Source organism: Numenius arquata, chromosome 21 (assembly GCF_964106895.1).
Source record: "Numenius arquata chromosome 21, bNumArq3.hap1.1, whole genome shotgun sequence".
Lineage (NCBI taxonomy): Eukaryota > Metazoa > Chordata > Aves > Charadriiformes > Scolopacidae > Numenius > Numenius arquata.
In genome coordinates this window covers 1,097,509-1,167,576 of record NC_133596.1, presented here as the reverse complement: position 1 = coordinate 1,167,576, position 70,068 = coordinate 1,097,509, and the positions used below count along the sequence as shown (strand labels likewise).

The 70,068-nt window shown below is 59.9% G+C and overlaps 1 protein-coding gene across 1 annotated transcript; it reads right to left on the bottom strand.

Annotated features, from left to right (window-relative positions):
• Positions 1 to 16,170: 16,170 nt before the first annotated feature.
• Positions 16,171 to 51,315, bottom strand: FOXO6 (forkhead box O6). Its single transcript, XM_074162053.1, has 2 exons — positions 50,875 to 51,315; positions 16,171 to 17,583 (listed from the first exon to the last, which is right to left on the bottom strand). Exons 1-2 carry the CDS (start codon positions 51,313 to 51,315, stop codon positions 16,171 to 16,173), a joined length of 1,854 nt encoding a protein of 617 aa, XP_074018154.1.
• Between the last annotated feature and the right edge of the window lie 18,753 nt (positions 51,316 to 70,068).

Sequence of the window (70,068 nt, the reverse complement as noted above, 5' to 3'; positions counted from 1 at the left end):
CCCCACTATCTCCATCTTATTATTACCCAGCACAGGAGAAGGAGGATTTTTGCCATTGCCTCGGAGCAACTGTGCTCTTAAGTTTCTTCCAAGACTCACACCAGGGCCGCTTCTCTGCATGTGTGGTCTCTTGGACTGCGTAGCGCTTATAAATAAATAAGGGGAAAAGTTCTTAATCTTCATTCGAAAGCTCCTGGTATCACAATGCTGCTGCACAAAAGCCATCTTATTAGCCCCAAGTGCAAAATGCTGCCTTTTCTTGCAGAAGCTCATTAATTGCAGGTCACCATTCAACAAGAAAGATGAGGCACTTGAGTTCTTCAGGCTCTCATTAGCCACAGAGCTGAACAGTATGTGTGAAATTAACAGTCACCTGAGTACCTCTATAATTTCATAATTATTAGGCCTAATGGGTTAGTCTCTGCCAAATGGCTTTAACTCCTTCCTAGCCAAAGCAGGGAACTGCACAAGATGCCAAGGTTGGCGTATTTCACAAGTTCTATAACCATTTAACAGCTTTCTTGTGGAAATAATAATAAGGAGGGGAAGTTTCCAGGATCATGTACTGTTTGCATTTTTTAACATATGTTTAGCTTTTAATTATTCATATACAGCACGCCAAGGAAGCAGATAGCCTGTATCCCGGAGAGTGGGTGAAAGAGCTTTCTCTGCAAAGGGATTTTAATTGGTTTTAAAATGTGTTCTGTGTGTGTGTTTATATTTGCGTGTGTGTGAGAGAGTTGAGCCTTTGGTTTCTCTTCTCCTTGATGATTACATTACATTATTTCCCGTCTCTTACATTTTTATTTATCTTAGGCTTAAAAAGCAAAATCAGAGCTGAGAATTCTGTCTCTGCTTTTGAACTCAAGGATCTTGGAAATGGCACTGCCTTTTAATGGGGATTTTCTCCTACTTGAAGCCAGCTTAGACGAGAAGCCGGAGGGGAAGGCTGCCTCTCACCTCGCAGTAGTTAATTGTTTTTCTTGCCTCTTGTCTCGTAGTCCGGAGCATGGGTGCCTCGTGCCAGGTGGGAACATGCAGACCATGCTCCCCCCTGATTTGGGATGACCAGCAGGGGGGCTGTGTCCCCTTCGCTGTCACATTGCAACCCTCGGGGCAGCCCTCCCTCCCTCCACAGCCTGGGGAACCAGCCCCTTCCCTCCTCATCTCTGCCCACTCTGCTGGGACAGCCCTGTCCCCTCCTGTCCTTGCAACGGCTGGGTCCAGGCACAGGGTGGCTACTCAGGCCAGGTTCAAACACACACTAAATTCAATACCTGTGAATTAAAGTTGCTTCTTGAAACATCTCTGCACCCATCCCAGGATGGGTTCTGCTGGGAATGCCCTGGTGTCCTCCAAGCCCCAGGATGTATCCCCTTTCCCGCTGCTCTCAGCCTTGATGGGACCCTTAGCAGTGATGTGGAGACATGGGTGACATGAGACCTGGAGACCCAGGACACATGGAGAGGTTTAAAATCCCCCTTAGTGCCTTGTTTTGAATGAGATGGCTTGTGTGAGATGACTCAGCTCTGGAGGTCGTGCTGGGATGGGACAGCATTTCTCACTGCATGACTGGGGCTGATGGTAGAAATATAGCAGAAGGAGCACTTTGGCTCAAAGGGACTGTCCAACCCAGCTCAGGGTCCAACTCAGGGCCACAGGAGTAAAACCCCGAGAGCTCTCGTTGGTGAGAAGTTGTGGCCCCGGGAGCTGCTGTGGTGTTAGCAGAAGATAACTGAGGCTCAGCTACTGCTGCTGCACCAGCTCCAAGCTCTGCCCAGTCTCACCCCACAGCTTCCCCACTCTTGAACTCCACCACAATTTACAGGTTTTGCGGGTTTGTTTTTTTGCTGATGCTGTCCTGAAATTTGTTTTCATTGTGTGAGAGCTAAGTAAGGGGGACTTGTGGGCTGAACTTCCCACCAGGACTGCAGCAAGGGTGAGCAGTTGGTGGGACCTCACCATGTCTGTGACACAGCAAGTTCCCAGGGTGTCCCAGGCTGGGCCGACCTCCACCAGGAGCCCCAGTGGCCAGGATGGCACTGCTGGTGGCAGCATCAGGGACCTGGAGCATCCAAAGCTGCTGGGTCCCAATGGGATGGGTTTCTCAGGACTCTTTTCAAGAGGGAAACCAGCTGGGATACCTGCAGGCCATCAGAAAAGACATATGTTGGGAGCTGGAGGCTTGGATGGACACCGGCATCAGACCCTGGGAGCTAATGCCTTCGTGGCGTTCAGTTCCCAGCGCTGCCTGTGCTGGGAGATCAAGGCTGGGAGGGGGGAGGGTCTTTCTTCACTTAGGTGCTGGAGAAACGTCTCCTTCGATGATATTTCACCTTACCTCTCCTTGCCACATCTGTCAACTTCTGCTAATTACCGAGTTTGCTATCACCCTCCGCACTGATGTGAAGGGTAGGAAAAAGAGAAAAAGGAGGTTAAGGGATTCTACAATTATAAATGATGTCTGGCAGGCTAAGGTACCATATAATGCATTATAAGCACTTAAAAAGCTAACCCATTCTGTCTTCTTTCTTTGGCATAAATAATGGCTTTTTTATGAATAAATCATGCAGCCAAGGTCTCTGAAAATAGCAGGAACCTGGAGTAGAATGTCTCCATCCTCATTTTTGCTAGGACAGCAGAGAAGTCAGCAATCCACTCCATCACCGCTGATAAACCGGGGCTAGTGCAACTCCCAGTAATGAAATAGGGAGATAAAGTTTCGGGAGGGTGAACGGGGCAGGGGGATATTTCTGCCAAAGCACCGATTGCACCCGGGCTCCAAATGAAACATAATGGACTCTGAGGAGATAAGCATTTTTTTCTGCCCCATGAATAAAGCAAGACCTCATAACTCATAGACAGGCAAAGCTGCCAGCAACTTGAAAGTGCTTCCTTCTGCTTCTGGTTTGTGTTTCCTTTTAATGAAGCTCCTCCAAAGCCAAGAGGGGGGCTCAGAAGTGGGGCTGGAAGCAAGCCCTGCCTTTGCGTGTGTGGAGTCCAGCTCACCGCAGGCAGTGGGGAGGGCTAGCTGGGCGCTGGTAGCCACCCAGACCTCGGCACAAAGGGCTTTCAGCTGGGCTGCGTGCTGGGGAGAGCCTGCCCCAGCAGAGAGGGAGGTCCTGCTGCCCTTGGAGGCAGGCGTGAAGGCAGGGGGAGGTCTGGTGGGGGCACGGGGCCTCTGCTCAGCCCCAGCTTCTTCAGCCCCCGCAATAGCTCTTTCCTCTCTGGGGAGGTGGACAACCAGCCAGCCCCCTTGCAAAGGGACCTTCCTGGCTCCCTGCTCCAGCTGGAGATGTCCCTCTCTGGCCACCCAAAGGGACCGTGTCATGGCATGGCCGCAGATTTGGTGGCCACCTTGCAGGGTACAAGTTGTCAAAGCATCACAGAGTCACAGCACCCTGTGCCATGTCCCAATCCTGGGTGTTGGTCTCTGCCGGTTGATGGCCCCCTCCTCCAGGCACAGCCCACCCTCCAGCTGGTGAAAGCTGGTGAGGAAAAGCTCATGCCCTCAGGAACACTTCCCATGGGGGTGCAGGGGAGGAGCCCTCACCCTGCATCGTGCAAGGAGGTTGGGATTCACATCCACCCCAGACACCCCATGGATCTTAAACTGAAAGAGGGGAGATTTAGATGAGATCTCATGAAGAAATTCTTTGCTGTGAGGGTGGTGAGACACTGGCCCAGGTTGACCAGAGAACCCTGTGGCTTCCCCATCCCTGGAGGGGTTCAAGGCCGGGTTGGAGGGGGCTTTGAGCAATCTGCTCTGGTGGGAGGTGTCCCTGCCCAGGGCAGGGGGTGGGACTGGATGGGCTTTAAGGTCCCTTCCAACCCAAACCATTCTGTAATTCTATGATCTCTTGTAGGACAGTGGTTGCAGACAAGGTCCATGGTCTCAGCCCACAACCAGCCCGTGCTCCCTTGCAGAAACCAAGCCTGTCATGACCCATGAAGCAGTTTCGGGCTGGCCAGGCAGCCTCAGGCTCCTGCATCTCCCAATCGCCTCCTGAGCTGCAGCACCAGGGGCCAGAGACCATACAGCTCATGACATGCTGCTGGACAGAGGGACTCTCCGGCACTGGTCCTGCCCCAATGCCTGGAGGAAAGCAATACAGTGGGGACTGGGCACAGCCCCCAGGATGCTGGATGGGATGGGATGGGGGCACTGGGTGTCACCCCCTCAGCTAGCATACAGACAGGAGCAGCCCTTATTCCCTGTTGGGACACACTTTCACTGCGGTCTTCACTTTCCTGGGAGCAAGGGAAACTTTTGCAGTCGATTCCTTTCCATGCACAGGGCAGGCAGCACAAGATGAGCCAAGGAAACTCCATCAGGAGGGGCCAGTTCTCGCTGTGGAGCAGAGGTTTGCATTTACAGTCGGTCTTTAGCAGCTGCCAGGTGTGTTTGTCACAGGGAGCTGAGCCATGGGCTGCGCACCAGCGCTGCAGACAGACCTGGGACCCAACACCAGTGGTGACAGGAGCAAGGCTGTCTGCTAGCAGAGACCTCAGCCTTGCCCACCCGGTCATGGCCCCACATTTCCCCCCTGCTCCAGACAATTTTTGAGGCCCCAGCACAGGGTGCTGGTGGCTTTCGGAAGGGGATGCATTGAGAGCATCTCGCAGTCCCCGCCAGGCAGGGCTCTCTGCAGCTCTGCATTAAACCCTCTGCAGCAGCAGTCAGGAAGGCCAGGAGCCCACAGACTCACTGATGATTAATCAGCCAGCCACAAGCCCTGCAACCCTGCTCTGGGGGCTGTGGGTTGAGTTATGGCTTCCTGAGGAGCTGCAGGGCATTCCACGGCCAGCCGGGTGCTGCTGGGGCCGGGGTCGTGCTGGGGGTCCAGGGGTCAGCGCTGCGCAACGCCGGCTGCAGCAGCCTGGGAAGGCAAAATCCCCCATCCTCGGAAGAGGATTAAGGGCAGACAGAGGACAAAACTGAGCAGAAAAAAAAAACCAGTAAAGTGATTAGGGCTGTTCTGAGCGGGGCCAAATGCTGGGGCACCTTTGCACCGCAAACCTCTGTGCCAGTGCTTTCACAGAGTCACAGAATGGTTAGAGTTGGAAGGGACCTTAAAGATCATCTTGCTCCACCCCCTGCCCTGCACCCTGATACGCCCAGGGGGACACCTGAGTCTCTAGTCTCTGGGGACCTGGTCTCTGGGGACATTATGCCATTCCATGGGTTCTCTCCCACTGCGACAACATCCCCACGGGGTAAATGACACCTCCCCATGCAGGTAGGTGCCTGTGCACACACACACTGCTTGGAGATCCTCTGTCTGATTGTTTTGGGGAACAAGCTCCATGAAAGCTCAGCGCATGGAGCCCCTTTGTGTTTTCCCAAGGTCCCCGCCGCTTTCCCAGCAGATACTTTCCCTCTCTCCCCTTTTGCTGCAGGGAAAATAAGGTTTCCTGGGGACAGCACAAACGGGAGGCTCTTTGCTCCTCCTCCTCACCCCCCCCCCCCCCCCTCCTCCTCCTCCTCCCGGGTCTCCCCATGCACAGGCAGGTTATTGGCAGTGCAGCCCATGCCGAGGAGGTGCAGCGGAGGACGGGGAGCAGGGAAGGAGCTCACGCTGCCCTGGTGCTGTCTCATCCCTCCTGCCTGCGCAGGCAGCCCTCAGGCCAGGTGGTTGGGTTCCTTCCTTGGGCTCAATTCAGCAAAAGCAGCTTGTGATGTTCTTCCTTCTCCCTGGGGTGGGCTGCTCATTTTTGCCCCATAAGACAATGCCCTCTTTCAAAAACAAAGAAATTATAAAGTACATATGAACATATGGTAACATATATTCTAGGCTGCCTATGTGGCCAATTTTCTGTATGTTACCATATGGTGCCGCGTATTTAGCAAAAATATAACTTGACTGTTTCTCTTTCCATATGGGGATTCTTTTGCCTTAATTAATAACATTGAGCAAAAACTCTTTCTAACGTTTCCAAGATTTCTGCAAGGGAATATCTTATGACAGACACATGCTCCTGAAGGCTTTCCTCCTTATTTGTCTATAGCCTTCTGTCCTTATCCTCTTCCGCATGCTCCAAGGGCGTCTGTGGATGCATCTGCCCATGGGATCGTGGGGAGGGGGTTGCTGCACCCTGACCTGGCTCCTGTCCCACCGGCACCCGTGGGAGCCCCTGTCCCCTCCCCAGGATCTGACCTTCAGCTCTGGGGACAGAGCAGGGAAGTGTAGGTGGGCTGGATCCCTCTGGCTCATCCAGGAGCTTTGAGAAGCTGAGTTAATGAATGACAGGGGCAATGGGGAGGCTGCTGGTGCGGCGGAGAGAGTATTCATGGCCACGCAGGGACTGCTGTCTTCAAAGGAGTAGAAAGCAACTCACTTTTGCAGCTCTCCAATTAAGCCTCTCAAGTGCCAGTTATCTCATATAATAGGAAAATATGTCAAAGTATCCTCTCAGGACAAGCCTGCAGCCAACACCAGCGAGATGAAACCAGCCCCAGCTCCGTCGAGGCGGGATGGGGTGGGAAGGGTCAGAGGCATGGCCCCAGCTGCTGGAGACCCTCCCGCTTTCCCAGCCAAAGCCTGTAAATGAAGACAAATCTCTGCACAGCTCCAGATGTGCCCCTTCACCCCGCGGGGATGTCCCTGCCTCTCAGGCAGGCAAGGGCAGAGCAGAGCTGGCGCAGGGTGGGAGAGCAGGGACAGCGGGAGAGACACTGGATTTCCACCTCTCCCCGTTCCCTGGGTCTCGGTGGGGATGCCGATCTCCCTTTCCTCCCCCTCCCCGCACTCTCTGGCGGGTGGGAAGGGATACGGGCAGTGCCTGGGGTGGCCCGGTTTTGGTGCAGAGCCAGCGGGAAGAGCCCGTCCCTCCTCTCGCTTGGCGGCAGCACGTTTCAGCCAGGCGCTGCTCCCCATGGGGCTGCCCCTGCTCCCGCCTCCCACCAGCGCGCACATCCCTGACGATGTTTCGCTTGAATGGTCTCAGCCTTCCTTGGCTCCAAATCCCTCTTCCCTCCCTCGTGCCGCTGAGATGGGCCGGCACTGCCTGCGTGAATGGGACAGGGTGGCTTGCAGCTGGGCATGTGGGTGGTGGGCACGTGGCTTTCCCTGCCCTTCACCTACAGCCCCTAGGGCAGCCCCAGGGAAGGCCTTTTTGTGGGCAGAATCAAGGCTTTGGGATCAATGGGAACCAGGACTTCCTTCCCTGGGCTGCCCTGGGCCCCCTGGCACCCCACACCCCAGAGGTTCCCATAGAATCATAGAATCATCTGGGTTGGAAGGGACCTTTAAGATCATCGAGTCCAACCATATGTCAGAACATTTCTCTCCCAAGGATGCCAACAGGGACTCTAGCAAAGCCCCTCTGCCCCTACCCAGGCCATTCCCTGTCCTGCTCTCCCGCAACACCGCCCGCCTTCCCACATCCCTCCCCTCGGCTCTGCATGGATGCTCAGGGGCCCACACATATCTCCTGCTCTTTGGACAGACATCCTCCGTGGGATGTTTTGGGCGTCCTTTGGAGGAGAGGTTCTTGGGCAACACTCTCTAAAGAGCATCCCCTTCCCAGTGACATTAATTAATGTCTTCAAGGTCGCACACGCATGGGCCAAGCCCTTTGTGGCCAAGCCCTTCCTCAGCCCCACTGACTTATCCAGCTTGCTTTGAGGGGGTGGGATGGAAAGGAACAGCTCTCATGGACCATGGGCTTTGTGCAATTTCTTGAAGGGTTCCTTGGCCAGTCAGGGCAGTCCTGTGTGAACTGAACAATAAACACTTCATCTCTCAGCCATGTTCTGCATCCCCAGAGCTTTTATCTTTGAGACCTGAGCTGAATTTGATCCCAGCTCACTGCCATCTGGTATCCCCTTCACTTCCAGCTGATGTCCATCCTAGATGAGGACCTCCATCGTGGATCCTTGCAGACTGGGACACGAGGAGAGCTGACAGAGCAGTAGTCACCAGTTCTGCGAGTGCAGCATCTCCGTTGCAGTGGCTGAGGGAGCAGGATGCTGCCAGCACCTTGTGTGCAGCTGATCCTGACTCAGGACCGCACAGCCGCCACATGGTCCTGCTCCACCATTTCCTCCTGATCCCCAGAGCCCAGGATAGGGGGCGGGACATGTGCAGAGTTACAGTTAGATGTAAACCATCCATAGCCTGAGAGTCACACTGGGGCCTACGTCTGGTTGATGGCTTGTCTGTTTGCAGGGTGGCATTGAGCTCATGGCTGGGAAGGCAGACCACAGACCAGGACATCACCACCACTCTGGCTTCCTAAATCCACATGATGGGCTGGTTGCATCCAGGGCATCCATGTAGCATGACAGAGGTACCAGTGGGTTCCCATTCTTTACCCTGATGTTGTGATGTTCATCTTCCCACCCGAGGCTGAGGAAGCGGCAGAAGGGAGGCTGCAAGGCAGAGCAGAAGGACTTGAGAGCTGCCAGGGAGTAGACAGCTCGAGGCAGAGGCCAGCACTGGGCAGACCTGGGAGTGTGAGAGCTGCCAGGAAACAGATGGAGTTGAGGACAAGAATGGGGCTGAGCACGGGGACACGGGAAGCTGGTAGAGGTGACATTAGAGATGAAACAATAGCGGGAGAGCAGCCCACTCCTTGGGTGCTGCTGCAGAGGGTTGAGGGTGTCCCCAAAGCAGGAGTGGGGTTGGGTGGGAAGCAAGCCAGGCTGTGTTCCCACCATATTTCAGACCAGAACCTCCACTGACCCATCCTGTCCAACCTCTCGACACAACATCAAATCCCACTCTCGCAACTCGTGCTTATATTAGGGCTCTCAGGGCACCGAGAACTGTGCAGAGGCTGAGCCTTCTGGGCTCCTGGTGGGGACTGGGAGAAGGTCAGTGCGTGCAGAGCAGGCAGAAGCTGTCAGCACGCAGCTCTGTTGAGCGTCTGGAAGGAGGACAACCACAGGGAGCAAAGAAACAGGCTCTGCTCAGGAGCTGACAGTAGATGCCTGGTGCTGGGGGTTTCCAGTCTTCCAGGGAGGACAACCATCATCCAGGATGCTCGGCCAAAGCCCATCCTGGACCACTGCCATGGAGTCTCAGTATGGTGCAGAGCACACAGGAATTTCCGGGGCCCTGGGAGAAAAGTGGAGGTTGGCCTAATATTTTAAAAGGGGAAACAGGACGACGTGGGTAATTACAAGTCTGTCAGCCTGACATTGATCCCAGGCAAAATAATGGAACGGCTGATATGGAATGCAATGAATAAAGAATCAGAAAGGGTGATATAATTAATGCCAATCAACAGGGATTTATGGAAAATAGATCCTGTCAAACCAACTTGACGTCTTTCTTCCTGTTGGGTCTTTTTTTTTTCTCTTTAAATCTAGGATTACAAGTTTCCCCAGTGAGGCAGAGGGGTTTGCTGAGGACACGGAGAACAGCAATGGGTCACCTGGGTGCCAGGTGATGTTTTCTTGCAAAAACAGGAAACCCCAAACCACCATGTGGGGTGGTTTCAGACTGGAGAGGTCATGGGCTCAGCTGCAGAGCAGCAGGCACAAACTGCCATTGCAGGGCTCTGCAGGGGACACTTCCCCCTGACAGGTCCCATTGGTGATGGTGAGGATGCTCTGGGATGTCCACGTCACACTGTGAGGAGGGAGGTCCTGCTGGGAAGTCACCCATGGGGCTGTGGGGGAAATTGGGGGTAATTTGCAGAGTTGGGAGCACTTTGCACCAAGCTGGCATGGAAAGGGTTAATAATACCAGTGGAAAGGGACAATGTGAATTTTTCCTCTATTGTTGCTCCCTGGAGTTTATTCTTCCACGCCCATGTCTTGTGCTGGACAGTGTAAGATCCAGGGCAGGGATCCTGGCGGACACAGCCGAAGACCTTCTCTTGGTAAAAGCACATCCTGGTTCCACGTCTCCTGCACATCACAGGTGACACAGAGGAGCAAGAGGCTGCGTGGCCCCTCTTGCCTCCTAGCCCCACTCTGTGGGAAACCTGTAGGATCTATCCATCTCTGTGCTGTGTCCTAAGGGGTCCCTGTTCCTCTGGCCCCGTTTGTAGCTCCTGTCTACTCCCCTGCTTCACGGTGCTACCTCATGCAATGGTGTTCACCCCCCAAACCCTTCCTGGTGTCTTTTGCTCCAGCCCGGATCTCACTGGCCCCCGTTCTGCCCCTTGCTCCTACGAAATGCTGAGCTAATCCCAGTTCAGAGCTGAGCCCCTCATCCGATGGCTTGCTGTGATCACCATGGCTTTCCCAGCCCTGTAACCTCCACAGACGCTGCTGCTGGATCCTGGGTTACACTGTGGGTTTCCTTACAGTGAGGTGAGAGTGGCTTCATGTCAAGCACAGATCCCCGTGGAAACTCATGAGAAACGCCTAGATCCCAGCATCCTCCCTGAGATAACAGAGGGGTGATGCCCCCAGCATTTGAGCCCCATGTGACAAGTGGGGTGACACCCCGTGGGGTGACATCCCATGGGGCCCTTGCTGCTCACCCGTGGCATGTTTAGGGGGTCTCCACCTTTTGCCCACTCAGAACACAAATGCCCCATCCCCTCCCAGACACCTCCTGTCCCAGGGAGCTCACACACCGAAGAGGGACTCCTCAGCTTCCCCCCGACTGGGCAGAAGGGTTCCCCTGCAGCACCCCTCCTCCAGCCCCCTGAGACAGATGCCACACTGCCCACCCCCTGGGAGCTTGTTGGCTCTGAAGCAGCTGCTGGAGCACGACAGACACCGCAGCACGGGGGTGCCATGTCCTCTTGCACCCAGCCAGCCCACTGCTGGGTGGGCTGGAACCTCCTCACCCATTGACCCACAGCAATTAGATTCTGCACTAATTCAATTAGATTTAAATTAGATATTAGGAAAAAAAAAAAAAAAAAAAGGGTTATCAAGCATTGGAACAGGCTGCCCAGGGCAATGGTGGAATCATCGTCCCTGGAGGTATTTAAAAGATGGGTAGACATAGTGCTTAGGAATATGGTTTACTGATGGTTTTTGTCCATGTCAGGTTGATGGTTGGACTCGATGATCCGAAAGGTCCCTTCCAACTTAGACAATTCTATGATTCTATGAAAATCTTTCTTCCCCTTTCATTGTTTTGCCCAGAACTGACCTGTGGTGACCACCTTGCAGGGATGTGCCAGGCTTTTGGGAGCACCTCTGAGCCATGACTGTCCTGCCACGCCAATGGCTTTTTCTCCAAGTTCCCAAAAGACCACCAGTGGACAAGAACTGGGTGTCTTGAGCCTCCTTGCCAGGACTCCCCTTGCCTGCACTTTGCTACGTGGCAGTGACATAGGGACAATAGAGGATCCACAAGAGCAGAAATGAAGTAAAATGTTCCACCTACAACACCAGCCAGTGGAGGTGGCTGAACTGGTGATACTGGGGTGCTTGGCCAAAAGTGCAATATGATGGAGGCGTATCATTCAGATCCTGTGCATAGCATGCATGGAGTCCTGCAAGCCACAGCCAACAGCCCCTTCCCCTGGGCACCGCATGGATGGGGAGATGGTGGGGATATTTTGAAATAGGTTTGGAGGCTGCATCAGTTTTCCCACCTTTCTTTTAGCTGTTTATCAAGGGAGAAGTTGAATTCATGGGATAGGATGTATGGGATCAGCAGCCTCAGGTGTCGTGTGGCCTGGAATGAGTCCTGCCTTTCCTGCAGATCCCTCAGAGAACCCATCCAAAAATGTCCCCAAGGAGAGGTAGGATGAGGAGAACTTGGCTGGCCACACTGCTGGGGTGGGCACAGGGGGTTTTGGCCAACGTCCCCTTGGCCCGTTCGGTGCCTGGCAGCAGGACAATATTGAGCTTTAGGTTGGAAAAGCCCTTTAAGACTGTTAACCCAGCACTGTCATGTCCACCACTCTCAGGGCCCGTCCTCCAGCCAGCTTTTCACCCAGTGAAAGCACTCCCATCCAAGCCATAGGCAGCCATTTTCTCCAGGAGAATGTTGTGGGAAACAGTGTCAAAGGCTTTACTAAAGTCCAAGTAAACAACATCCACAGCCTTTTCCTCATCCACCAAGCAGGTCACTTTGTCATAGAAGGAGATCAGGTTTGTCCTCAGAGGTGTTTCAGCTTCTCCAGCCTGCTTTGATGAATGCTGGGGAGCCCCTCAGGTGGCCAAGTCCACTTTTCAGGGCTGACTGGGGGGTCTTAGAGCACACACGCATCCCGGAACCTGAGCTGTCAACCACAGAGCATTTTTCCCAAACCAATCTGCCCCAAGACCCTAAGTCCTGGCCCAAAATAGGAGTCACAGCCTCCAGTCACTTGGGTATTTTTTTCCAGGGCAGGAAATAAATTGACCCACAAGAAGGGGAAGTTTCAGTCCAAACAGCTGCTGCAGCTGCTGAAAAGGGGATTTCCAGGCCAGTGGCCCAGGGCTGCACTCAGGGAGCCTGGCTGGGGAGCAAAGGGGCTTAGGGCAGTGGGTGCAGAGCACGAGCACCTCCACAAGCTGGACACTGTCACCCACCCCTGCACTGGGCAGCAGTGACACTGAGGCAAGCCATCAGTCTCAGAAAATATTGGTAAAAGTCAGTAAATATGTATATTTATAGACTGCTCAGGATGATGTCCAGAGGTCTGTGTCCAGGTGGGACTGCACGAACACCTACACAGCCCAACCATCCCCAAGCTGGGTGAAAGCTCAGTGTCACCAAACACCACACCTTCCCCTCAGTGGCTCTCCCCAGGTCCCGTCCCCCCCCCACTTCACTGGTCCAGCACGGTCCCTCCTGTCTCAGGCCAGACACACATAAGCAATATTTAAAACAATTTTATTCATGAAAATATGCTGTACAATGCACTATACACAGTTCTTTACATTGCCACATACACAAACTCTAATAGCACAATCAAGAAAGTTACCATTGCCTACGATAGATGCGTGGTGAGAGATGACACCTGTCAGAGACCCTCCCCCCCAAGTCTGTACAGTTATAAATACGAGGGAAAGGACGGACCGAAAACTGCCATATGAAGCAAACCGGTGGGGTCCCTTCCGCATACCCTCGACGCCGGTTCCTCGCTCCGGGCAGGGCTGGGGCTGGGCGGGAGCAGGGCTGGGAGCAGAGGATGCTCCTTGTGCCCAAAGGCTGTCCTGTGGGGCGGCGGGGGGGAGGAGGGGGCCAGGAGGGAGAGGGGGTGATGGAGCGGGGAGGCTGAAGCCGAGCGAGGTGGGACATGAGGTGGCCTGTGCTCGGGGAGCCGTTTCCAGAGAGGAAACCTGGAGCCTCACCCAGTGAAATAAAGCCCTGATTTCCCCTTCCAGCAGCACCGGCAGCAGGGCAGTGGGGGCCGCAGGGGGGCACGACCGTGCCAGCCACCCCCAGGACCTGCCTGCCCCATGGGCACAGCCCTGACCCCTCCGTGCCATCCCCACCACCCCACCCGGGCACCACCGTCCCTCGGCTCTGCTCCCCTCGGCCGTGGCGGGACCAGCCCGTCTCACCTCCCCCTCCACCCGTCCCCGGTGTCCCAGCCACTTTTTGGGGGGGGGGTCTGTGCCTGCCTCCCGCTGCCTGCCATCCCTCGCACCGCACGACGACTGTACACATGACGCTTTACCAACACGACTCCACCGCACACACGACAACCCCACGGTCACGAACCACAAAGACAGCTTGGCAATGGGACGTGCCCTGGGGGGGGGATGGCCAGGGGCACCACGCAGCAAGGGGGCAGGGGGAGGTGAGCCAGGGGGAGGAGCGGGGCAGGCGTGGGACAAGGTGGGAGGCATTTCTTCTACTGCTGGTGTGGCTTCGCCTCCGCGATGATGGTTGGCCCATGTCTGTGACACTGAAAGGGGGTTTTGGGGAGGTCCCTGTGCCTGAGCATCCCATCTGCAAATGCCCTGCTGCCGGGGTGAGCCCCAGCTGGCCCCCGCGCTGCCGTGCTGGTGTGCTGCTGGGTGTGTGCCTGGGGGTGGGGTGCCTGGAAGAGCCAGAACCCCTTCCCTTTCTCCCCTGCTTGGGGGGCAGAGCCCCTCTTTTCTCCCCTGGCAGCCCCAGACACCGTCCCTGCCTCTCCTTGCCGGCAGCCCTTCACGCCCCGTGTCAGAGCCGGGGTGCCGGGTATTAAATAGCCATTTGCAATCTGTTTCCAACAATTTTAAATATGCCTGAAACGAGAGGTGATATATAAAAGGAATGCGGTAATGATCCTGACCAAAGAATAATCCTTTTTAAAAAAGCATTCAAGAAAGATTATATATAATAGAATATATTAAATTCTGTACATGATCAAATAATGTAAACATAATTAATTAACCTGTAAAAATGTCTTTAGAGACTATGCCCGCCATGTGCCCAGGGCGAAGGTGAAGGGTGACACATGGGGCTTCTCTGTCCCGCTTTGCCACAGCCCGGTGGGTCAGAAGAAGAGCAGGAGGTGCCCACCCTGGCTCCCACCCTGCCCTGGCTCCAAGCCCCCGCGCTTCCCCTGTGGCTTGGTGGGACCCAGCGCCTGCCCCGTGGTAGAGGAGATGGTGCTGGGGCGGGAAGGGAAGAGCTGGGCCAGGAAAATGTGCTGGTTCAGTGGACTAACCCTTGCTGCATCCCAGGGGCAGGGGGTCAGAGAAAGCGTGTGGTACCCAGAAGGAAGACAGGGTGTGCCAAGAGCCCCAGGGGACAGATTGCAGCTCCCACAGCCTCTCCTCCCATCCCTCCATCTCCTCTGCCTGCCTGCCCTGCTCCAAACCCTGCTGCCCCACGGGCTGGGCTCCTGCCAGCCCTCGCCCCAGCAGTGGGTCTCTGGCTCACCCCTGCACACAGAGCTGTGGGGCCAGTTTGGGCTCCCCACAAACAGCAGTGACTCGTGGTCCCCATCCCCACAGAGCACTGGACCCTGGGAGATGGCTGCACCAGGGCTGCCCTCTCTTGCTGCCATGCCCCTGTCATCCTGGGAACATGCAGGGACGAGGGACAGGCATGCTGGCTGCTGGATAGAGTCACTCTTGAGACCAGTAGCGACCCCCCAGAAGCCCCACAGCCCCATCTGTGGGCCCTGTGGCACCTCCCTGAGCTCTGCAGGCGAGGGAAGCAATGTGGGTCACCCAGGCTTGGGGCAGGGTGGGCCCCATGCTGCCTCCAGAGGCCTGGCCACTGCATCCCTCTCCTTCTCTCACCCCCACAACCTTCTCCAGGGTGACCCATCCCACAGGCCCCAAGCTTCCACCCCACCATCCAACACCCGAAGCCACGGCCAAGCCAAGACATGTGACGGGGCACAGCCCTCAGCACCGCTCGCAGCCTCTCTCCTCCTCTCCCTGCGCTCCACCCTTTCTTCCCCCCAACACAAAGACTCAATGGCAAAAGAGTGCATGAAATCAAATAAATATGCCCCCCTTCCCCAACTCTGTGAGCTCCCCCCGAATCTGTGACACAGGGGGACCCAGGCCAGTGGCAGGTCACTCCTGGCAGGACCACCCCGTGCAGGAGCATCCCACACCTGCTCCGGGCAGGGCACGGCAGCTTTCCCGTGGGCAGGAGTGACTGTGGCACCCCGGGCCACCAGTGGGCATGTGGGCTGCCGAGATGCTGCCCCCAGGGCTGCAGGTTGCGCACCCTTCCCTCCATGGCCAACCCCCCTTCTCATTCCTTGGGAAGAAAACACACCTGGAGCCACGCGAGAAGACCTGCAGTGGAGGTGGCCGGGGCGGGGGGGCTTGGCAGAGCTCCCATCTCCCCCAGGATTTAAGGGTGATGAGCCCCCCCTTGCCCCAGGGCACAGTCCCTACTCCTCACACTTCTACTCAGGGGACTTGTTCTTGGCGGTGGCTCAGAGGAAAGGGTCCCTTTCCAGAGAGGGGTACCCAGGCAGGGGGTTCCCATGCCACCAGCCATCACCGCTCCATCACCAGCCCAAACCGGCACTGTCAGAGCGGGGCACTGGGACCGTCTGGAAAGGCATTCCTTTCCTGCTCCCACCCTGGACCTGCCTGGCTCCGGCTGCCTTTCCCACGTCTCCTCCGGAGGATGCTCGCAGGAGGACCCAGCAGATCAGGAACGCATGGGGGCTGGGGGCCCTACCCCGTCTCAATATGTAACCCTACGGTTTGTGTTTCATGTTCGACCCCAAGCTCCGACCGATGTCTCTAGCCCATCTTAACAAACAAAGGCAGAAGAGAAAGGAAAAAAAAAAAAGTTAGTCTCAATGTTTCCCCTCGTGGCTTCTCGGCGGTGAGCCCCCCCCACCCCGGGGCGGGTGTCACCCGGGCACCCAGCTCTGGTTCGTGGGCTGCGGGCCCCCGGGCAGTGCGGGCACATTGAGCCCGTTCTGTGGGGGGAGAGCCGAGTCGAAGTTGAAGTCCATCTCGTCGCTGTCCATAAAGTCATTCAGGATGATGGACTCCACGTCGCACTCCAGGCTCCCGTTGAACATGTCCAGGTCCAGGTCTGCTGGGAACCTGTCTTGGCCCAACACGGGGGGGTGGACGGCCCCCGGGTAGGGGCCCTGCAGCGAATCCAGCAAGCTCATGTGTGCCCCTTGGTTATTAGCGTAGGAATGCAGATGCCCGTGGTGCGGCATGGTTGTCATGCTGCACGTGTCACTGGGCAAGCTCATAAGGCTGACAGGATTAGCTAAGGCACTGGTGTTGACTGCAGGGTGGTGACCGGCTGGTGACGGGTGGTACAAAGCGTTGCTCTTCATGAGAGAGCCTGGGTGGGACGGGTAGGAGGACAAACCCTGCTCCCCGCTCCCGCACAGCAGCGAGTTGTGTCTGTGGCCACGGGCCGGCACCATGGGGCTGGCCTGCAGCAGGGGCAGGTCCCCCGGGACCATGCTCTCCTTGTGCGCATAGGAGATGGAGGACAGCAGGTCCTGCAGCGAGGCGTTCCTGTAGGAGTTGACGGGCGAGAAGGTGGCTTGCTTGTTCTCCTGGATGGTCTGCATGGGCAGGCGGCGCATGAGGCTCATGGCCGGCTGGCTGTAGATAGTCCCGCAGTAGGTGTTGGTGGCAGCCCCCATGGTGGAGCACTTGGAGTTGAAGGAGAAACTGGAGCTGCGCTGCCGCAGGGCGGCCGGGGGGAGCTGCTGCGAAGGGCTCATGGTGTAGCCGTCCTGCAGGTCCTCCAGCATGCTCTCCCCCAGGCTCTCGTTCAGGCTGATGGTGCCGGTCAGGTCAGTCAGCCGGGGCAGCTCCACAGAGCAGCGGGCATTGAGGGAAGGAGACATGGTGCTGGAGGGGCTGGGGTACATCAGTGGAGAGGAGGGGGTACCATCGTCCTCCTCCAGCTCATCCGGCTCATGGTTGGCCATGATGGGCGAGAGGCGCCCGCTCAGCGTGCTGGCCGTGGAGTTGGCCCGCGTCCTGAAGTCCGCCCAGGCGTCATACTCGTCGCTGGCATGGGACGCGGGGCTCTCCGACCACTTGGCCTGCTGGGAGGACGGGCTGTCCTCCCCGCGCTCCTGCGTCGCCTGCAGCTGCTTCTTCTTGCTGGCCTTCCCCTTGATCCGCAGGAACTTGCTGTTGTTGTCCATGGAGACTGCTCGCCGGCGGGGCGTCTTCCCTGTCTTGCCACCCTCGGGGTTCAGCATCCACCAGGAGCTCTTGCCGGTGCCCTCGTTCTGCACGCGGATGAAGCGGGTGTGCAGGGAGAGGTTGTGCCGGATGGAGTTCTGGGGAGACAGCAAGGACAGAGGGGACGGTCAGCAGTGGCTCCAGCACCCCAGGCAGGAGGGGGGTGACTGCAGGGTTGGGGGCGTACACAGAGCACCACGGGGGACCTGGGCTCCATCCCCTGGGACACCATGGCTGTCTGAGCCAGGGGGTCGGGGGCTCAGCTGGGGAGTCTCTCCCACAGCATCACCAGGTGTTTCACCTCTGGGAGCCCATGGGTCATGGCCCTTTGCTGTACCTATCAGCTGTCCCTCGTTAGTGCAATTACCATCACGGCAGGGAGCGGGAGGCGGGGTGGCGTGTTTTTAGCTTGTGACCCTTGGGGACCTGCATCAGCCCTACCCCAGCCAGGGCCAGGTCTCAAGGGACTCTTCTTCCCAGGAGCCTGGGGAGGGACAAGGTGAAGAGGACAAGGAAAGGACAAGGAAAGCAGAGGCAGGGGCAGGGCCATGCACAGGTCCAGGTCTTCTCCATCCCTCCCAGCCCTGGCCACCCATGTGCCCAGCAGAGCCCACCAGGATACTTCCAGCACATCCTTGCCCACAAGCACGTCTGAGAGGTCCCAGTCCACCCTCCCCACCCCACCAGCTCCAGGGGCAGAGGGACCCCTTTTGCCCACACATCGCCCAGCGCTGACCCTCTGGAGCCACATCCAAACCATGTTCCCTCCCCAGCATCTTTCTGTGATGTGCTCCCCCCATCCCTCATCGCCAGGCAGGGTGATGCAGCAGCACCACCACGGCCCAGAGAACGTGTCAGCACCATGTAAGTGAGAACTTGTCCCCAAAATGCCTGTCACCCTCTGCCAGCAGGGCCGGGGGCCCAGGAGGAGTGGGTCTGGTTCCCCATGTATCTGCAGGCTGGCACAGGGACAGAAGGCAGGGACAGAAGGCACACACCCTGCCCAAGAAGCTGGGGTACCACAGCACGAGGGGCTTGCAAACCCAGCTAAAACCCCATTGCACAGACAAGGGCGGGGGGGGGACTGCTGGGGACCACTTTCCTCCCAGACACTCCTGGCTCCTGCATCCATATCCAGCACCTCAAGGGGGTTTCCTACTGAGAGCAACACTTGCTCCTCGCCCTCCTGCCTGCCCTGTGACGGTGAGCAGCTCATGGGCCGGAGCAGGGATGCCCTTGAAAATGCAGGAGGAGGCAGGGAGCTTGCACCAGGGCCACGTCCCAATGCAAACATCCCCAGCTTCCACCAACCATGGGGGCACAGGTTGGGGTGACCCTGTGGAGATGCCTTCAAAGCTCCAGCCAGGGGAAGAGCAGGGGTGAGGACATCTGCTTCTTGCTGTGGATCTCCTGCAGCCCATGGGACATCTGCACCTCCCACAACCCATGGGATGCCACGCCAGCTCCCTGCACCCCCATTTCCCCAAGGCCCAGAGGGGAAAGGGAGGAGGCAGAGCATCATCCCAGGGTGCAGAGACCCTTGCACTGCCCGTGGGCTTGGAGGGACTGCTGAAGGGGGGCAGCTCCTCCTGCCCCTGCCCAGCCGCAGAGGGACAGAGAGGGGGAAGGAACCAAGGTGCCGGGGAGAAAGTTTGGTGCTGCTGCCGGCATTTGGAATACTAATGAAGAGGCGAGTGAGCTCCAGCCTCATCTATCATATTATGTAATGGCTTACTTCTCTGCACTTCATTTATTTGGAGATTGCTCCCAGGCTGGCTCCTCGCCAGCAGCCACCAAATCCAAGTCTACAGAAATCAATCTCGCGCTGACTGATTAAGCCGTGTTTAGAACTAATTGCTCCTTCGTGTGTGGGGAGAATAAATTACGGGCTTTAATTTCACATCTTTAAAATGCAACTGCAGGTATGGGCTAGCCATTAACCCCTTCCTGCATGGCCCTGTGCATGGCTGGGGAGGGGGCAGGCCGTGGATGGCACGGATCGGGGAACAGGCTGGGACACATGGCGGTGGCTGCCTATGTCACTGCTCATCGCCTTCAGCCACAGCAAACCGAGCCCTGGGCCAGGTTGCCTGGAAGGGAGAGCTCTCCCTGACCCCCCCCAACACCTCTCCCTTCAGCCACAGGGTGACCCAAGCTCCCCTCCATGCCACCAAGCCGTGGTGCAAGCGGCAGGGGACAGAGCACGTGGCCATCACTGTGTTTGCAGAGCCAGAGCCAGCAGCTCAGCCCCATGGTGCCACCTTGCACCCACACACATCACCTGGGGGGCTGGGGATGCCCCAGCAGGGCTTGCTGGGCCCCCTTGCAGGATTGGCGACCCCCAATATAGGGGGTCCCTTACTGCCAGCGCTCTCCGGGTCTGCTCAGGCAGGAGGTGCCGCTGGGACTGGGCTGCTGTGCCCAGCACAGAGAGAGGGAACGGGGTTTGAGGGGTTTGGGACTGCCATGGATGGATGGGGGTGACATTCAGCATGGTCCTAACCTCCTCCTCTGCTACTCCCTCTGGTTGGCAGCTCCAGCACAGGGCACCCAGGCACCCAGCACCACCCATGAAGCCAGGCTGCTGTCAGGCAGGGGACCAGGCGGGTGCCAGAGAGGGGACGAAGCTGGTGGGGTCAGCCTGCCAGAGGGAGAGGAGGGGAGGGGAGGCTGCTGCCTCTTCTGCAACAGAGCTTCATTAAGAGCCAAAAGACAGCAGCAATTAAGTGCAAGGTGCGGCGAGCCCAGCTCTCTCCTCATTAGCACCCCGATGCGCTCGGCTGGCTGTGGCTCAGGGTGCAGGGCACAGGGCAGGGGGCTGCACCAGGGCGGGACAGGAGCTTATTAACACCAGGCAGGCAGGGACCTGCTTCACCCACACCACCCCGCCAGCCCCCAGCAGCCCCACCAACCACTGGCATCCCACAGCATCCCGCATCCCACAACACCCTGCATCCCACAGAACCCTGCATCCCACAGCACCCTGCATCCTACAGCATCCCACATCCCACAGCCCCCATCCCCTGGGAGCAGCGCATGTTCACATGGCCCAAAATGTGGGGCTCAGCTCCTAGCCAGGCCTTGGCAGTGTGGTGACGTGCAAGGGGACATCAGGGCTGGCAGAACCTCCCTGGCAGCAGCCGCCTTGCACCAGGCTCTGGCACATTTTTGGCACCGTGCAGGAGCAGACGAAGGCTGATGCCAGTCCCAGGGTTTTCACGACACCTCTGACACCACTCTAACGCTCTCTGCCCTGCAACCAAAAGCCCTGCACCACTTCTTGCAGCAACCTGACCCTTGCTGTGTCTCCCTCCCTGTCCCCATCTGCCCCCATGTCACTCCTGCCCTGGCCACCCTGCTCCAATGGCTCAGGTCCCTCACCAAAGTAGCGAGATTCTCCCGACACCCTGACCCCAATGTGGCACCATAGCCCCATGGTACCCAAATGTCACAAGGCAAGGAGCACCAGTCCCCAGCACACACCCAGGCCATGCCAGGGGGTGACATCCACCATTTCAGGTGCCAGCCCTCGCCCCCATAGCCCCGCAGAGGGACAGGGGATGCTCTGGGTGGCAGAGGTGAGGGCTGGAGGTGGCACCAGGGCTGCCAGGCATTGCAGGTGGACCCAAGCCCTGCTCAGCCCTGGTTGGCACCAAGGGAGGATGAGGCTGGAGCCCATGCCAGCCTCTGGCCACCAGCTGCTGGAGGCTTTGCCAATCTGGTGCCATCCCGGTGCCTGTCTGCTGGTGGGCTGCGGGGCCTGGCATGGGGATGGGAGGGTTGGTGGGAGATGTGGGCACCCACGGAGCCTCCCCCCCCCCCCCCTGCCCCAGGAGCTCTTCTCCACGGAGCCTCATTGTCAGGGGAACAGCCAGTGTGAAATCGGTCTGATTAGCAATTAGTCCCATTGTAAAAGGATTAGCCAGACCCCATTGTTTGGACGAGTGACTTGACTATCAATTTGCATCTGGCAGTGATGCTGCTGCTGCTGCTGCTGCTGCTGGGACCGTGCCCCCCTTCCCCCCTCTTCGTGTCCTTTGGATGGGCCAGACACTGTCTGCAGGCTGTGCCCAGATGGGTGGTGGGTGCTGGTGGCCCCCAGGATGGGCATTGATGCCAGGCACAAAGATGCCCTTTGCAGGATCCCTGCCAACCCCCACTACCAGCAGCAGCCCAGTGGCACCTCCCAGGGGTTGCTCCTCCAGCTTTGGAGTGCCTAAGGGTCTCAGGGTGCCGGGGGGGAGCTGGACACCCTCCTGCGTGCCCTGGGGGGAGCACAGGCTGGGGGAAACAAGAGCAATTCCAGTGAGAGCAGGATTGTACAAGCTGTGGTGTGGGTCAGAGGTGGGGAGAGCAAAGGAGGGGACCCCGCCACATCCCCCGCACCCATCTGCTGTCCCTTGGCTGCCAGCCCCACCTCACCTGGGGGTTTTCTGAGCAAAAACCCCAAGCCCCAGCCTCCTCCCCGCGCATCCTACCCCTCCCAACGGCAGCAAAGCCCAGTCATGCTCCCAGAGACCCCGCACGCTCCCAGCGACCCCCAGCCCCGCGGCCAGGGTGGGTGGGGGTCTGTCCGTCTGTCCATGCCTCTCGTCCATCCCGCTAATGAGCCTGTTACCTAGCAGAGATTCGCACCCTGGTTAACAGGAGGGAACAGCGACAGGGCCACTAACGAGCGCTCTGCCGGCCACTCTCCAGCAGCACGAGGATGGCTCCAGGGGTTAATTGATGCTTATTTACTTCTCACACATAAAAATTGCCAGCGTTGGAGGAAATATTCCAGGGGGCAGAGGCTGCCAACAGCCCCGACAGCGCTTCATCCCAGGGGATGCCATGCAGGGGTGTTGGTGGCATGGGACAGTCACCGGTGACATCCCCAAAGACATTGTAATTGCCCAAGAAATGGCACTGCCCACCTAAGTGCAGGATGGCCACCACTGTGGCCTCTTGGCACCATCCCCTGGGGATGGCCAGCCCTACTCCCCGCCACTGGCATCACTGTGCCACCCGCTGTCCCAGTGTGGGGCTGTCCCCTCTGTCCTGCCTGAAGTGGCTGATGACGGTGCGCAGCCCACCAGCCCTGGCACCGCATTCCGAGCCCATCCCATGCCTGCCTGGTGAGAAGATGGCAGCTGGCACGCCATGGCGGCCCACCCCATGCCAGAGGGGTGCCAAGCACCCCAGATCCTCACAGCAGCCCTGCGACCAGGACAGACCATCCCAACTAACAGCAGCTGAACCCCGAGAGCTCCCAGGCACATCACCCGGCCCCTGGCAGCCCTCCCTGCATGGGTGGGGGCACCCAGCACCAGCTCTGGGTGGGGGAATCCACATGGAGGAGAAAGCTGGGGCGATGATGGCTGTAAATCCAGCCTCACGCGTGACGAGGTTCCCAGGGCTCTGCACCAGGGTCCCCAAGGACGGGACACAGCCTGGCACCGGCAGCTCACCGGGCTCACCGGGGTTGTGGGTCCCCGCCGGCCATTCTGCTGTGAGCATCCCTGGTGACCTCCTCATCTCCCTGCTGTCCCCAGGGCTGGGGTGGCCCATGACAGCCCTCTGGCAAGGAGCAGCCCCTGGCACGGGGCTCAGCGAGGCAGTTTGGAGGAGCTGCCATGTGCGCAGGGTCTCCCCTGCTCCGAAACTGCAGCCTGTGCTTTGCACTGCCCCACACCATGCAGGAGTGTTACTACCCCATAGCACCCTGGAGTGTTACTGCCCCATAACCTCCCCCCGCCACCTCCTGTGCTGCCGCCTCCCACCCCCAGGCAGTGCCCTATAGCCATGCAGCTGCCCCACAACCAGCTCTCTGCACTGCCCCACAGCACCCTGTGCTGTGCCCCATAGCATCCCACAGCCTTATCTCTGCAGCGCCCTATAACATCTTACAGCAAACCCACGGCGCTGCTCCACCAGCTCTCACAGTGCCCTATAGCACCCCACAGCCAGCCCCCCGGCACTGTCCCCCTCCCCAGCCCCTCACACTGTCTCAGGCACCCCACAGCCAGCTCACTGCCCCCCAGCTGGGGTCTGACATCTCCCCCTTGGGGAGCTGGGGTTGTGTCGTCCCCCCCCCAAGCACATCCTTCCCTGGGGCATTGCTGCTGGAGCCGGGCAGGGGGTCAGAGGGGCTGCCCGGTGCCCCCGGGAAGGGCATGGCGGGGGCAGAGGGAGGGGTCCCGCCTCCCTGCCGCGGGGGTCTCGCCAGCGGCTGCCGAGCAGAGGCGAGAGTATTCGGGTCAGTGCGTCGCCTGAGCAGAGCGGCTCTGACGTGCTGCTAATTGAACCAAATGCCCATTAGAGGCGTGACGGGCCGTGTCTGTCCCAGACCCTCCATCCTCGCAGGTGGCTGACACGCAAGGAAGCCTGAAGGCTGCTCAGCATGGCTGGGCCAGAGCATCTCCCGCCTCCTCAGGCAGCGCGGCCGGCGCGAAGCCCAGCCAACATCTCATTAGGAGCCGCTAATCACCCCCTGGGCGGGCACTGGGGTGGGGGAGAGGGGCAGCTGGGGGTCCCCACACTGCAGCCCCTGGCCCTGCTCAGCCCCTCTCCCTGCTACCCCCCAAGGAAGAGCAGGGCAGAGCCGGGCAGTGGGGTCCGCTCTTGCCCTACCCCACAGATCCACGATTCCATGGGGCAAAGGGTGGCTCCAGGCAAGGCCCGTGCTCTGGGGTGTAGGAGCTGGGAACTCCTGCTGTGGGCCCAGGCTGGGCCAGCCCGGGGCTAATGCCTGGCCCCCTGCCCGTGTCCCTCGGCCATCCCCTGGAGCTGGGTGATGCTGTGCCCAAGACCAACCTCTCCTGAAGGAGAAGGTCCAGGCGGAAACCACCACCGTGACCCCAGACCCACGGCCAGGATTTGCCAGCCCCATCCCAAGCCCCCAAAGCCTGGGCCTGGCTGTGGCCTCCTGGGCTCCAGGCCAGGTTTCAGGACAGAGACGGGCACTGGACGGTCCTCAGGGCAAAGCCTGGCCCCATGACAGTCCTGGGCCACCTTTGCCACACACCCCATGGCTCGCTGCAGGTCTGACCCCCAGCGCAGCCCCCCCGGGAGCATCCCGGGCCACACACTCTGGCAGAGCACCCCCCTTTGTTCCCCCTGGACTCGGCAGCCCAGTTTGTGTTTCGCAGTTGCCTCCCTCCCCCTCCTGACCACAAGCTCCACAAGCCATTCCCAAACCCACCAGAGAAGTGACTGACACAAATTAAACCCCACACCGCTCCCCATGACACCCCCCGCCACAGGCAGCCCTCCATGCCCAGCACTTGCTCCACAGCCCTCGGTGCAGGGACAAGTTGGAGAGACCCAGGTGGGTGCCAAGCCACGGGTGGGTGCTTGGCTCAGCCCTTCCTACACGTGGGGGCTGCACAGCGGGGTGAGACCCTGGCCCAGGTTGCCCAGAGAAGCTGTGGCTGCCCCATCCCTGGAGGGATTCAAGGCCAGGTTGGACAGGGCTTGGAGCAACCTGGTCTGGTGGGAGGTGTCCCTGCCCAGGGCAGGGTGGTGGCACTGGATGAGTCCCTTCCAACCCAAACCATTCTATGAGACCCCCTGCCCACCTTGCAGCCACAATGGAGTTGGCGGGGGGCAGGTTCGCCACATCAGGAGACTCCTTACTCCCAGGCTGGAACCATCCCAGCGGTGGCAGAGGTGTCACTAAAGCAGAGGTGGCCATCACAGGCCGAGCATCCCTCTCCTGGCCCTGGTTACCACTGCTGCCAAACAGCTGGTTGCTACCAAGTTCTGCAATGGGAGTGTTGCCGTTGCCATGGCAGCGGGTTTATTTTAGCCAGCTGCCATCACTCCCTGTCCCCTTCAAACTTGGAGCATCCTCCCTGCCCTGTCCCCATCCCCTGAGAGCCCAGGGAGCAGCCACAGCGCCCATCCACTGCAGCACAGCGTTTCCCCGCTGCCCAGAGGGGACAAACACAGCACCAGCATCTTCCCCTCTTCCCACTATGGCCCGTGGGACTCACACCAGATCAGCTACCGGGTCCCCATGAGGTGGCTCAGGGGACGGGTCCCCCCAGCCCAGGGGGAAGGAGTTGGATGTATGGGGACAGCATCAGGACTGGCATTGGGTGATTTCAGTGCTGGAGGGACACCTGGATGATAAATTCCGCTCCCACAGCCTGCTCAAAGACACTCCTCACTCCCTTGGACAAAGCCTTAGGCTTCTTCTGACAGGGCCAGCACAGCCCCAAAACCCGCCATGACTTTTCTGGGCTCTCCATGACACCTTCTCCTCCTCCTTCTCGTCCTCTTCGTCCTCCTCCCCAGGCTGGTTCAGGACCAGAAGAGCTGGTCCCTGGTGCAGCTGGTGGGGAAAAGGTCCCTTCACCCCACAGTCTGTCCCAACCCGTGATCCACTGGGTGGCCCCAACCATCACCCTGAGGGGACCCTGATGCCTTCCCAGCCAGGACCCTCCACCCTCAGAGCTACTGGGATGTGCCGTGGCGACCAGCGGGACCAGGAGTCCTGGGGGTGATGTGTAATGCAGGAATCCCTCTGCGCCCCCGGCAGAACTGCCGTCTCCCTGAATCCCCCCCAGCATCCCCTGGCCTGCCCCACATGCTCCCCAAAGGGCTCATTAACTCACAGCAGGGCTAATGAGCAGGCATGCTCGCCTCCCGAGGGAGCAGGCAGGGAGCAGGCAGGGCTGGGGAGCCCAGGAACCCTCCTGCGGGAGCCGTGTGGGTGGCCTGGCCCCAACATGGTGTCACTGTCCCCGCAGCCCCCCCTTGCTGAAGGCACAGGCTGCACTTTTTGAGTTCACAGCCCAGGGCTGAGCTGATCACGGGAGGTTTTGGGGTGCCTTTCCCAGCACCCAGCAAGCAGGCAGGAGGGGCAGGGACCCCAGCTGCAGGCTCTCCTCGGCACTGGGTGCCACAGAGGGATACGGCCCTGCAGCCTGCCCTGACACCGAGGTGATGGGCTGGCTCCGCACACTACCTGGCTACGGGCTTCCTGCCTGCGGGCTGCGGGCCAGTGCCAGCACAGGGCTGGCAGGAGGCAGAGGATGGCACAAGCCTCTGCCCACCTCCTGTCTGCCCTGCCTGCCTCCAGCCCCACACATGTCCTGTGCCCCCCAACCTGTAATACAGCCAAAAGAGCGAACGGGGGGCTTGGTGGGGCGCTGGGAAGGGGGTCATGGACCAGATGAGCTGTGGCCGTGTGTCACACATCTCCCAGCCAGCTGGCCCTGGCACGGCCACCCTCTCGCCTTCGGGCTGTGGCAGAGCTGGGGGCTGCTGGGCCACCTGCCCAGGCCAGATGGCAAGGGGACCTGGCGGTGCTGCTGGGCACAGTGCTGCTGAGGGGATCAGTGCCAGACCCCGCAGCTTCCCCTGCTCATACCCAGCCCCACAGTGATGCTGAGGATGGGCTGGGGGGCCGGCTCTTCCCCTTTTGCAGCACCCCACAAGAGCCCCAGCAGCACCTCCCAGTCCAGCAGAGCACCCAGCCCCAGCATCCCAGTTCACAGCACCCCAGAACTCAGAGCTGGAAGCCACATCCCCTCCCAGCTCCCCAGAAAACATCGTGGCACCAAGCCACATACTGAGAAATTCCCCCAGCACAGACCCCTGGTGAGGTTGAGCCCACGCACCCCCTTCCCCCAGAGACCCACACAGCCTGGCCATCCCGTCCTCCCCCACAAGCCACCCCAGAGCGTCCCTCAAGGGTCCCAGGGGTGCTGGTGAGATGTGAGGTGACAGCACAGCCAGAGATGCTCTGCAAGGTGCCTCCATCAGCTGAGAGACATCAGTGCCCCCTGCCTTTGGGGACAAAGCCCACCCCCTCCCAGCACCCCTGTCCCAGCCTGCCCGGACCTCTCTCCAACACGCAAGACCAGGTGAGATGCCTTGGAAAGACCCCTCCCCACCATCAGGCACTTATCCAGTAATACTCTAATTACACCCCAGAGTTGGCCACCAAAATAGCTGCAGTAAATCACTCGGAGCTGCCATGTAATTTTTGCATGAAATTACAGTATTTTTTCCCCTGGGTTCAATTTCCTCCACACCAAGTTCTCACTGCAGCCAAATAATTAAAGCAGCCGCGCTCCCTTTTCCTCAGGTACTGTTTTAACTCCCCAGTGGCTGCCCCTCCCATCCCCCACCGTTGCCCAGTACTGGGGCTGTGGCTGGTTGGGGACAAGGTGTGACCGCACCGAGGACACCCAGAGCAAATACGAGCCGCTCCAGACCTGAGGGCAAAGCAGATCAAACCATGCCGAGAGACCCCAGCGAGACCCAGCACCCACGAGGGATGCACAAGGGACCCTGAGCAGGATGCTGAGCCCCCGTGGTGGGTCTAAACCCCACCGAGCAGAGGAGCTGGCTGTTCCCAGGAGAGAAACAACCTGCCTCCTCTTCATCGCCTGTGGGAGGAAGATGAGGGAAGCAGCAAGGCTCAGCCTACACCATCCCGCTTTACACAGTGATGCTTGGAGACCCATGGGGAACACCCGGCCTGTACGGTGTCATGAAACGCCATCTCAGGGCCAGTTGGCCAACTGGGAGAGACGTGGGTCCCGGCCACATGTCCCCTGTGCTGTCCTGCCCCAACGCACTGATGACAGACAGCACCACACTGACCCAAGCAGCAGCAGAAACCCCAAACCCTGGTTTACATCCAGCTCCATCTTCCCCGGGGTCTGTCTGCTCAAAGCTGCCCTGCTTTTCAGCCTGGGATCTACATCACAGCTGGAATGCACCCAAAAAAGCACAGAAAGCTGGGCACAGGGCCACACACTGGGGCACACGTGTCCCCAAGGACTCCCTCTGCTCCAGGTGGTCCCTGCCTGCTCCATGGCCCCAAGCCAGCCCCTGGGGACCAGCACGGGGGTGCTCAGAGGAGCCGTGAGTCCCTCAGCTCTGGCCATGGGTCTTTTTAGGGGTCCATGGAGCAAAGCCACCCCCTTTCTGCCATGCTGTGTCCCACCCAGGACCCCAGAAGATTTGTGCTGGCTGCGAGAGCAGGGCCGGGCTTCCCATGCTCTGCAAAATCCCTGGAAAAGGCAGCAAACCCTGAGCAGATGCAGGGAGATGCATCTCAGGGCAGCCCTTGGAGATGGGGGCTGGTTGGGCCATGCAGGAAAAAGTGCCTCTTTCTTCTGAACTACCTGCAGAGATTTCATCCTGCCACCAGGGAACTCAGCCCGGGAACACCAGGGTCTCAACCCCGACGTGGCTGGGGACCAGACCAGGATGGGGTTGCCAGGATAGTGGGGGCACCCCTGCCTCCAAATGCCCTCAGCTGAAAGGTGTTTCATGGAAGAGTTTTATTCTGATAAAAAAAAATCCTGGTTGTTCAAGAAAACAAATATTTGCAGTAGTTTGCAGGTTTTAGGCCTGCAAAGGTGGGGCAGGAGAGGGTTCAGTGACGCAACATCTTTGGGTGAGAGGAGAAAATATTCATCACAGGGACCGGTTGTACAGCACAGAAATGTCGCAAGAAGCGCTATTTAAAACATGCCTGTGACAGTCATGAGCAGTTCCCAGCCAATGGCAGCGCCGGGTCCCCCTGCTCTGGTCAAGCCCATGGCACCGTGCCCATCCCGGCAGGCTCCTGCTGCCCCCACGCTGTGGTCCCTCCTGCAGGACACTGCTCCACACCCCAGCCCACAGCTCCAGCCGCCCCTCGTTCAGCCGTGTGAGGTGACACATCCCCGGCACCATCCCTGCAGGGTCCAGCCCTGTCCCTTCCACCAGAGCCAGCTGCCCCCACACCAACCCCTTCAGCCGGGGCACCCCACCTCAGCACACACCACAGCACCGAAACCCTCCCAAACTCCACAACTCCCCCATTTCCACCTTTTTTAGTGTGTGCATGGGACACAGAGGGGACAAAAACCCATGTCACCGGTGCAGCCCACCTGGGACAGGCAGGAATCGGCCACTGCAGGAAGCGGTCACCCCCCCTGGCAGGGGTGAACACACCACGCTGGGAGCCAGCATCCCGCAAGGATGGGGACAGGGAGACAGTGGCATGAGACGCTGTCACAGCTGTCACCATGTCCCTGCAGAGCCAGAAGCACAGCAGGAAATGGCCTCCCGCTGATGTCCCTCCTGGCCCAGGCAAGCCCAAAGGCACTAGGTCCTGATCCACGCACCATGTCCCCCCCCAGGGAAAGGCAACCTGGAGATGCCAGCACAGCTGAGATGCCACCCAGCGTGGAACCCTCTGCTGTGGGGACCCCAGGGACAGCAAGCACCTCTGAGACAGCCCCTGGAAAGCAGCCCTTTCCCCCAGGACAGGGAAAGCAGGCGGGCGCTGGTGACAGCAGCCCACCCCCACGGTGGCTCGCACCCACGGACACAGACACGGACCCCGCCGTGCCTTTCATGTCATTCAGGCAGCCAAAAAGTCCCACTCTGTAGCCGGGGCTGCACCGCGCAGTCCCCAGCCAAATACAGACCCTGCTGAGAGAGACGGCGAGACACCGGGGGGGCAATTGGAGCCCCCTCGCCCCAAGCATCCCACGTTACATGCTCATTGCATCTTGAAGCACCCCCCCCAGCACATGCTGGGTGAGCCAAAGTCATGCAAGCAGAGCAAGGTCACCGCAGGGCCCCGGGGACGTTTCTGCAGCCCCAGCCCCATCAGTGGCGGGGAGAAGGGGTGCTGCCCTCACCCACACAGCCCGGAGGGGGCTGCCTGCAACCAAGGGAAACTGAGGCACAGACGGGGCTGGGGCAGAGGCGGGGGTCGCCGGCAGAGCTGGTCCTCAGCCCTTGCTCCAGGAGACAGCTCTATCCCTGCCATCTGCTTTCTGTCGTGCCCCAGGACCACCCCAGCCCTTGCCCCAGGGCCACCCCACCCCCCACAACATCGTCTCCTCACCCTGCTCACAGTTTGTGGGACCCACAGAGATGGTCAGGGGGTTGATGGCACCTCAGGGTGCTCCCTGAGGGGATGTTCTTAAGGATTCCTGGCACAGGACATGAAGTGAGTGACTCACAGCTCGTGAATGGGAGAGGGTCCTGGAGGAGAAGAGGGATGGGGGGTCCATCCCTGCTCTGCCCCACTTAGCCCTGAGGAGCACACGTAGGCAGTGGGCTGTGGGGACAGCCGAGGAGGTCCCCAGGAGCTCCTGGCCCCCATTTGATGCAAAACAGGAGCCAAAATCAAACACGCTCTGGGAGAGAAGATGGAAAAAGCTCCATCTTCCCAAGGGGGTAGAAAGAACAGCCACTGGCCCAGGGCTGGAGGAGACTGAGCCCTGCCCAGGATGTCACCAGCCTGCAGCAAGTTGTCACACAGTCAGGGGCACAGCATGCACCCACCCCACAGATGTGCACCCCCAGACGCAGCCCACACCTCCCCATGATGCACACGCACCCCCCTGCACCCCATCATCCCCATGCCCACCCCCCCGTGCCCCCCACTGCCCAGACCAGCACACAGACGCACGCCCCGACACGCACGCTGGCTGCACTGTGACTCACCGACCCCCCCCGGCAGCAGCTTGCCTCACACCTGCCAAGTACGGGCCACCCCCCGGCCGCCCCCGCAGCTTCTCGCTGCCGGGGTCTCACCAGCCTGTGCTTACTCACAGCATAGGGAGCGGCAGGAGAGGGGGCGGGAGGCACCCCCACGCTCATCAGCTGCCCTGCCAGGGGGGCTGGCAACCCCCCCCCCCCCAGTGTCCCAGTGAGCGTGGGGGCTTGTGCCACTCATCGCTCCCACGCCCCGATGCTCCCTACCAACGGGGTGCACCCTGCAGCCCCCAGCCACCCACTGAGCCCCTTTTGGGTCACTGGGCTTCCTGCACCGGTACATGTTGGGGGTGACCTGCTGGAAAGTGGCTCTGCAGAGAGGGACCTGGGAGTCCTGGTGGACAACAAGTTGCCCATGAGCCAGCAATGTGCCCTTGTGGCCAAGAAGGCCAATGGTCTCCTGGGGCGCATTAAGAAGAGTGTGACAAGCAGGTCAAGGGAGGTCATCCTCCCCCTCTGCTCTGCCCTGGTGAGGCCACATCTGGAGCACTGGGACCAGCTCTTCCCGGTTCCAGAAGGACAGGGAACTGCTGGAGAGGGTACAGTGGAGGCTACGAAGGTGCTCAGGGCCTGGAACATCTCTGTGCTGAGGAAAGGCTGAGGGACCTGGGGCTGTTCAGCTGGAGAAGAGCAGACTGAGAGGGGATCTCATCGATGCTGAGCAATAGCTAGAGGGTGGGTGCCAATAGGATGGGGCCAGGCTCTTCTCAGTGGTGCCCGGGGACAGGACAAGAGGTAACGGGCACAAACTGGAACATGGGAAATTCCATCTGAACATGAGGAAAAACTTCTTTCCTGTGTGGGTGGCAGAGTCCTGGAACAGGCTGCCCAGAGAGGGTGTGGGGTCTCCTTCTCTGGAGACATTCAAACCCCGCCTGGACACGATCCTGTGTGACCTGCTCTGGGTGACCCTGCTCTGGCAGGGGGTTGGACTGGATGATCTCCAGAGGTCCCTATGATTCTGTGATTCCATGATTCTGTGACTCTGTGCACACTGCTGCCTGAAACTCCTGCCACCACGGCAGAGCAAGGCACTGGGCAGCCTGTGGACTCCTGGTGTCACCCCACACCGACACACTCGCTCACGCACACAGGGTTGCACCGATACAATTGCACCCCGTGGGGCTGGTGCTGTCAGCACAGCCCCCCCTCCTCCGCCCCGCCAGTGGGTTTGGAAAGGGGATGACATTCCCCTGCCGCGGGGGCTCAGCAGGATAGGGCTGCTGGAGCCAGCCCCCGTCCCAAAAGGGGTGATGCACCCAAAAGGCAATGCACCCAAAGCGGGGGTCACGCAGGAGAGGGGCTGGCTGCCAGCAGGGACGTGGTTTCCCCCCACAGAAACCCCCCAAGCAGACAGCCCCTGCCTGCGCTCACCTCCCCGGCCCCAGCACACGGGGCAGAGCACAGGCTCCACGGGGAAATCCTGGTGACTACCGCACCGCAGGCTCCAATTCCACACAAATACAATCCCTGCCCCCCTCCCCGCCCCCGCCGGCTGCAGTGCCCGGCTGGGACCCCCACAGCTGGCCCAAGGGGGTCTGAGCGCTGCTGCAGCACAGAGGGCATTCCCAGGCTCCCGACCTGCTGCTGGGGACAGCACCTGGGGCTGCCACCGTCCCGGGGGGGCTCCCAACCTCCCCTGCCTCCCGGAACCCAGCCCTTCCCCCAGGGTTTAGCAGGGCTTCTGTTCCCTCAGAGACTTGCCCTGGGAGCAGAGGGATTTGCCGCTTGGAATGGGATGGAGCAAAGCCGTTTGTAGAATCTGGAGGGGGCAATGCCAGCTGCCAGGACGCTTTCTGCTCCCTCAGGATGAGCTCATGGCGTGAAGGGCATCGCCTGGAGGAAAATGGCCCCAGGACCACCACAGAGTGGGATGCTCCACACACCTTACCAGTGCCCTCCTGGAGGTCACCACCTCCTGCCAAGTCCAGTTGCTCAAAGGTGACCAGGAAAGGGAATTACCAGTTGTCCTGGACACTCTCCAATCTCCTGTGGCTATTTTCCCCTTGGGAACACTGACTCCCCACAAGTCCCCAGCCCTTCTTGCTGGGAAGGGGTGGGACACGAGGTGGGACACAGGGTGGGACACAAGGTGAGCAACCGTGTCCCCAAGCTGTGCCTCTCCTCCCACCCCTAAGCTCCCCAACGTCAGGCAGACCCTGGAGGCACCTTCAGGGAGCAGAGCATGGACTGCACTCTGTGTGTGACAGGCAGTGCTGCTTGTCCCCCAAAGGCAATTTGCCGTATCTTCCCATCCTTGGCTCTGGAAAGGACCTGCCAGCCTGTCCCCACTGCTCAGCCACAGCCATCCAAGGCCACCACGGGCCACCACACAAGCATGGCCCTTCCACCGGTGCTCTGCTTTCAGGTAGTGAGTGGCCGGGCACAGCAGAAGGCAGTGAGTGGGCTGAGGTCCTCCTCTACCTGCTTGCCAGAGCTGGCTCCCGGATGCTGGGTTACCCGGGAAACGGCAGATGACATCGCAAGGGAGGCAGGGAAACTCTGCCCGAGGTGTTCGGGATGCCATCACCGTTGCCAGGGAAACGGCGGGCGACATCCCACAGGTGAGGGAGGGTGGCGAAGCAGGGGGGCCCCACAATGCACCCCAGCTTCGTCTACCTTCTCCTCCTGCAAGGGGGTCACTGCCCCGCGCCAGATCGGAACGTGCCCTCAGGGTGGGCAATGGGGTTGGCCCCCACCTTGCCATCACCCCCTTGGGTGATGAGGAGGGGACTTTCCCCTGGGGGACATTGTCACTCCGCCTGGGGCTGTTCTGCTGGGCTGGCGGCAGCAGGGAGAAGAGGAACCATGTGAGCGCTTTGCTGCCTGCTACCCCCTCCCACCCCCCACTGCTGCCTGCTCGCTTTGTGTCCCCGTAGCCATGCCCAGGGACACCTTCCCCTGCCTGCAGCTCCCCAGCGTCAGCCCATCCTTCAGGGGGCTGCCAAGGGGCTGGCAGTGATCCGCCCCCCCAGGGAGGACAGCACTCCCGGCTTGCCTTTGGGTTAATCACAGCCTCTGCTTTTCCCTCCAAGGGCTCAGAAGCACCAGGGATGCCCCAAGATTTCCCCCGATGCCCAAAACTTCCCTGGTTGTAAATAACTGCTTGCCCCCACCGGGGATGCACTGTTACACCCAACAGAGTGTCCCCCCCTCTCTGAGCCCTATTTGATCACACAGGGTGGCAGGAAAGCCACTGCTGCAGCCCATCACAGTGGTCTCTGGGCTGCGTTTCCACATGCACTGGCTGTAGGCTGCAGGGATGCTCCCAGACCAGGTATAAAACCAGCAAGACCAGGGGTAACGAGTCAGTGGAGCCACAATGGGAGGTGCCAGGGGCGGAAAATGCCCAGTGCAGCCTCTGCCCCCCCCCCCGGCACAGCCCTGTAAATGACTCAGCAGCCGCAGGAGGTGGCCACACCTGGGGAGGCAGCGCGGTTCCCTGGAGGATGCTGTAAAGCAACAGGAACACAACAATCCCCTGTCTCGGAGGAGTTCAGCCACCCGAGGCAGAGCTGTTTTACCTGTAACAGCAAAAATTACATCAGCTGGAGCCTGCGGGGGCAGCCAGTCCCAGTGCCGCTCGAGGGAGGATCCACCCCAGCCCCACGGGGCCACTCGGACCCCGAGAGATGCGGGGATGGCTCCCCTCCCGCCAGAGGGACCAGGAGGCCAGCAGAGTTGCTCCAGGTCAGGCTGTGCCGCATCCTTGGGGCTGGTTTTCAGTGCTGATGAGTCTCCCTGGAGCAAGAGGCCCTGAAAACCTGCCCTGCCCGCACACTGGCAGCGATGCCGTGGGCTGCCGGGCTCGGCCGCTCAATGGCACAGGCACCGGTGGTCCCCAGACCCTCCTTGAGGCCCCTGCTGCCTGAGGGGTCTTCTTTCAGTTGGAGGAATCAGACACTCAGAACCAAAGCCACCAAAAAAAGGTGTCCATGGGAGGGGTCACAAAATGTCCAAAAAGGGGCGGGAGGAACCGGTGCCCCAGGACCAACCAGCCCTGGGGTGCAGGGGACGAAGTTCCACGCCTGAACCACAGGTGTTGGAACCTCATCCACACCCCTCCTGGTCCTTCATTCTAGGTTTTTTCCTGCGGGAGTGAGGAGGGGGGTTAGGTTTTTTCCCGGGGGACTGGGCAGGGCTGGGGTGGAGCGCAGGGCAGGGGGACGGAGGATGCTGGGGCACAGGGAGGAGGTGTGGGAGCACTGGGAAGCAGGAAGGCAGCTGCTCCTGACTCCTGTCACCTGGAAGCTCACCCCAAGGGGTCCAAGCACTTGGGGTCCTGCCTCAATACCTCCTAATTGGGGGTGACAGGGTGACACCCCAGCATCTCCGTGGGGTCCCTGGGCTATGGGTATCTACCAGCAGTGCCAGCCCGTCCGTGACCCCACGCCAGCGTGCCAGCTCTCCCAGCAGATTTGGCGGGGGGTGGGGGGAGTGGGGAGGGGCAGGACACCCCCAGCCCGGTGACGTCCGGGCTGTTTCCCGGGGGACCTGGCAGCCCTTCAGACGGCTGCCGTCCCCGCGGGGGCCCCCACCCGGCTCCCACGCGCTGCCGGCCTCCCGGCTTCGTGACACGGAGCTTTAATTGAATTAGACGCTGCTGCCTGGGCAGCGCAGCCTGCAAACCATCCTCGAATTCCTGGGCACGGCGCCCGCTCGCTGTCTGCAAGCCGGTCCCCGTCCTCCCCCCACAAACCCCACCGCCTCTTCCCCCTGCGCTGACCCAGAACCCAGGAGCATCTGACCCCCCCTGGAGCGAGCGGGTGGAAGAGGGGGGGTCTGGCGGGTCTCAGCGGAGCTCGTTACACAGATGATGGGGTCGGAGAGTGCTCGGCCCAGGGGTGGGGACCCCCCTAACGCCTCTCCCTACCGGGGTCAGCTGCGCAGCAGCAGCCGGCGAGCCAGCCCATCCCCGCGCCAGCTTCCTCCACTACAGAATGTACCGAGGGCCCCGGCAGCCCCAGCCAGGGACACGATGTGCTCCCCGCTCCAGGGCCTGTTTTTCCTGGCCAGGCTCCTGCTTTGCTGGCGGCCGGGCCCTGTCACTCAATGCAGCTTTTGTTCGCTCCCCACTCGCCTCCCTTCACACCTCCATCCCACCCCTTCGGCCCCTCCCGCGCCCTCCGGACCCGGCCATGACCGTCCTTGACCGTGACCATCCCCTGGCCTCTCCCACAGCTCCATCGCTGCCTTGATGGCTTTTTCCTTCCCCACGAGCGCTGGCAGCAGCAGAGGCGATGCCGTCCTGCTGCCAGGGCAGCCCGGCACCTCCTAAACTGCAGGCAGCATCAGGTACCCACCAGAGCACCAGCTCCCAAACCCCATCGCCCAGGAGGGTGTCAAGAGGATGGGGCCAGTCTTTTTTCAGTGGTGCCCAGTGACAGGACAAGAGGAAACGGGCACAAACTTTAATGTAAGAAGTTCCACCTAAACATGAGGAGGAACTTCTTTCCTGTGAGGGTGGCAGAGCCCTGGAACAGGCTGCCCAGAGAGGTGGTGGAGTCTCCTTCTCTGGATACATTCAAAACCGACCTGGAAACATTCCTGTGGGACCTGCTCTGGGTGGACCTGCTTTGGCAGGGGGGGTGGACTAGATGATCTTCAGAAGTCCCTTCCAACCCCCTGTGATTCTGTGATTCTGTGAGGGAGGAGGACATTGTGCCCCTTCTCCTGCCCACAGCCTCATCCTGCTCCATGCATAGCCCATGGTTAACGGGTCCATCCATAACTCGCCCCCACAGGTTATGTGGGGCACAGGGTACAGCCAACGTGAACGTCTCCCCCTTGCGGGGCTCAGCACCGTGCCAGCCCTACCTCTCCCCATGCCGATGCGCTCCCAGCTGTACAGCACTGACCCCCTCCCAGGACCCCCAGGGACCCCCATCCCCACTACCACGGGGGGAAACCCCTCCATGACAGGGCCGTGGGGAGGGCAGGACACAGAGGTGCCCATGCAGGAGAGCTGAGGATCCTACAAGCCTTGACAGCACTGGAAAATGTGGATTTGGGGTCCAGTAAAGCAGTTTGTTTCAGCTTCCTGGTTCAAACATTTCCTGTAGTAAAAGCAAATTAATCACTGAGAACCAAACCTTCCGAGAAGTCGTTCAGCCCTCCAGGAGCCGGCTCCTGGTTGCCCAGCCCTGCCAGTTTTCCTGCCCTCCCCTTTCAGCCAGTTTGATGTCTTGGCCAGTTGACCCAAATTTGCTTTTCCTTTGTGGAAAAACCCTCCCCACCAGCAAACGTTGCCCAACTGACTTGAAACCCAGCTCCCCACACCCCAAACCTTCGCTGACCCCAAGAGCCATCCCCGTGCCCACTGGTTTGGCACAGCACAGCCAGTGCGGGGATCCCAGTGCTGCCAGTGCTGGGAATGGGTACAAATACACATCGGGATAAACCCCAAAGGCACGGACGCAGCTGGGCACGAGGCCGGTCCTCCTGCCCCACAAACCCAGGCTGTGGGGCTGGAGAGGGTGAGGATGAATAGGAACTGCACCCCCAGGAGCATCCCTACAGCCACGGGTGTCACTGCTGGCTCCCCCGCCCCCAGAGGGTCTATCCTGCTCCCAGGGGCTTGGCCAGGAGGCAGAGGGACACGCTCACCTGAGCAGAGCCCCTGTGGGCCCTCATCACCCCCAAAATCACCAGCGGGTCTGGCTCCCAGCATCCTCACGCCAAGCTGTGCACATAGGGCTGGGATCCCCCGGATCTGCAGTCCTGGGAAGCCCCCCATGATACAAACCGCCCCCCCCCCAGCCATGACAGCACCACCGCCCCCCCCATGCCCTGGCATCATCACAATCAGCCAGCACTGCTCCCTCCATCCCTCCATCTGCTCCCATCCCTGCCCACAGCTCGGGAAGAGCCAAACCTGCTCCCATCTCCAGGCACGCCATGGATTAAGCCTGATGGCATCGCTCCTGTCTCTCCAAAGCCCCTTTATTTATTTTTTTTTGCCCCCCTCTTTTTTGTTTTCTTTTCTTTTTTTCTTTTTTGCGGCTGCTTTCCTCCCTGGCAGCGGGCGGGGGGTCTTCCCTGCATCCGTCTGGCAGCTAAGCCCCTGTCGCCATGGGGGCATTAGCACCAGAGCTGCAGGGAGCTCCCCGGGGAGAAGTAAGTGGATCAAAGGGTTTTAGCAGCAGACGGCTCCCAGACAGCGCTGGATCCTCTTCAAGGCGGCCACTTGTGGCTACAAATGCACTTTCTGCCTGCAGCTCCCCAGCCAAAAGTTTCACACCGGGTTTTTATTGCCTTTAACCCCTCGCTGCTCCCGGCCCCACAGCCAGATCCTGGCTGGATGGGGGGGTCTCACCTCGCCACAGGGTGGGCAAATCCAGCCCTGGAGGAATGGCTGGAGGGATCAGGGTGCTGCATGCTTGTGCAGAGACATCTCCCCAAAAGCCAGGGTGTCCACTGACCTGCTTGCTGGTCCTGTGTCCCACCCCCCACCCCCCCCCCCCCAGCATCCCTCACATGGAGGAAACTGAGGCACGCAGCGTGGTGGGGGGCAGTGGGGAGGATGAGGATGCTCCTGGAAGCACACACACCAACCCGCTCCTCCATCCCCTTCCCGTGCTGCCCCCCAGCCCCTGGCGGTGGATGGCAGGTGACAGACACCCCTCTGTCCCACCCCACCAGCCTGTCCCACCCCCACTTTATGGCACCCCCAAAGCCGGCCAGCGCTTGGCAGGCAGCATGGCGAGGAGCAGGGGCAGGGAGAGGCTTTGTTGGAGTAACGCTGCTGTGAATTATTCAGAGCGCGATGATAATTATAGAAGCCCCCAGGTTGCGCTCACTCTCCACAGGCAGGAGCAGGATTCATGCCACGGAGAGGGCTGGGGGGCAGAGAGAGAGTGGTCCTAGGGACCAAGGCCATCGCCAGCCCCATGGGGGCTGTGCCACCGTGGGGGTGCCCCAGCAAGGCAGGAGGTGACCCCAGGCATCCTGACGCCCTGCTGAGGAGCCACCTGTCCCAGCTGTCCACAGCTGGGTTCCTTGCTGGTTAAACTGGGAGCTCTGGGGAGCCAGGCTGGCCCCACTGCCCACCCTGTGTCTTGTGGTGGCTGCAGCACCCCACACTTCCCAGACCCCCCCACATTGCATAGTCCCATACCCTGAATCTCCCAGCACTGCACCCTGATCCCCCCACACCACTGTACCCCACATCTCCCCGTCTCAATCCTCAAGCCCCAGTGGTGGGGTCACACCCCTGACCCCCCATGGGCACAGAGACGTGTCCCTGCCTCCCAGGGACAGGCAGAACGGGCACAGAGCTAACTGCCAGGACCCCACCGCGCATCCCAGGGGCACTCTGGGGGTGTGTGGGTTCAGGGCATGGGGTGCACGGGGGGTCCAAGGAAGGGGGCGCACAGGGGATGTGGGTACAGGCTTGTAGTGAGCAATGTCTGGGTGGGAGGCTGGGCAGGCAGGGTGCAGGGTGTGGGGTGCAGGGTTTGGGGGTGCAGGGTGCAAGATGCAAGGTACAGGGTGTGGGGTTTGGGATGTAGGGTGTGGGGTGCAGGATGCAGAGTTTGGGGAGCACAATGCAGGGTGAAGGTTCTGGGGGGCAGATTGTAGAGTTTGGGGTGCAGGGTGCAAGTTTTGGGGAACAGGGTAGCATTTTTGGGGTGCACAATGAAGACTTTGGGGAGCAGGGTGCAGGTTTTGGGGAGAAGGCTGCAGGCTTTTGGGTGTACAATGAAGACTTTGGGGAGCGGGGTGCCGGTTTCGGGGTGCAGAGTGGCGGCCTAGCACACTGCAGTGCTGCAGGGGGGTTCATGCCGACACGGGACCCTGGTGCCTCGGGCTGACATTCCTGCCGCTCCCTCCAACACCCGGCAGCTGCCCCACACCCCAGGAGCCGCCCCACACCCCAGCCCCCCGCGCTCAGCCTCGGGGCTCCTCGCGGCTGCCCCTGACCAGGCCTGCCCCAGCCGTGCCCGGGCAGGCTGCGCTCCTCGTGCCAACCCTGCCGGCTGCGTGCCAAGCCTGGCACAGCTCCCCGCCACCGCTGCGCCCGTCCCAGCGCCGTTGCACGGAGCCCAGGCACGTCTCCAGCTGCCTGGCATCATGCCCCCCCACATCACCAGCCCCTGCCCCATTCCCACCTGCCCTCCTCTGCTCTCCAGGGCTGCCCATGGGGCACGTTCCCAGCCCTGGTGTCCCCAAAAGCCAGGCACGGCTGCAGGGATGCAGAGGGTCCCAGGGCTGGCACGGCGCTGGGTGGGTGATGGCTGGTCCCTACGCACAAGCAGAGGCATCTCTGAGCCTCCACGCCGGCATGAAGGGCACCCAGCATCCTGCATCCTGCCGCTTGGTACCCACAACCCTGGGAACAGGCTGCCAAAGGCATCAGCCGGGGCTGCTGTTGTAATTCTATATTTGCCTTAAAAATATGAAATCCGGCGGGAAGCGGAGCAGCCCCGCAGTCCCCATCGCCCCTCATCACCAACAGCCGAGCCCCTGCCTTTCCCCGTCCGTAGCTGAGCACGGACGAGTCCTGCTCCACCACATACATGCATTCACCGCCCAGCATCCCACAAGAGATTGAACCGATGGGACCCGCAATTAATACCTGTTATAGAATAAAGCTGATTATAATAATTGGCTCGATAATTGTGTTACACCTCGGGAAGGGTGTAAGCAGAAAGCCCTGCAAAAGAGACTCTTTGTCTTTGCTTTTTTGTTTTCTCTCCAGCTCACAGGTAATAGCCAGGAATGGGCAAAACCCTCTTTTAATGGACTCTTAATAATGCCGTAATTTCCCTTTGCAGGGAAAGTTTTCCAAACAGTCAAAGATTCAAAACAAAGCAATGATTGTTCCTATTAGCATTAAATTCTACTCTGGGAGAGAGAATAAATCAAGCAAGGGGATTCAATTCAAAACAGAACTATAAAAAATCCAATAATGATTTTTTAATATTAATAAGAAAAATATATTGTTATGCACCCTTAGCATTTAAACTTCTAATCCAATCAGCGCAAAGTGCAGAGATAAATCACAGCCACAGAGGAGAAGGGAACAACCATCAAGCAGGCAGCAATAAAATGCTGTCTTACATCCCTGGGACAGGAATAGGTTGACAGTCTCAAAGAAAAAAAAAAGAAAAAAAAAAAGAAAAAAAAAAGCCGGAATTTATGAGCCTGTTGCTCCACAAGTTTGTTAATTCCTCCCATCTCCGCTCACATTCTGCACCTGAGGCAGGGAGGGCAGGAGGGCCAGCTTCCAGCCGGGCAAGTTGCTGGCAGGAGGTGACAGCAGCCTCCTGGCTGCTGACCCCATGGTTGCGGGGACAGAGCCGGGGACCTGTCCTTCTTCCTACCGCTTAACCCTGCAGAATGGCAGCCCGGCAGCTCCGACGGGCTGTGCAGCGTGTCGGGATGGCTCCCGGGGCCCTGCACCCGCAGCGGGAAGGAGCCAGTGGACCTGCTGCTAAAGGAGGTCCCAATCGTGGTCCCAGGCGTGGTGTCCCCAGCTCTCCCATCCTAAGAGGCTGCACTGGGTGTTTCCGACCCCACATTACAAACCGCACCCGAGAGCCTGGGCAGGCTCCGGGGATGCTCAAACATTGGTGCCCACTGATGCGGTGCCCGCTCCCACCAGCAGCGACACAGCGGTACGGAGCCAGTGGTACCCACACAGCCTCCCCAGCCCCCCTGCTCCCTGCCCCCACGGGCAGCCCTTCCCATCGCACAGGTCCGCACATGCAGAGCAGCGAAGCATGTGGCCACCCCGCTGGGCTAGGAGATGCCCCCCACTTTGCCAGGGTTGCAGTCCAGGAAGAATGCCGGCCAGGCTCCCCCTGCGCTGTGCCGTCCTTGTTGAACTCATTACAGATAATGGCCCCACAATTCACCGCTGACGAAGCCGGGCTATTCCCCCTGATTTATCGGCTCCAGCTGATGATGCACAGCCACAGGGGCCAGCAACGAGCCCAGGCAAGCTGCAAACCGCCACGAAACGTGGCTAGTGGATCTCAGCTCCCCTCGGGTCACCCCGAACCTCAGCACTCCTGCCAAAAGCAGCTACATCCTAGGGGAAGGGAAATGCTGAACCACGGCAGTGGGAAGGGGGAGCAGCGAAGCACCTGTATCTGGCAGCCCTGGCCATGCGATGGCCGAGTACAAAAGCCATCTCAGCCACGTGGGGAGTTCCCAGACGCCTGGCAAACTGCTGACGCCACGAACCCAGGCGAGAGGGCATTTGGGGACAGGGGGATGGAGACGCTGCTGCTGCTCGGGAGTGCCCCGGGGCTCCGTTCCCGCTGGCTCCCAGTGGCTGAGTTCCTGGGGAGGCTGAGGCGGGGGGGCGGAGGGGGGCGCGGGTAAAGGATTAGTTACAGCTATTACAGGGCCAAACCTGGCGCGTTGTGGAGCATTTCTGCTCCGCTTTGGCTTCAGATGGTTTGGGCAGTGGGTTGGGGAGGAGGTTCCAGGCTTATCCCCGTTCTCCCCAGCTCGGCACCGCTTGCATCCCATGCAGCCAGTGACATCCCATCTCGGGGTAGCAAAGCTGTCCCCCCAGGAGCAGAGGGCACCCAGGCCCTCCCAGCACTTTGCAGTATGTTTTAAGGAATAAAAAAAAAGAGGTGATATTCCCTGCACCTGGCTTTTGGGCTCTCCTGCTGCCAACAGCCAGGGCTGAGGTGGCCACATGGTCCTTGGCGTGGACCAACAAGCACCACTGAGAGCATCGGGCTTGATGGCCAGTCCAACCAGAGAGGTGGCCCAGAGGCTCAGCCCTCCGCTGTGAGGATGCCCAGCGAGCGCGAGAAGGGAGCAACCTGCATCCCCCCATCCCTGCACGACCCTGCTGTCCCTGCCAGCCTGGCTGCTGTCAGAGATGCCAGAAGTCCCCAGGGTGGCACGGCCACCAGCCGTGACTGGAAAGCACTTGGGGACCTCAGAGTGTGAGCAGTGCCACCACTCCCAGCGCTGAAAGGCTTTCCCACTGGACTCGGAGCAGGATCTGGCACCCGGGATGCAGTGCCCACCCCTGGCACCATCCCCCGGGGACCCTGGCTGGGCAGGGAACTGGCACAGCCCCACGAACACCAATCTCCTCTGTACCCCGGGACTGGCCCCAGCCGCAGCCTCCTCCCAGTCCCACAGGAGAGGAGCCAGACTCCCTGGGAGACACAACGGCTGCCCGGGGGAGGGCGAGGGTGTTTGGGCTACCAGCCGTGGGGCCACGGGCAAGGGGATGCGCCTTCTGGGGGCACCCAGAGCCCGGCCAGGGAGTGCCAGCACGGAGTGGGCAAGCAAAGGAGGGGTTTGGGGAAGAGGAGGTTGAACTTTTGAACCAGCAGGCGGGAGAGATCAGTGCATTACCTTAACGCGAGTTAAAAATAACCGTCTCGTCTCTTGAAATGAGCCTGTCTGCAATTACAGCTTGGCATGTCTGCTCCGGAGCGTCCCCGGGCTGGCACCGTGCCAGGCGGCTCCCAACAACCCTCGCCTTTCTTCTCTTTTCTTGGGGTTGGCTTTTTTTCTTTATTTTTTTGGGAGGGTTTGGGTTGGGCGGGTTTGGGTTTGGGCTTTTTTTTCTCCCCCTTCCCAGCAAATCAAAGGTGGCTGCTCAGCATCCCAGCCCAGGCTCCCTGCTGCTGGCCAAGCCACAGCCCAGCCTCCAAAAGCCCCCAGCCCCTGCGGCACCGACCACCCCACAGCAAGGCCACGCTGTCCCTGCCATCCCCTGGGGACACCGGGATGCTGCCATCATCCCATGCTCCCAGGATGGCCATGCAGCCCAAGGAGCATTGGAGGGTCCATCCCCGTGCCTTTGCACACCCAATGCGTGTCTCGCTGAAGCATGCGGGTGCCAGCGCACGTGGGAGCCCGCGCACGTGCACTGCGTGTGCAGGCACCACAGCCCGAGCGCACGGGCACGGGCGTGCGAGGGAACACGTGCAAATCTCTCTCGCGGCATCGCTCCCCGCACTCCCCGTGCTCTGCCCAGCCCTGGGGCAGGCAGAGGCGAGTGTTTGCCCGCCCCAGGGAGCCCAGAGCCAAGGCCAGCACGCTCGTCCTAGCATTCCCTGTTGTGTCCCCATTGCCAGCACCCAGTGATGTTTGGGAAACCTCTGTCCCCAAGATGTCTGTGTCACTGCTGCATCCCTGGCTTGTGGGGGCAAAGCAGGGAGACAGCAGGGATGGGCATCAAGCCTGGCACCCACAGCCTGAGGGCCAGTGGGCAGCGTGCCCCAGCAGAGCCCCACGGGCACAGCCAGATGCGTGGGGTGAGGTGGGGGGTGCTGGAGAGGGGAGGGATGAGCCCCCTCTTGAAAAAGTAGGTACCAGCCACGCAGACCCAAACATCACCCCGTCCCAGGTGCTAAGCCCTCTAGGGCAGCCCCCGCTGCTACCCCCAGCCCCATGGGACAGCCAGCAGTGCCAGGGGGCTGGACACCCCATGGCCAGACCCATAGCAGGGACAGCTCAGGATGCTGTGGGATGCTGGAGCATCCCCACTGGGAGGGAAGGGACCAGCCCACTTCAGGGGTCCCTGCACCCCCTCCCAGCGCCGGCTGCCGCCGCTGCCTCCTCCTCCTCCTCCTCCTCTTCCTCCTCCTCCCGGCGGCGGGTGAAAGCAAGCTTTGTGCCGGGGCTTTCAGTGCTCCTGGCTGGCGCCCGGCCAAGGCACCACATAATAATGAACAGATGCTGTCCAAAATGAGCCTCCGCGGCAGACAGGGAGCCTCGCCGCGTGTCCTTCCCTAACCCAAAGTGCCTTTCACCTCCGCACTAATCAGGCACCTTCAGCGGGAGAGAGGAGCCAACCGGGAAGTGTCAGGCTAATTAAAAGTGATGCGGCTGGGGAGGGCAGGGAGGAAGGCTGCTGCCCCCCCCCCCCCAGGCAGAGCTGGGGTGCAGTGGGGTGGCAGGACAAAGGGGAGACCCCATAGCCAGCTCCAGAGCATCCTCACGGGAGACCCAAGGGCATGGTGACACCACGGCTTGGGGGGGATCCCGGGGATGGAGGGTGCCTGCCTGGGGCTGGGGGTCCAACTGTGCCCAGACCCTGCTTCAGCAGTGAAAGAGGGGAGATTCATCCCCTTCCTGAGTGTTCCCCCTGCGAGGACACGGTGGTGCCAGGGGTCCAACCCCACTCCTGAAGCTTGGGGGACCTCCTGCTGACGGCAGCATCCCAGCGAGGACCCCACGGGGTGGGAAGCCAGGCCAAGGAGCTCCAGCTCACTCCCACATCCCAGCTGGCCTGACCCACTGGGGGCAGGGCCTCCCTGCAAAATATTTATGAGGCTTTTTAAGAAGTACAAAGCCAAGCACCAGGAGATTAATTCATTTCCCAGCCCAGGATGCTGGTGCTCCCATCACGGCACCGGGCAAGCGGGAGGGAGGGATACACACAGGGACGGACGGAAGGAACGCCAGGCTGCGAGCACTCTTCTAGTCTGCAGGATCTTAACTGTAGTTTATATTCCAGCGGTTATTAAAAATAAAGGGGGGGGGGGGGGTGTGTGCAGTGGGGAAGCTAAGAGCAGAGCAAGCTGTTCATTTGGAGCCTTTCCCTTGGGTTTAATAAAGCCCCACTCACTGCTGTAGTATCATTTTTATGCTATCATAAAGCCGGACCATTTAGCAGGTTTGTGTTACTTCAGCAGTTAGCGCCGCATGAAAAGCGATTCCAGAAGAAGGGGGGAAAAAAAAAATTAGAAGAAAGATGAAAACCTCCAAAAGGAGAGAGAAAAATGAGGCAGGAAGGAGGAGAGGAGCCTGGGGGATCCCTCACGGCCGTGCCACCAGCAGCGCTGGAGCACAACACAGCAGCTCAGGGGGAGGCGAGTCGGGTCCCCCATCTCTGTGTGAAGTCGGGGACAGGTGAGGAGTCCCCACCCCATCCCCCGGATGCTAAAGGGATGGGTATCCCAGCCCAGCATCCCAGGGGGACCCCACCTGTACTGTGGGAAAGGGTTGGGGGGGGGGGGGCCTCGCATCGGGGGGACCCCGGGGGCATTGCATCCATGGAGACTAGAGAGCCAGGGCGACTTCTCCAGGGGCTGTTTGGGGGATGCAGAGGGGTGTCCCTGGGGTGACAGAGGTGGCAGCTCCCCCTGGCCCCACTCACCCCCCCAGGATGGCTGGGCTCCCCCAGCCCCGCTGCTCCTGGCCGCGGGCAGCTCTCCAGGGAGCACAGGGCTCTCCGTGCCGCTGGAAAAATGGCCATATATGGAGAAGATGGGGATACGTGAGCGGAGCTGAGCCAAACCCCTCCACGGGAGCCCTGACCAGGCACCCCCACGTTCAGCCCAGGGCCATGCCCCCTGCTGAGCCCCCCGGGGATGGGTGGCACCCACCCTGCTAGCCCCAGTGGAAATGGGACAAGCCCACTGGGTAACCCTGAGCCACGTCACTCCCTGAGCCGTGTCACCCCATCCGCCCCATAACTGCCCCCTTCGCCGCTGTGCCACCCCCCCGTGACACCACCCACTCCCTCGCTGGCACCCAAGTTGCTTGCCGCAAGGGGAAAATCATCCCCATTAGTGCCAGGTGCTGGTTTCCAGCCTCACCAGCCACACAGGGCAACGTCCCCGGCAGATGGACTGGCCCCGACGCAGGAGGAAACGGCAGGGGCTCGGGCAGGGGGTGGCATCAGTGACAGGGCACACAGATCCAGCAGCAGCTCCCCTGGGGGATGCTCTCACCGTGTCCCTGCAGTGCCCGGTGGCTCTGTGCTCTGCACTAGCAGGGACAGGGCTGTCCCTCGGGGCTCTCCATGCCCAGCAGGGAGGTGAAGCACGCCTGGGTGCACCCTTGGGCAGCACCCAAGACCACGCTCCTACCCAAACACCCTTTCCAGCCCTTTTTTTTTTTCCTTAATTCATTTCCATCCTGCCCTGCAAAGGGGAAGGTGGCACTTTGGGGGGGTGCTCTGCCTGACAGCCCCCCAACCTAATCACACGGCGCTCCCAGGCCCCCCAGCACCCGTCAGCCCCGGCACCCTGCTCACCACGCTACCGACCCGGTGATATAAAGGAGGAGGAGGTGTAGGGGAGGGCTGAGAAATTAAGGTTTTCAGCGCTGTCAGAGCCACATCAAACAGGCATCCACCAGCTGATTGCTTGATTGTTATATTTTGGATGTCAAACCAGAGCAAGCAGAAACCTTTAAAATGCATCAGTGCCGCTGCCTTTTTGACGGAGGGTGTTGGTTTCCCATTAACAAGTGGAAAGCGTGAGCTGGAGCAGAAAACTTCAAGCGCTTTGGAATTGATAAAATAACAACTCCCTAATTAAGCAGATCTGTCAGTCAACAGGCGCCTGCTGCCCTGCATCGGGAAGCAGCAGCAGGAGCCCGGGGTGCTGGCCCAGCCGCTGCGGCATGGGGACCACCGGGGGATGCAGAGCTCGGGGCGGGCAGTGGCCTGAGCATCCCACCCTCCCCATGAGATAGATCTGGGTCCCGGTCCTGGTGCTGAGCATGGCTGAGGTGTTTAGACGCCATGCCTCAGTCTACCTCACCTTAAAAGCATGTAAGGTGACCCACATGGTGGGGAAGGAGAGGCCTGACCCCAAAACGCACCCTGTGCCTGCATCCTTCCCCCCCGACAGACAATGAACTAGCCTGGGGGGACATATCCCTGACAGACACGTCAGACACCATGGCCAGGCACGGGCGCAGCATCCCCATGGCCGGCTGGATGCGGGAAGGGGTCCTGCTGGGAAAGCTACCCCGCTGCCGGAGCAGGGCAGGGGGGCTTGGAGAAGCAGCCAGCCCCCCACAGGGACGCTGTGCCCTCGGCCAGGCTCCCAGACCTCTGCCATCCCACTCTCCCCAGTGTGGGGAGGCTGCAAAGGAGCTAATTAAAGGAGCAGCCCATTACTGGAGACCCCCCTCCGACACTGCTGTGCTGGGTAATGAAACGCTTTAAATCTGTGATGCTTCTCCCAGGCCTGGGGCAGGAGGGACGTGGCATCTCCAGGGGCTCTTTAATAAGCCGCCAGCAGCTCGTTACTACAAAATTGACTGCCCAATGCTCTGGATGCTCCCCCAGCACCAGGAGCTGCCAGCCTGCCCCGGGGAGCATGCTCGGGGACAACCCAGGGGGTCTGGGGCAGGGGACAGCCAGGAGGGACACGGGGCTGTGGGGAAGGTGTTTAACCCCTGACATGCTGGTGTCCAATGAGACCACCAAGCAAAGGGGGTCTTCCCACGCCATTTCTCGCCCCGGGCTCTGCCAACCCTTGCACCCAGCCGGGGACCGGGCACCTGCAGCATCAGGACAGCCCCAGACACTGTGCCGTGCCCACCGTGCAGGCAGGGGGGTTCGCTGGGTAGTCCTCAGCATCCTGTAGGCTCCGCAACTGGCCGAGCACTGGGCTGGACTAGGAGGTTCAAGCCCCAGTGCCAAGGCAGGTGAAGGGGGGCCGCAGGGAGGGAGCGAGCAGCAGCGGTGCCCCCCAGGCAGCCCCACAGCCCATGGGAGAAACAGGCAGAGCCATGGAGAAGCCGCTCCAACCCAGAGATAGGCCAGGAAGGTGGAGAGCATCCCATCCCAGGGTGCACTCCCGCGAGCCCACCCGAGCAAGTGGCTCCTGCAAATGTCCCTTTGTGCCCAACAGCAGCTGGACCCCGAGCCTGTCCTCTCCCCTGGTACAGCACACACCAGGAAGCCTCCAGGGACGCAGCACCCTTGAGAAAGCCACCAAACCCCATGCCAGGTGACAGGGCTCCACTGGTAGCACCACAGGCAGCACTGGTACGCAGGCCCAGCGCCATCCCTACTCCAAGGGACAAGGGACACCGGGAAGGGCGTGGGGGGCAAGGGATGGGGCTGAACAACCCACGTTGCTCCCACACGCTCCCTGGTGGAGGCTTTGCCAGGAGAAGGTGTTGGCTCACGGGTCCCCTGTGGCTCTGGGACACATCAGGGGACCCCCTGGGTGACAGCTGACACAGGGAAAGGCCACTCCTGCTTCCCAGGAGGATGCCCTCGAGGGTCGCCTCTGCCAGGGCTGATGTGGGCTGGCAGCACTGCTGTCACAGCCTGTCCTCACCCAGGGGCCAAAGCCAGTGATGGCGTAGGCAGGATGGGAAGCCTGTGCCACCTCGCACACCCGCACAGACACACCCGTGCGCTGCCATGGTCCCCTGTGCACGCCCTGGCATGCCCAGAGAGGACACAGGTCACTCCTCTGACCCACGCAAGCTGGGGGTGGATGAAACCCCAGCACTTGCTTGTGACAAGGACGGTCTGTCTCCAGCCGGGGTCCTTCCCACCAAGGGAGGTCTTTGCTCCATGGCTTTGGCTCCTGTGCCAGCACCAGGTCACACGGGCATCCCCCTTCCCCACTCTCGCCCGGCCGCGGGCACACAAACTCGCTCACAGCGCTGTCCCCTCATCCTTGCTCCCCCAGACTGCCCGTCAGGGACACCCAGCTGGGGGGTCCCCGAGCATCCCACACCCCCAGTGATGCGTGGCTGCCCAGGAATCCCTTCGCTCCTCACCCCAGCCCTCCTGTGCACCACTCCAGAGCCCCAACAAACCTCCCCATCGTGTCCCCAGAGCCCATCAGTGCATGCCACCCACTGTCCCCGACGGGTGCAAGTCCTGGAGAGACCCTTCTCCCCCTCGGCACATGCCCAAGCCCAGGCAGGTCTCACCCCAAGGGGAGGTTTGATCAGCCTCCTGCGACCTCTGCAGCACCCAGCACCCTCCACGGGTGACTGTCCGCACCAGGGGGGACGCCAGCTGTCCCCTGCCCACCCATCACGAGCAAAGCAGGGCAGAGAGGACACCCAGCCTCCACCGCAGCACCAGCTCTCATGGCTCAGCCATGGGTGCCCCGGGCAGACCGAGTCCGGCCTCCCTGCCCCAAAACAGCCCCATTTGCAACCAAGAAGGACACCAGGGCAGGCTGGGTCCAGCCACCTCTGACAGAGTCAGGGCACATCGTGCCAGGACCACAGGTTGGAATTAGAGCCCCTGAAGCCTCATTACACACTAATCACACTGGAGGTGACAGGGCTTAGGGGAGGGCTTAAGAGAAACCGTCTCCTTTTTACTGACACCATCTGGACACAGGCGATCTCTTCCCCCTTCCCAGCGTGGGGCCCGGCGAGCGCCAGCCGGAGGGGCAGGAGCTGGTGTGACCCCCCAGGACCCAGCACCCTCCGTGCCCTCACCCGGTGCCGGGATGGTCCATGCGAGGCAGCCTCTGGCACCAAGCGAGAGAGGGATCGCTCCCTGTGCCAGGCATTTCTAACAAGCCCACAGTGCAAGCCGGGAGCAGAGCCAGCGTGGAGCCATAGGGACCGTGTATCACCCCCCAGGAGCGGGACATGGCCCCAGGGAAGGCGAGGGCCAAGATAGGGGAGACGCACTGGGTAAGAGTGCATTTTTTACCCGGAACTGGGTAAAAGCCAGGCTGGAGACACCTGTTTGGGGACAGCCCTCCCTCCGGCTGTCCTCCCAGGCATGCCACCGGCACTTGGGGACCTGGCACAGCTTGGGTGCCCGCAGGCAGGGACAGGCAGAGCCATGGGATTGTCATTCACCATACCCCAGTGATCACAGACCAGCAGGAGAACTGGCTATGGCCACCCTCCCCGCCGCCATCCCCCCCTCCCTGACCTCCACGGGGAGGATGGCAGCACGGCGCTCCGGCTCCATGCCACCCGGCTCCATGCCCCCAGGCCAGCGGATGAGCCAGGGACGAGACCACCCTGCTTCCGACGCACAACATTGCGAGACACTCTCTCTCCCCAAAACTTGACTGAAACCTTTTGCCCCCAACCACAAGAAAAGCGGGGATCGCCCCAGCCCGGGGCAAGCTCCAGCTGCCCAGGGGGAAGCATCCAAGCACCGGTGCACCTTCGGGAGCAAGGGGGGAAAGTTGCGCTGGGGGCCGGGGGGGGTCAGGTACCTTCCAGCCGGCGGAGCTGTTGCTGTCTCCTTTATCCTTAAAGTAGGGGACGTATCGCACCATCCAGTCGTAGATCTGGGAGAGGGTGAGGCGCTTCTCCGGGGAGCTCTCGATGGCTTTGGTGATGAGGTCGGCGTAGGAGAGGTTGCCCCAGGCGTTCCTCCGGGAGGTCTTGGCCTTGCGGAGCTGCCCGACGTCCGCGCCGGGGGGCGGCAGGGAGGCGGCGGCGGCGGCTCCTCTGCGCTCCACCGGGGCCGCCGCGTTCTCGGCTCCCTCCCCGCCGCCGGCCGCCAGCGCCGGGGGTCCCCCCACCGCGCCCCCATCCTCCTCCTCCGCCGCGAAGTCGGGGTGGGGGAGAGGCCAAGTGCAGGACCGGGGCCGGCTCTGCGGCTCGAAATCCGGGTCGATCTCCACCTGATGCGCCTGAAGCTTTTCTTCCATGGTCCCCTCCCCGCCGCTCTCCTTCCCCCCCCCCTCCACCTCCCTCAAACAACCCCTTCCCCGGAGTTACTGTCGGTTTCCACCCAAGGAAAAAAAAAAAAAAAAAAAAAAAAAAGGAGAAAAAAAAATAAAAAACCAAAAAAAACCACCCCAAAACACGAGAGGGAGCGGAGTGCGAAGAAGGGCTCCAAGCTCGGCTGGCGGGGGAGAAGGGAAGGAGGAGCCGCTGGTCCTGGCGGGGCGCGGGCGGTGCAGCCCCGGGTCCGGCGGAGCTCTAGCAGGCGGCTCTGCCCGGCTCCGCGCCGGGGGACGAGCGGCTAACGGGAGAGACGAGCCGGGGGAGACGCTGCATATTCATCGGTCGCCTCTCCGGCCCCGGGCGAGACGGGGGTTCGGTTTTTTGGTTTGGTTTTTTGGGTTTTTGTTGGGTTTTTTTGTTGGGTTTTTTTTTTGGTTTTTGGTTTTTTTTACCAGCCGCGGAGCTCCGGAGTCGTTCCCGGCACAATAGGCAGCGGGGCGGCTGCGGGCGGGCAGGGCGCGGGGGCTGCCGCATCCATCGGCGGACGCTGCACCGGGCTGGCGGCGCGGTCAGGCAGCAACAGATGAACCCGAGCGACCGGCGGCGGGCGGCATCCTCGGCCGGGGACCGGCGTACTCCGGGCGGCGGGGCACCTGGGCGGGGAGAAGCGGAATGGACGGACGGACGGATGGGGCGGGGGGAGCCCTTGACACGGCGGGGGGCCCGGCGCTAAGTCCGGCGGCGCGGCGGAGCCATGCTGGCGGGCGGCAAACGCACCTGACAGCGCCGGGCGAGGGCGGCGGCGGCGGGCGGCGGGCGGCTCCCCGCCCCTACGCCCCCCCGCTCCGTTTCAGCGGCCGCGCACCTGCCCCCCGCCGCCGCCGCCGCCGCCGCGCTGCCGCCGTGGGCCGCATGCTGGGGGGGGGGGGGGGCGGCCGCCGTTCGTTCGGTTCGGTTCGGCGCGTCCCTCCGCTCCCCTCCTTCCCTCCGCCGTGCCCGGCCCCGAATGCGGCCGCCGCCGTGACACGGGGGGGAGGGCCCGGAGGGGCGGGGGGAGGGCGGGGGCGGGGAGGGCCCCGGCGCCGCGCGGGGCAGCGGCGGGGCGGGACGGAGCGGAGCGGCCCCGACACCGCGACCTCCCCCCTCCCGGCCCGCGGACCCCCGGCGGCGGCGGCGGCCCCACGTGCGCCCCGGGCGCCCCCCATTGTTGCCCCGAGCCGCCGCCGCCTCCTCATTGGCGGGAGGCGCCCGGCGGACACGCCCCCCCCGCCCGCCCATTGGCGCGGCGCCGGCGGGACGCTCGGCGGAGGGGGGGGGATTGGGTGAGCGAGGGGGGCGGGTCCGCCCCGCTGGTGACGTCAGGGGTGCCGGCTGCATCCGCGCGTCACCCCGGGCAACACCGGCCGCGGGACACGCCCCTTTACTACGGGCCACGCCCCCTCGGCCAACTCGGTCACGCCCCCGCAGCGGGCGGCCGGGGAGACCCCCCGAGAGCGGGCCCCGCCCCCAAACCGCACAACCCCGCCCCCTTCCAGGACGACACGCCCCCTTTCGCGCAAGCCCCGCCCCCAGGGCAGGACGCGCCCCGGCCGCCTGCAGCCCCCCGGGGTCCCGGCGGGGCCGGTGACTCCCCGGTGACGTCACAGCAGGGGTGTGAGGCGGCGATGAGGTCAGACCCGCCGAGCCCAGGGGGATGCCTGCAGTCCCCCCTGCGCCGGGTCGGGCCTGGCGAGGCGGGAGGTCGAGGGCAGCTCGGTTCCCCCCAGCCCCACGGGCGCTGCACCCACGGGGGTGTCCGCTCACCCCGCATCCCTCGCCCTGCACCCACGGGGGGCGTGTGGCTGACCCCCCCACGCCTCCCTACCTGCACCGCACTAGGGTGCCACCCCTCCCCATGCACCCCCACCTGCACCCACCGGGGACACGCAACCGCCCCTGCTCCCAGTGGGGACACCGGTGCCTGCAGGAGCTCTGTGTCCCCCCACCCACCTCTGTCTCCCCCATGCCACCTGCTCTGACCATCCCCACCGCCGCCCCGTCCCTCCACACCTGCCGTGCCTCACTGGCCCTGGGGACGCTGCCACCCGGGCGCCTGGGTCCCGCTGGGCCTTTGTCACCCTCGCTGCCACCGGTTGTGCCTGTGCCACAGTCACACGCAACGCTTTTCCTGCAGCCCCATTCCCCATCAGAGGGGGACGGGCTGAGGTTACCCAAGCAACTCTGAAGCTGGTGATTCCAGCCTTGAAGTGCTTGGCCTGACAGCTCTCATAATATAATAAAGTATAATATAATCTAATAAATATACTATAATGTAATAAATATAATACAATATACAGGAGGGACTTGACAAGTGCTCTGTTTCACACAACCTGCAAGTGGTGGCGGTGGCTGCAGATGCCCCGGCTGTCCCTGGAGGCACATCCCAGCTGGTGGGGGGCTGAGGGGTTGCGTTCCCCCACCGTCTGCCACGTAGATGGGGACCTGCTGGCCAAGCCCCACATCTACTGGTTCCACTGGTCCGGGTGGGCTGACCCAGGCTGCCACCACATGTGCCCTGGCCACACGGGGTGTACGGTGCCCGAGCAGCCTCAGGACAGACCTGTCCCCAACCCCCCCCCCAACCCTACAGACCCCAGGGTGGAGCCAGCCCCTGCACCTCCCTGTGCCTCCCTCCTCCCTGCAGCATTTCTCCTGGGATCTCTCCCAAATTTCCCCTGTTACAGTTCACACCCACGGTCTCCTTCCCCGTGGGCCCAGAGGCAGGATCATTCCCTCCTCTCTCCTTTTCCCCACTTCGAGCCCAGCGGCGTTTCTTCCCTGGGTCTTGCCTTTATTAGTCAAAACCCTCCCACATTTCTCACCTGCTCTTCCAGCCTTGTTTTTCCAGCCCAGGCTCAGCTCCCCGGTGCCGAGCTGGGCGGGAGGGTCCCATCCTGCACAGCCCTCCCCATGGGTGCCTCTCCCTGCCCGGCGCCGCTGGGTTTCTCCAGCAGCATTTCTCCTCCTCCGCTGCAGCGGGTGCATCTCCCTGTGGTTACCCTGAGCCACCCCATCCCCTGGGTGACAGTGTCCTCGCTGCAGCAGGTGCATCTCCCTACCATAGCCCTGACCCACCTCGTCCCCCGAGTGACAGTGCTCGGTGTTGTCGTGTCACCTCTGTGCTTTATCACTGCCTCATGCTGCAGAAACCCTAATGCTTGCTCACCCACTGCCTCAGTTTCCCCACCTGCAAAGCAGTATTTACCCTTTCAGACAAGGGTGGCTGCGAGTGGCGAAGGTGACAGGCAGGTGTTAGATGGCTTTGTGACTCCTTGTACCTAAAAGCAACCAAAGCTGGCCAGTACTCCCTTCCCAGGCTTGCCCAGGGTCCTCCTCACTCGTCCCCAAGGGTTGGAGCAACACATTTCTGGGTGCCCCAGCCAAGGCACCCGCAGGTCCGGGGGGAGCACAGAGGTGGGTGTTGAGCCCTCTACCCCCCAGCAGCAGCACGGGGCTGGCTTCCAGCACCACCTTCCCCAGCACCTGGTTAATTATCACTTAACCGCCTGGCACCAGGCTGGAGCATCCCCATTAAGGCATCTGCATGCTGCCACCGGCCCCGTTAAGCAGCAGGACTGGCTGCTCATCCAGCACTTTACGGTAAGAGGAGTCTGGGGAGCAGAGCTGGGGGACACCGAGCTGCCGTGTCTCTCCTCCACACCCCAGGGTCCCCCTTGGTCCCCGCTGCACCATCCCAGATGCCAAGCTGGAAGCTGGGGGGGGGGGGGAATTGCTCAGTGGGGTAAGCACTGGGATTTCACAGATTTTTATTAGTTAAAAGCATCTGCCACCTCTCACCTGCTCCCCCAGCCCTGCTTCTCCAGGAGCCAGGGTGAGCACCAGAGCAGCAGTTCTAGGTCGGGAGAGCAGAGCAGAGCCCAGCTGGGTGGCAGGGATGGGGTGATTGGGGGCGGGGGGGGGAGTTGCAGGACCCGGCCACACATTTCTCTCCAGCATCGTCCTCACGGCCAACGCAGCCCTTGCCTCATGCAGCTCCTTTCTCTGCAGTGCCTGGGCAAAGGCATCCTGTGGGGTGCAGTGCTCCCCCCAACTCTTCCCAGCTGGCCAGAAAACAGCGTTCCCCCGGCTCCCAGACTGCAGGACAGGAGCCAGTTTGCTCTTGACAACGATGGCACTCAACTCCTTGGTTTATCATGTGAAGCTCACGCTTCAGGAGAAGGAGGGAGGGGCTGTCTTACATGGATGTGTCCAGCTCCAGGGAGGTGCCTGGCACCCCCAAGGGGAGAGAAGGAGGCTGAAAGGGAAAATGGGAGCTCAGTGGGGATGGAGCGAGTGGGACCAGCTCTGATATGTCCTGCCACACACATGACGAGCTGCTTTGAGCAAGCGACAATGGCAGTAAGGTGGGCTGTAGCTGCCTTGTCCCAGCATTGCCCCCCACAATGCAGCAGATTGTGCCCACCATCAGCAGATGGACGCTCCAGCCTGGGGACTGGTGGGTGCTTTAGTGCCTCGGCTGCTGCAAGTCACCTGAAAAACTGGTCTGAATGGTCCCAGAATGGACTTCCAGTGAGACTCACACTGACCCCCGCGGCATCTGCTCCCCAGGGCAAACCCCCCTCCTCGAGAAGGGGGAATCGGGACAGCAGGGAGAGCTGAGGGGGGATCATACCCACCAATGAGAGACATGAAGGGAGAGGGGTCAGTTGCGGGATGAGGAGGAGGAGCAAGAGAAGGAGGAAGAAGGAGGAGGAAGGCTGCTGCAGGCATCTCCTCACTGATCCTGGGCAGGGTGGTGCAGCCTGAGCCCCTGCTGGACCATCTCCCCTGCAGCTCTGAGCAGAGCCAAGGCTTGGTGTCCTTGTCCGGTGCTGGTGTCACCTCCTGTCCTACCAGGTCAGCAGGACCTCCATCGTTCTTCCACCTAAATAATTCCTGCAACAGCTCATGCGTACCACCTCCTCTGCCCTCTTCCCCCCTCACCCCCGATTTACACCTGAGGGCTGTTTTGAAGCCCCCACCTCCTTCACTATCCCTGCTGGGGGGTGCCCAGGGCCCATAGCAGAGCCCCACGGGTGGTGATGGAGCTGTGGGAGCCAGTGTGGGAGCTGAGGAGGGACCGTGCTAGGCAGTGCCCCGCTAGAAGGCAGATGGAGATATCTGCCCACGCAAAAAAAAACACCAGCAGGCTCCAAGGTCTGCATTTGTGGCCGATTTGTCTTCTCTGCCAAGGAAAAATCCAGCTTTCAGCATCCCAACAGAAGGTACCCAGCTGCAGGGGTGCTCCCCTGGCACTGGTCTGGCTGGGTGAGAGGAGAGTGAGCAGCAGCGAGGGAGAGGGGAGCACCTCCAGGGTGCCCATCTCGCCCCACAGCCCATCACCCTCACCTCAGGCCACTCCAGCAGCCCCCCAGTCCCGCCGGGAATCAGCAGACAAGATTTCCCATGGGTGGCCGTAGAAAGCCAGGGGGAAAGCACCAAGAAAACCCCGGCAGCCTTCAAGGCACCTGCTCTGCACTGAGAGGCGAAGCCACACGTGCAGCACATCCCATGAGATGGAAATTCACCCGAATGTTAATTCGGGCCTTTGAAATGCCGCCTGTGAGGATCCAGCATCGCCTCCTCGCAGAGCACCCACGTGTCACGGCGCAAAAGGATCTCAAGCGGCACGTATTAAAAAATACTTTCACGGAACATAAAGTGGAAGTTAAGTGAATGAAATGATAAAGTCAAAATGAAATATTTTTACTTTCCTGAAATGAGCTTGGTGTTTTGACATGATCAGAATAAACATTTTGACACTGCTGAAACAAGAAAGTCAAAGTGATTCTGCTAGACTCCTTCCTGGAGAAAATGGCAGCAAAATCGACAAGTTCCCAGGGAAAGATTTGATTTCAATAAACCCCTGTTTTCTGATGGAAAACCGTTCCAGGCAATGTTTTTCTCCAGCCCTGTTCAGCGAGCAGGTTTCCAGGAGAGACCTGGGTCACCCACTTGCCAGGCATCCGACTCGTTCCCTGGAGCCGTGGCAAGAGGGAGGAAGGGAGGAAGGAAGGAAAGGGAGGGAGGGAGGGAGGGAAGGAGGGAAAGCTGCCTCCATCCCGCCTGGGAAAGGGTGGGATGAGGAGGGATGGACTCACCATGTGCACCTTGGGGTTAGATTATCCAGTGTCTCGTAAGGGCTGATGCTGAACCCTCACTCTGCAAAAGGGGCTCAGGCAGCCCAACAGCAGCGGGATTTGTCCCCTCCTTCATGTCCGTGTTCATGCCCATGTCATGTCAAACCAAGAACATAAGCAGGACTAAATTTTTATACTTTTACTTGGGGAAATTTCAAGAACAAATGTTTTTAGTGGAAAACCAAAATCGTTGCATTGTGAAAGGCTGGAGTTTTGCTGAAAACGCAAGCAGACACTTTAGGAATAGTCTCATGTACCTGAAAGCTCCATTTTTTTATGTCATAGGAGTTGGGTGGAAAATCTCTGATCAACCTTTGGTGTACACTATAGGTATTAAATTTTGCTCCAGAGCGGCTTTTGGGGGGAAATCTTCTCTTTAATAATAGTAATGCTTAATAATAGTTTTCAATGCTAATTCTTGGTAACAATTCCATGTGATTAAGTATACCTTTGCTCAATAGAAAACGGTGTATATCATTCAACAAGTTCATGAACCCTCTAATCTCACCTTCTGGCATAGCTCCTGTGGCCAAACATGAAGGCAGTAAAATCTCTGCAGCCCAGCACACTATTCCCTCTCTCCAAAAAAAGGCTTCATCAGCTCCTCTGGGCTCAGCATCACCCTGAACAGCTCAGTGACTGGTCACAGTCCCCCAAGGCAGAGTCCCCCATCATCTAAGGGAGGACTGATTTGGCAAGAGACCTCGGTGGGATGCGGTGGGCTCCTAGCGCTGCTGTCCCACAGGTGAGGGCATGAAACCCTTGCCAGACACTCGTTTTTTGTGTGGATGGATCACTACACCTTTAGCACCCACAAGGGTGTCAGCAGGGCTGTGTCAATCCCAATGGGAAGCATTTACTGGCAGCTGAGCCTCTTCGGGGAGCCCCCTCCACCTCCCAGGTCCATATGGGGGACTGTGCCCGCGTTCTGAGTCTCTGCTTTGCCCCCTGCCCTGCCATGGCCTTGGTGACCTGTAGGAAATCACCAACACTGGCCACCTCCCCCATTGTCACCCCCTGTGGGTGCTGTTGGTGGCCAGTGTGGAGCTGAGCAAAAGGCCACCCCAGCCCCAGCCCCCTCTGGGCACCGCACCAGGGGGTCCCCAACATCCCTGCTGGGCTTCACCATGCATGATGGCATCTGTGCCGGGGGCTTGGTTACCCCTGAATTTGCAAGTTTGATTCCTCAGACTGAGATCAGTCATAGCTCCTTCAACAGCTTCAACCTCTATTTGCATTTAGAGGCGAAAACATTCCTCTCGGAGGTTGCATGCTAATGCAGCATCCAGGAATCCTGCATGATTGCCTCCTAGTTAGTCTCATCTGCCTGAGTGAGCTGAAAACTGTTAAACACATTGAGTGTGTCAGACCAGATATTATCAGAAATAAGACTACCTTTCGCTGGCACCCACGGCTTGCAGACACACAGCAAAGAGTTATTTAAATCTTTTCCAGCTGTCTCCCATGTTTCCAGAGAGGCTCAGCTCTGACAGGTCTTTTAACCCTTCCCTTCCAATAGGTGATGGTATTTTGGTTTGCTCTTTCCTCTCCTGGGCTTCAGGAGTCTCCGCTGGCTTTGTCCAGTTCCCCGTGGTCCACTCACCCCTGTGGGCTCCTCTCCGCAGCACCAGAGATGTCTCCCACCACCCTCCGCCTTGTTTGCACACCCAGCAGCCACCCCGGCCGGAGACGGCGCTGGCAGCCCCAGGTACCCTCACGCAGCCCCTCCACTTCCAGTTTTGGACCCCTCCAAACTTCTCTCTGCGCTTCACATTTCAGTGACGAACCCCAAAGCCTCTGGGCCGCCAGCCCGATCCCTCCCCAGCCCAGCTTGGCGCTCTCCCCACCACCGCCTCCTCGGAGCGGGGCTGCGTGGCTGCCTTCCCGGAGCGCATACTGAGAGCGCTGTTTCACGAGCCTGCCTTGGAGCAGGAGCAGGAATCGAGAGTGAAACCCCAGTTTGCATGGCCAGCATGTTTGAGAAGGGCCATCTGGCTGGGCTGGCGGTCCAAGCTGAATTTGCTGGATGGTTTTGAAGGTCACCAAGCAGGGACTGAACGCGCTTCCATATTTTCCCGTATAAATACCTGCATCTCCAAGGGAGAGAGCAGGAGCATACGCCCGCAGGAAGGGGCTGCGCGTGCCCTGCCTGGAGAAAGGGGGGGTGGGCAGGACCCCAGAGCAAAGAAACAGGGCTGCAGGAGCACACACACAGACGGGCACGCACACACACGTGCACACAGACGCTTGCTGACACACCCGTGTGTGCATTCTCGTGTGCACTCACATGTGGGCCACATGGACTCACGTAAACATCTGCCCACAGTCATGTACCTGCACACACACACCCGTGCATGGACACGCATCATGCAAATACACACATGACCATCCAAACACACACATGCACCTGCTCAGAGACCCTGGTTCTTCCAGCTGGGACAGGCTCCATCCCCAAGCCAGGTGGCTCTGATTGCCCTGGGCCATGCTGCTCCAGCAGCAGAGCTGGGTTTCCTTGTGCCCATGGGCTCCAGAGAGCCCCTTGTGTCCCCACAGCAGCCAGGAAGAGGAAAGGAATAACTCAAGATCCCCAAGACCCTTGAAGACCCCTTGCTCCAAGTCTTCCACAGCCACCCAGCCTTGTGCTACACTGCCCGGACCCAGATCCAGCACCCAGCACCCAGCCGCAGCGCTCAGGACCTTCTCCCAGCCATGCTGACCACCGCATGGGGACAGCCAGCCCCATGCCATTCTGACAGGACCAAAGCTCTCTGCTGCTGTCCTGGAGAGCCCTGGGAAAGAGCTCTGGGTTCCTGATGCCCCTCGGTGCCATCCTGGTGCCCACACCTGGTGCCATGGAGCCCAGCCATGTCCCCTTGCCCCGAGGAGAGCAAGTGCTCGGGGCAGGCATCTGTATCATCGGCCAGGAATGAAGCATCCTTTGCGTGCGTGGGGCAGGGAGCCAGTGACTGGGGGTGGGGGGAGGGGGTGGAGAAGGCAGTGCTGCTGGTCACCACCGCGGGGGAACATGTTTCTCATCATTGCGTGCCACGAGGCATGAGGGGGACAGCGTGGGGACGAGCACGGGTCAGCGTCCAACCCGCTCGGAGCATTTCTCGGTGCGGCCAGCTGACATTTTGCTGGACTTCGCTGCCAGCGCCACCCTGCAGGAGGGGAGTTACCTCCACCCAGGGCACAGACCTGGCTCTTGCAGTGACTATGAGGGTCTCACCCCATCACAGCCCCAGGCCCAGCTGGGTCCTGCATCCCCACGGTCACAGGGAGCTGAGACCATCACTGTGCCAGCTCTGCACTGACCCAGGGAAGCCAGGAGGGAGATTTGCCAGGGCCATCACAGCCCTGGGTCCCTGCACTGGGTCCATGCCCACTCCCACACACACCCCCAGCCCTGGCTCCCCTGGGCAGCCCTGCTTTGGGTGCAGGGAGAACTGAAAGGTCGTGGCAGGAGAGGGCACCCATGGGAGAGCCCATCCAGACGCAAAGTTGCAGCTGGTGATGCCGCAGCCCCAGGAAAGCCTGCAGAGGAGACGAGGCTGAGCTGGGGGGGCACAGGAGGGGCAGATGCTGGAGGCCTGGGTTTCTCCCAGTGCCTCGGGACCCTCGGCCGTGCCTGGGTGAGGTGGAGGGCTGTGCTCCCTGGCACGGCCACACACACCCTCCCTGGCATCCCTGCGTCTCTGCCACTCCAGCCAGGGCTGGAAGCCTGGGGCCGGCTGCCCGGTGGATGTCCACGAAATGGGGGTGTCCCCAGGGCTGCCTGCCGCTCCCCTAACGGGGCCAAGTCCTGCACCCACAGCCTGGGCACCCCAGCCTTGTCCCAGAACATCTGCTTGGTCCCCACCAGGCTTTTCTTTGGGACTGCACCCTCCTTTTCCCTCCTTTTCCCTGTAAGATGCACAGCCTGTTTGTAATTTGGGAGTTTCTCACCCACGGCCCCCAGTGCCCATGAAACACAGCCAGAGCTTTAGTAGGCAGAAGTGGCGCTGAGAGGCACTTCCCACCCCCAAACCACGCACCCAGACCTGAGGCTCATGCTGGGGGACACCCCTCCCCCGCCAAAGCCCCAACTGGGTGCCAAGGCATCCCCTCCTGCAGGGACCCCACACCCATGGAAGCCTTCTCCCACGGGAGTGCGGTGGTACCCACACCGGCGTGGGAGGGAAGCAGGATGCTGAGCGCCAGCACAGGCATGGCCAGCCCATCTAGAGCACAGGGAGCATCCCAAGCGGAAAACAGCCAGTGCGAGGCAGGGAGGAGGGTGCGGCCGAGCGGGTCGGCGCAGGACCCGCTCCCCGCTCTGCCCTGCCAGAGCCTTGCCGGGAAGCCTTAGGCAGGTGCTGGCGTCTCCCCCAGCCTCACCCCACGGGGCCACGCTGGGTGGGCAGCATTCCCTCCCGTTCCAGCCGCCCGGCTCAGCCCCAGCAAACCCCCCCAGCCGGCTGCAAACCCCACGGCGAGGGACTCGGAGACACCCCAGGGCAGGGACGCCAAAAAAAATATGCCTCCGTCCAGTGGAAAATTACAGATGCTTTTTTTTTAAAGGGTTAGGTGATGTGTTTTGGGTTTTTTTTCCCCTGTTTGTGCAGGTATTTGTCAGAGGATATTTTTAAACGAGAGCAGAGCTCATTTGAAGAAGTTAACCAGCGCAGCATCCGAACGGCCTGTGTTCCAGCATTCCTGCGGCTCAGGCCAGCAGGGACCTGCTGACCCGGCCAGAGAGGTCGGCCGGGAGAGGACATGCCGTTCCCTGCCGCTCCCCGCGGGGAGGAGGAATCACCAGGTTTTCCAAGAGCTCAGCTCCCGGGACACCCCAGAGCAAGGCGCGTCTCCAGGCCCACACAAGGCACCCGTCCCAAGCCATCCCCGTCCAGCAGCAAGCCTGGCCACCCCGCCTCGGCCAACACGGGCCCGTGCTCACCCACCAGCTCCTGGCCAGCAGCTCTGCAAATCAACAGCATGACCATAGCCCTCCGGCCCCGGCTCAGGAGGTCCCACCTGGCACAGAGGGATGTGGTCACCTGCTCCCCCAGGGCCTTGGGTACAGTCCTGTCAATTCATGCTACTTGCTCTTTGCTTCCAGCCTGCAACAACACAGACCTTCTGCCTTCCCCAGCCCCTTCCATTGCCACCTGCCTCAGTTTCCCCTGTTCCTGGTGCAGCTTGAAGGAGCTGAGCCATGCAAGGGGGCATGCACAGAATCATAGAATGCTTTAGGTTGGAAGGGACCTTAAAGATCATCTTGTTCCAACCCCCCTGCCCTGGGCACTGCTGCAGCATGGAGGGGTGACAGGCGAGCTCCTGGACAAGGGCAGGAAAGGACCGCTGAGACCTCCTCCTCAGACCACGCACGCTCCACATGGGCACCAGCACTTGCTCATTCCCACCCACACAACCCCCTGGCAAAACCTGGCCTGTCCTCAGCACCCAGGGACACAGCGATGTCCCGCAGCAGCAGGCCAGGAGAGATGGGGATGGGGGGGGGGTTGAGCATCTCACAGCAGAGTGAAGGGTCAGGATGGCCCAAGCCTCCTGACCCAACCTTTGGGAAGCACCGCCTCCAGCCAACCTCTGATGGGAATCCTTCATGTTGGATTTGAGCCCATGTTCTGGTCTCCACCCATCCTTCTCCCACACACAGGGCTTGTGGCCAGTTACTTCTGGGCTTATGGGCTCCAGCCAAGGACCAGGAAAAGTGGGTGCCACAGGCACCTTGTCCTGCTGGGGGTGCAACCACAGGGAAACCCTTCCTGGTGGTAGTGGAGCACCTGACCTGGTTAGGTGGTCATGATGTGCCTACCACAGGCCCTGGTGAACAAGGACATTTGCCATCAACTCTGGCCAGACCGACACCACAGAAAATGGTTCCAGTTGCTACAGGCATTTGGTAGGCAAAAGGAGGTAAATTAGGATCCAGGAGCCCATTTCTCCCTCAGTGAACTGTGGATATCTCCCAGGGGACTGGCACTTTGGAGATGTGTTGCGGGTCAGAGGAGCTCAGCTACTTCTCCTGAGTGGTGACTGAATTTAGAGGGTGTCATTTTGTGCCTGTTTTTCCCCAAACGATGGTGGAAACCCAGAATTCCTCATTGGCTGGGCTTTATACACTGTGTTCCCTGGGCTTTGCCTCTCTCCAAGGCTCAGTGCAAAGTCTGCATTTCCCTAAAAACACTCCTCTTGCCCATCAGGAGCTCATCAGGCTTTGGCAATAAGCTGGGGAGTCTGTGTCAAAGTCTGTTCTTGTCAGCAAATCTGGATGAATTATCTCATCTTCTGCAGGCCTACAACAAAATGTATGTCTCGAGCCTGCGATGCGCTGCAGACATGCCAATAGCTCTGCAATTAGCTGCTCAAAAGCTGGACAATCTACAGAACTCTTTAAGCACCAGCGAGTGTGAGATGAAGTGTTTCGGTGCCAGGTAATCTGCATCGAAACACCGCGTGCACCACTGCCCAGGAGGGGAAAGTAGGAACTGGACTGCTGTAGACAAACTGGTTAAGCAACGCCCATGTGATGGGAAGCTGGCAGAGAGGACACGCACCAAAGCTCTTGTCCCAGCACTGAGCATCCACCTCAGCCTGTCCTGCATCCCTGCCCTCTCCAGCATCCTCCTCAGGGCCATGGTCCAGCACCACTCAGCCCCAGCAGATCTTACCCTGGACCAAGTGGGACAACGTCCCTGCTCCTCCTCTCGACAAGCGAACGGGCTGAACCACTCCACTACCTTGAGTGCTCCCTCCCTGACACCCATGTGGCCCCTTATCTGTGTCAGAAGAATTCAGGATGGAAATCCACGGGAAAATCCCTGTTCGTGAGCAGGGCTGACATGAACTATATTCTCCCTCAGGGGCAACAGCCATGAGCTCAGGCACGGGCAGGTCCCTGTTGGTGGCACGTCCCAAGAGGTCAGCCAGTTCATCGGTGGAGAATTGACATGTTTCTCCCACAAAAGGCAAAGCAAAAACCCACCCATTTCCCTGTTTATTGCAACAGAAGATAGCTGGCAGTGCCAATGCAGCCTTATTTATGGTTGGCTAACACAGCCGAGGAAGAGCTCAACACCATTGCTGTTCCCTTCCCCTTGCAAGCCATATCACACCTATGTGATGTCCAACACAGCAGGACCTGCCCTGCTCCCAGAAGACCCCAGCACATGGAAAGAGCCAGCTGATGGGTCCAAACAGAAGAGCAAGGGATCCTCCAGGTCATCTGCTTCATCGTGCTGAGGGTTACAGGCAGCACAGAGACAGACGGGGGGTCTGTCTCAACAGATAGTTACAGGCCTTCAGCAAGTGTGGAGGTCACCAGAGAGGAAGACACCAAGGGGTTATATCTGCTGAAGGTGGCATGTAAACCTATAGACAGGGCTAATAATAGCAGTGCACTGTATTTCGTCCTGCAGACATGGGGAGAGCTCAGCACAGACACCCACCCACCCATCCCCCACCACCATCTGCAGCACAGCTGCCATCGGCCTCCCAGATGTTTCCCCATGAATTAAGCAGAGTTACAGGAACCCCAGTTTGTACTGGTTTGGGGGGACATTGTCACTCCTGTAAGATAGATGGATACGGTGCATTGGGGTGGGAATTAAGCATTTCTTTCTGCAAAAAAATTATTCAGCATTAACTACAAATTTACATCAAAGGTCATTCACTGACAGGGTGTCAGGACAGCCCCATCACAGCTGGGGCAAGCACAACCATGTGAACACATGAGGAGTTATGCAGCAAAACCACTCAAAGCATATTTATTTGGAGTTTGAGTCCGCGGCCGTCACGGTGGGCAGGGTCCCTTTGATGTAGTGGTACATCCACGTGGGCAGACACCTCCAAGGAGGCACGAAAGGGCTGAGAAGCTCTTCAAATGCTTTCAACAGTGTCCTGGCAGTAAATGCCATCTGCCGAGTGCGCGGGACGCTCTGCCTGTTCGTGCAGAGACACGCTGGCCCCGTGCCCAAGGAGGGTGTGATGCACTTTCTCTCCTCCATGGAGCGGCCCCAGCCAAGCTGATTTCCCCACACTGAGCATCTCCACCCTGACTGGTGTCACCTCCTCCCATTTCCCCGGGGAGCCTTTCGGGGGGTGGCAGGTGCTGTGGTTTTGGTGCTGTCCCAGAGGGGACAGATCATGTCCCTGGACTGTCACATCCTTTAGAAATGGCATTGACATCTTTGGTTGCTGGTCTGTCCCACCAGCCTTCACCATGGTGGTTTTAGCTCTCTCCTACCAGGGTTTTCACTGGTTGTCCTCAGGATCTCCTGTGCAGCCCTCTGTGGCCACCTCCCCATGTGCACACCTCTGTCTTGACGGCAGAGTACATCCCTGGAGACGCAGAACACACAGTCAGAGGTGCTTACAATGGAGTTGAGGTGTTTGGACCTCCCTCTACTCAACACTCATTAGACTGCAGCTGGAGACCTCATCAGGTTCTGGGTCTCCCAATGGGCATCAGTAAAGAGGAGCGAGTTCAGAGGAGGTCACCAAGATGGTCCAGGGGCTGGAGTATGTGCTGCTGTGAGGAGAGGCTGAGAGAACAGGGTTTGTTCAGCCTGAACAGCTTCAAGGGGGGATCTTCAAGGCCAAGGAGGTCTTTGAGAAGGCAGACCTAGGTTCTTCACAATTGTCCACAGTAGGAGGAAAAAAGTCGACAGACATGAACCGAAACAAGCAAGGTTTGGACTGGTTATAGGGGAAAAAATTTTCACCATGGGGAAAGTCAAACATCGTAGCAGGTTGCCCAGAGAGACTGTGCAGTCTCTGTCCACGGAGGCCTTCAAGACCTGACTGGTCTTGAAAAAGCTCCCTGAGCAACCTGGTCTGACCCTTCTTGGAGCAGAAGGTTGAACAACAGACCTCCAGAGTCCCTTCCACCCCAACTCTTCCTATCATACTGTTGCTGCAGGTGCTGGGGTTTTCTTTTTCTGTACAGCTTTTCCCTTACTACATCTTCTGTCTGAATTCCTTAAAAATCCATTTCACTGTTGAAGGAACGTCTTGGGAATGACTTTCTGCTTTCACTTCAGGAGCATTCAAGAATGTTTCCATTTTCTGGTGGCTTGGGGGATTTTTCACACCTGTGATTGATAGCATGCCACATACAGCAAGCCCTACACAAGCACTGAAGTCACAAAGCAAAGCAACTCCAACCCACAGAAATGCCACAAGTGAGATAGTCCACGAAACCGTAACTGTGCCTTCTTATAGATATTCAGGCTGCAGGGTATTTAATTACGAGATCCCAGATTATTAGCACACGCTCGTGCCTTGTTCGGTGGAGAAGGAATGATGCGTCTTGAATGACAAGCTGCTCAATGCTTTCTCTTCCTCGGTGCTTGTTCAGTGAATCAAGCTCATTCACGTCCAAACCTTGTGCTGAGCGAGGTGGAAGGGGCCAGTGTCACTCCTGGTGTGAGCAGACAGGAGCCACCAGCAACACATTAACAAGGGAAACCGTCACATGCAGCAGAGTTAATCCTGCCTTCCTCCATCCAACCATCCCTCATCAATACCAGGGGAAGGTCCTGGGAAGCTCCTTTGGGAGGATTTATGGAGGGACATGACTGCGGGACAGTCCCAGGAAGGGGTCTGGCCGTGCAGGTGGGAGGGATGCAGCCCCCCAACCAGCCTCCGAGCGCCAGGAGGGGGATGGAGGTCATCACCATCTGTGCAACCTGGCACCGACATCTCACTGAAGGTGCCACCACTTGGGCAGATCCTGGGCTTTGGGCTAGCAGAGGATCCCCCAGGGCGAGCTGCAGACGGGGGGCCGGAGCCAGACCCTGCCCCAGGCTGGGATTTCCATCTCAGCCCCGCTCTGGAGGCCAGGCTGGGGCTGGCATCTGAGGGCACCCACTGGCCCTATGAGCACACAGGAGAGTGCAGGACCTGCATCTTGCCTGCCTGGCATTCAGCTGGGGGGGGGCAGCTCCAGGCAGGAGCCAGCTGTCTGCTCCCAGCAAGGAGCAGACAGGGAGCTGGCCCCGCTCTGCTCAGTGGAGACCAATTGACCATTGAAAAATTGCTGGGAAGCTTCCAGTGAAGGGGGGGGGAGGGGGAAGAAAAAAAGGTGTCAGTGAAAACTTATTCATCCAAGCAGGGTTCCCTGGCACAGGGGCTGAGGCTGGGCAGGTCCTCTTCCTGCCGTGGTCCTTTCCCTGTGCCAGGCGGGCAGGGACAGGCAGGGAGCAGAGCAGAACTGGCAGCAGGCAGAGCTGCGGGATCCACATCCAAGGCTGAGTGAGGGGACGGGGAACAGGGGACCCTCAGGCCATCCTGGCTCTGCCACAGCTTGTTTTCTAGAGCTCAGCATCCTCCCAGCAGCAAAGGTGGAGGAAGAGCAGGGCCCTTCCAAAGACCTTGCATTCCTGGAACTTCTCCTCCTCCTGCCTATGTGCTGCCTGTCCTGCCTGCACCACCCCATCCACCCCGGTCCTGACCACCTGCCTGACAATGACAAGGGGGTGGCAGCACTGCCACGAACTGCAGTAGGGTCCCCAAAACCACACACTACCTCCCTCCTCCCCTCCCCCCCGATGACTGGCTGGAGGACAGGTCCTTCCCTGGGGACAAGGTTCTGCACCCATGGGTGACCCTCCAAGGGAGAAGACATGAGTATGGCTCCAGCTCCCTCTCCCTGCTGCCCCGTGTGACTCAGAGCCAGCCTACCCCTTCAGGCTGCTCAGGCCTGGGATAAAACCCCTCCCTCTGTCACCAGTGCGTTGGTAATGACAGCAACTGGTGTGTTTTCTGCAATGCAGGACCCACCAGGATTTTTCTTGGCAAGTGGGGGATCTTCTACCTGTTTCCCCAGCTGCCACCATCTCCCAGTGATGCTCCCACACAGGGTGCTCAGGTGCCTTCTGAGGTCTGGAAAAGCACCAATGATTTTGTAGGGCTTCTGTAACCCATAACATCCCTCCTAGCCTGGGTTTTGTTCCCATAACTTCAGGCCATGCGTCCTCTTTCCCAAATACGCCGGTCTTTCACCAGGGAGGGCCTCCTCTTTGCTAAAAAATGCCACCCACTTTGCTGGCATCCAGCTGTAAAGGCAGCAGTTGTTCTGCTGGATCCCTCTCTTGCCTGCACCCCCTGCTCCGGGGTTGGGACCCCTTTGCTCCATCACCCCATCAGCATGGAATGCTGCCAGTGAGGAGAGAGAGAGGAACCTAGAGCATCCCCTGCAGTAGCCTGGCTGGCACCCTAGCCCCAGGGCAGTGGTCCAAGCAGCCCAGGAGGACGGGCAGACCCCGAATCAGCCGAGCAGATGGGCTTGGATGCAAGCAGCCAAGAGGCCATGTAAATACGTGTCATGTTTGGAGGACGGGGTTCCCATCACCGAATATCTGGCTGGCTGGCTGGGCATGTTTTGTAGGCAGGGGAATGCTCAGCTGCTAATCCACGTAATCCTGCTCTAGGCTGGATTCATTTTAAGAAATAAGTAAGTGGCTGAGAGCAGTTTTTGGTCCATCTGACTCAAGTGCTGGGCTCTGATGGGGAGAGGTAGAACCACAGGAGCCTTATTTACATTGATTTTCACTGAACGTGCAGCCTGGATCAAGGAATTAAAGGACTACAAGGCAAGAGTAACCTGCAAATCAGGCGAGGGCATCCCAGTTGGCACACAGGATGTAAAGATCTGATTAGCCACTTGCCTGTACTTTAACCCCTGTTTAGTGCAGAATTCTCATATTCAAATCCAGTGCCCAGACACGCATACAAATGCAACAGGATGCTGTGCCTAATTTTTGAGATTTTGGTCAAAGAGCAGAGCGATACTGGCACAAAACACCCAAACCATATCATAGCACAGGACAGAGGGCAGAAAGAAAACCCTTCCTTGGGGTGTTTTCCCCATCGTTATAGTGGTGCAGCTCCGGGGGCCCAGCAAATCTGCTGGGTGCTGGAGCATCCCACCGGGCCAGCAGGATCCTCCAAGTGTGGAGAGCAGCCATCAGGCCCTGCCAGGGAATGTTTCTCACCCTGGCGGCTGGAGAGAAATGACAAGGAATGACCGGGGAGAGTCCAGCGGAGGCTACGAAGATGCTCAGGGCCTGGAGCATCTCTGTGCTGAGGAAAGGCTGAGAGCCCTGGGGCTGTTCAGCTGGAGAAGAGCAGACTGAGAGGGGATCTCATCGATGCTGAGCAATAGCTAAAGGGTGGGGGGAAGAGGATGGGGCCAGACTCTTCTCAGTGGTGCCCGGGGACAGGACAAGGGGCAACGGGCACAAACTGGAACTGTGAGGGTGGCAGAGCCCTGGAAGAGTCTGCCCAGAGGGTGTGGAGTCCCCTTCTCTGGAGATGTTCAAACTCTGCCTGGACACATTCCTGTAGGACCTGCTCTGGGTGACCCTGCTCTGGCAGGGGGTTGGACTGGATGATCTCCAGAGGTCCCTTCCAATCCCTGCCTGTCTGTGATTCTCTGAGAGCTTCAAACGGGATGGCTCAGCTGGGGCAGCACTTGCTTTTGTACCGCATGGGCCATGGCCTGGCTGGTGACACAGCTTTGGTGAACCTCTCCCCCACCCCAGGAATACCCAT

Excerpts from the sequence above, each read along its gene's own strand:
- FOXO6 (XM_074162053.1), bottom strand. The coding sequence starts at position 51,315 with ATGGAAGAAAAGCTTCAGGCGCATCAGGTGGAGATCGACCCGGATTTC. Across the intron at positions 17,584-50,874 it reads ACAGCTCCGCCGGCTGGAAG|AACTCCATCCGGCACAACCT; the intron begins GTACCTGACCCC and ends CTGTCTCCCCAG.